Raw genomic sequence first — 72,089 nt, 5'->3', positions numbered from 1 at the left:
GGCTGCAATGTGGGCAGAGTGGCTTGGGGTGTTGGTTCCTGGCAGATGTTCATCTGAATGTTGCCAGTCCATTAAGGTGTCCAGATTGAGGTCAACATTAATTGGACTTCTTGAGCCTGGGGACTGCATTAAATATATGGGCTCTGATCACTCTGCCTCCTGCTCCTCCTCCTCCTCCCACTGTATCTCTGCATCCATCAGTAAGGGCCTCTGGAGCATGGGTATTAGAGATGTGGTTCGTTTATCATGAATTAGGCAATTTCAATGAAATTGCCTGACCCCCCAAGACTTGCCAAAAGTCCCCCAGGGACTTTTGGCCAGCTTGGGGGGACCTCCTGACCCCCCAAGACTTGCCAAAAGTCCCTGGGGGTCCAGCGGGGGTCCCGGAGTGATCTCCTGCCCTCGGGCCATCGGCTGCCAGTAACCAAAATGGCGCCGATAGCCTTTGCCGATACTATGACACAGGGGCTACCGGTGCCATTTGTCAGCCCCTGTCACATGGTAGGAGCACAAGATGGCACCGATTCGTCGTGGGTCGGGGGCCCCGAACCCCATAACAGATTTTCACCGAACTTTGGGGAAAATCTGTTTTTCGGGTTTGTACGGGGAGAGGGGCACATTTTATTTTTTAAAATTAAAAACCACCCCAAGCATTACAATTAAATATAATACACCCCTCCCCCATCATCCTGATCCCTCCCCAAGACTTATTAACATCCCTGGTGGTCCAGTGGGGTCCAGCGAGCGATTTGTCCCGGCGTGCCTGCCTCGCTCAGAATGGCGCCGATAGCCTCTGAATTACTATGTCACAGGGGCTACCGGTGCCATTGGTCAGCCCCTGTCACATGGCCATCGGTGCCATCTTGTGCTCCTACCATGTGACAGGGACTGACCAATGGCACCGGTAGCCCCTGTGTCATAGTATTGCAAAGGCTATCGGCGCCATTTTGGTTACTGGCAGCCGATGGGCCGAGGGCAGGAGATCGCTCCGGGACCCCCGCTGGACCCCCAGGGACTTTTGGCAAGTCTTGGGGGGTTAGGAGGTCCCCCCAAGCTGGCCAAAAGTCCCTGGGGGTCCAGCGGGGGTCCAGGAGCGATCTCGTCGTTGGCTGCCAGTAATCAAAATGGCGCCGATAGCCTTTGCCCAAGGAGAGTGTTGCGTTCATGCCTCTTCTTACCCCTCGCTCCACCCTCTTTACCTTGGAAGCGACTCCCTTCAGCTCTGATGGACAGATGCAGCCGCGGCTTCTCCCTGCCTCTTGGTCCCGGTGTCCGGGCTGGCTTGACACTATGGATCTGCCATGTTCCTGATGACATAAGGGTGCGCGCGTGCACTCCAGACTTTGAACCAGCAAGGGTGCGAACCTCAGGGGCGTCCCCCGGTAGTGACGTCATCCATTTCCACTTTAAAAGGTCTTTGTTTGCTAACCTCTAACGAGTTAGCAAGGAACTCCAACATGACTGGTGGAATTTGCCATTGAATTTAAAACTCTTCCAGCAGAGCTGCGCTGGGACCCCAGATGTCTGAAGACACTCTTTTGCAGAGGCCTGGATACTCGCATAAAGGATGAGTTGGCTGCTCGTCAGACACATGACTCGCTGGAAGAATTGATATCCTTAGTCACTCGGATTGACTGGCGGCTCCGAGACAAGGTGAAGGAACTCCGGCCTAAGGTGTTACCTGGGTTAAAACCAACCAGTGCTCCTGCACTAACAAGGGGGAACAGCACCTCCTGCTCTGGAGAAGAAGGAACTGAAGGAATCTAGTTGTGGTCACTTGATGTCTAAAGAGAGAAGATATATAAGGAAGAACAGCCTGTGCATGTACTATGGTCAGCCAGGTCATGATGCTTCTGTCTGCCCTAGTCATCCAGAAAACAGCAAGCCTGAGTCCCACGGGAGGACTGTTCTTGAGCTATACAGCAATGTGTCTTCCACTCTCTCATCCAGTCTCGATGAACCCTGAACCAGTGACAGTTCGAACCTCTGCCCTGAAGGACTCAGGGGCAAGGGACAATTACCATCTCAGATGTTTTGTGGAATACCTGAGGAGTTCATGTGGTAAATTTGAAGATCCAATATTGTATCACACTATGAAGTGGGCCTTGGACGATTATTTTCACCACCACTTCTTCTGAGGATCTTATCAACATCACCAGCAGTTTTTCTAAATACTGCTGGTAGTCATAGTGGTTGCTATGCACACCATAGTTAGGTGGCGCTCTTTATCTACGATGTCTTCTTGGATTACAAATTTGAGAATATTACTACATTCTACCTACTTGGAAGTTGTGCTGAAGGACTACAGCACTGTTGATTCTGAAGTAGAAGTAATCTCTACCTATCAATTTTGTGTTGGTCCACTCGGAGGTCGTGCTGAAGGTTTACAGCACTGCTGATTCTGAAGAAAGAAGACATTCCTAGCTACCAGTATTGCGATTGGCCTACTCGGAGGTCATGCTGGGGTTACAGCACTGTTTGATTCCAAAGAAGAAGATATCTCTATTCATCAACCTTACTTAAGGATTACTCGGAAGTCGTGTCCATAACCTATGGCACTGGTTGATTCCGAGGAAAGAAAAAAGATGTTTCTACTCATCAACTTCGTTGGATTATTCAGAAGTTGTGCTGGGGGTTTACAGCACTGTTTGAATCCGAGGATGAAGATTCATCCATCCATCAGCCTGTTCGGTTTGCTGGTATTATCAACAACTCTCTTCCAGCGTCCTGCGGAAGAGCTACCTCAGAAGTGGATATTGGACCAATTTCTACATCATCACTTCCACTGAAACCTCAGTGATGTCTACGGCAGCCCTCTCATTGCTGCTGACGTCATTATACATTCTACTAGATTCTTCACATCTACATTTATTTGTGCTATACGGACTTGAACTCAAGACTTTGAGACCTTGGATGTTTGAACAGAGAATGAACTTTGTTTGCCTGAAAAGGCTTCGACCCCAAAGCCATCTTTGGGATCCTTAGACCTATTGGATAGAGATGCTCATCAGTTCCACCTCACGCATCTCTGGTACTTAAACTGGTACCCAAAGAGGAGATCACCCTTTGAAGGGGGGTACTGTTGCATTGGTGCCTCTTCTCACCCCTCGCTCCACCCTCTCTACGTCGGGAGCGACTCCCTTTGGCTCTGATGGACAGATGCAGTCGTGGCTTCTCCCTGCCTCTTGGTCCCGGTGTCCCCGGGCTGGCTTGACGCTATGGATCCGCCATGTTCCTGATGATGTAAGGGCACGCGGGCTCCAGACTTTGTACCAGCAAGGGCGCGAACCTCGGGGGTGTCCCCCCGTAGTGATGTCATCCATTTCCACTTTAAAAATTCTTTGTTTGCTAACCTCTAACGAGTTAGCAAGGAAGTCCAACAGGACTTGCTTCAGCAGTCCACAATATTTGCAACAACGAGCCGAGTCAGCGTGGAGTAGGGATGTGAATCGTTTTAGGACGATTAAAATTATCGTCCGATAATTTTAATATCGTCTTAAACCGTTATGGAACACAATACAATACAGATTCTAACGATTTATCGTTATAAATCGTTAGAATCGTGAGCCGGCGCCATTTTCCATACGGAAAATGGCGCCGGCAGGAGATCGACTGCAGGAGGTCGTTCAGCGAGGGTTCCGGCGCCTCGCTGAACGACCTCCTGCAGTCGATCTCCTGCCGGCGCCATTTTCCGTACGAAAACGATTCGCGGCGGGAAATCGCTCCCTGACCCCCGCTGGACCTCCAGGAACTTTTGGCCAGCTTGTGGGGGGCCTCCTGACCCCCACGAGACTTGCCAAAAGTCCAGCGGGGGTCCGGAAGGACCTCCTGCCGTCCAATCTTTTTCGTCTATGGCCGCCGCCATTTTCGGCGCCATTTTGGAAAATGGCGCCGGCTGAAGACGACAAGATTCAGAGCAGGAGCCCGTTCCGGACCGCTGCCGTTCCGGACCGCCGCTGGACCCGCAGGTTATTTAAGTTATTTGGTGGGGGATTTAATTTAAAGGGTCGGGGGTGGGTTTTAGGGGGTTTTAATGTGCCGGTTTTTCGATTTTTCGATATTTTTCGATTTTTAACGATTTTTAACGATTTTTCATGATATTTTACCCCCCAAACGGCAACAATACGATTCCCTCCCCCTCCCAGCCGAAATCGATCGTTAAGACGATCGAGGACACGATTCACATCCCTAGCGTGGAGAATCCTTCCCCACTGCTCGGCCTTTTCAAACTTACAAGGAGTACCCGCTCCATGGGGGCTCTGCTCTCTCTTCTTGATTTCAGATTGCCAAGACGGGATCCGGTACTCGCCCCTCGAAGGCCTACGTCCCTGAATACTTGAAAGCCTCCTCATTGCCTGGAAGCGATCACAGACGTGAACACAGTGAGTTCTATTGTAGATAGGAATCGGTACTCGCTCCATGAGGGCCTACATTCCTATAGCTCTGAAGACTCCCTTCTGTCCAAGACATTATCGCAGGTATGGAGATCGAGAGTTATAGTGGCAAGATCACAGATAGGAAACGGTACTCGCTCCACGAGGGCCCATGTTCCTAGAATACTTTACAGACTCTCTTCAACTCTAGAAGCCATTTCATATACAGCTATTGTGAGTTCTTATTACAGACTGTTTATAGGAACCAGTGCTCGCCTATGGCTTCTGTCCTGAATATACTGAAGACTCTCTGTGGCATAGAGACCATTGCAGACATTAGGGATGTGAATCGTGTACCTGATCGTCTTAACGATTGGGTTCGGCTGGAGGGAGAAAAAAATCTGATCGGTGGAGATGTGAATCAGAATTGGTTCCGATTCATATCGTTAATTTTTTTTTTAGCGAGGCCCGACCCTTTAAAATTGACCCCTTACCTTCCCCCACCCTCCCGAACCCCCAAAAACGTTTTACGAGTACCTGGTGGTCCAGTGGGGGCGCGGGGACCGATCTCCCGCTCTCGGGCCATCGGCGCCATTTTGGCTGCCACTCAAAAATGGCGCCGATGGCCCTATAAAAAAAAAACCCCACCCGACCCTTTAAAAATGACCCCATAGCTTCCCCCACCCTCCTGATCCCCCCAAACATTTTAAAATTACCTGGTGGTCCAGTGGTGGTCCCGGGAGCAATCTCCCGTTCTCGGGCCATCGGCTGCCACTCATAAAGATGGCGCCGATGGCCCTTTGCCCTTACCATGTGACAGGGTATCCGTGCCATTGGCCGGCCCCTGTCACATGGTAGGATCACTGGATGGCCGGCGCCATCTTTACGATGGCGGCGGTCATCTTTACCCCTCCTTCACGCCACAGAAAATGACAAACTGGATTTACTGTCTTTTACTCCAACAAATATCACAAAAGACAAAGGAAAAGGGAAACAAATGACAACAAATGACAACACAAAACAAAAGAAATGGCGCCGGTGGCCCTTTGCCCTTACCATATGACAGGGCAAAGGTAGCGCCAGTGCCATTTTGGTTCCTGTCACCCGACGTCACGAGTACAGGAGATCACTTCCGGACCCCCGCTGGACCCCCAGGGACTTTTGGCCAGCTTGGGGGGGCCTCCTGACCCCCACAAGACTTGCCAAAAGTCCAGCGGGGGTCCGGGAGCGACTTCCTGCACGCGGGCCGTATTGCCAATATTCAAAATGGCGCCGGCGCTACTTTTGCCCTCATTATGTCGACATAGTGAGGGCAAAAGTCAAAATGGCGCTGGCGCTACTTTTGCCCTCACTATGTCAGTGAGGGCAAAACTATGTCAGTGAGGGCAAAGGTAGCACCGGCGCCATTTTGAATATTGGCAATACGGCCCGCGTGCAGGAGGTCGCTCCCGGACCCCCGCTGGACTTTTGGCAAGTCTTGTGGGGGTCAGGAGGCCCCCCCAAGCTGGCCAAAAGTCCCTGGGGGTCCAGCGGGGGTCCGGGAGTGATCTCCTGCACTTGTGATGTCGGGTGACAGGAACCAAAATGGCGCCGGCGCTACCTTTGCCCTGTCATATGGTAAGGGCAAAGGGCCACCGGCGCCATTTCTTTTAACGCAGCCATGGCCCGAGAGCGGGAGATCGCGCCGGGACCCCTCCACTGGACCCCAGGTAATTTAAAACATTTTGGGGGGCTTCGGGAGGGTGGGGGATTTATTTTAAAGGGTCGGGGTGGGTTTTAGGGTGCCAGTTTTCCTGCCCTCCCCCGATTTACGATTTTTTGACAATAAATCAGGGGAATTGTTATTGTATCGCGGCTCTAACGATTTTTGACGATTTAAAATATATCTGACGATTGTTTTAAATCGTCAAAAAACGATTCACATCCCTAACAGATACCACACAACTTTCGGGCATAAGTTTACAACCAGGACTGGCTCAATTTTCTTCCTCCTGGAACTGGGAAACATGTCAGCTCTGCAACAGGAGCCAGCATCAAAAGCAGAAACATGTGCCTGACGATGTTCTTTCTCTTACCTGAACCTTAACTTTACTTATGACCTTTTTCTAATTCAGTCATGCCAATAAAGTTATATGAATCTCTCCTTGAAACCATTTTTGCCAAGTGGCTTTTGACCTAGCACTAGCCTTCAATGGCCCCCATAAACCCCAACACAACCATCCCCCATCCCTCAAAAGCCCTCTATCTTTCCAACATACCCTAAACCCCAATCCTCTACCTTCCCCCACCCCAAAACCCCTCCTCTCCCTCTCCCCACCCCACTTCTCTACTCCCACCCACCTTCCTAGTTCCCACAATGTACTTACCCCATGGGGGTAGGAAGGAGCTCTGCAACTGAATTCTACCTGTAGACCCCTCCAGGCTTGCTGTATCCCTCTATTATTCCTCCTTCCCTCCTGGATTGAGAACAGGATGGCTTTGTTCTTCACCACTAGGGATGCCAGCCTAGACACATCATCGGTGGTGAAATTAGGCTGGAATGAACCCGCCCTGGCACAACAGGTGCTATGTAAACTGCATCAGGGGTGGAGGTGTGGCTAAAGACTCATGATGTTCTTTCCTGCCTGGCCCTATGTGGCTGAATAAAGTGACCACCCAGTCTGTCTCCTGGGGGTATGGAGGTAAAGCAGGGATAAATTCGTTAATAACACAACAAAAGAATGTTTCTTTAAACTACAGACCTTAAAGAAACTAAAGCCACTCCTGCTATACAGAGACTTCCGCATGGTACTTCAAGCCATCATACTTCCCAAACTGGACTACTGTAACTCCCTCCTACTAGGCCTACCAGCATGCACCACCAAACCACTTCAGATGGTCCTAAATGCCTCTGCAAGAATCCTCTCAAACGCCAAAAAAAGAGACCACATCACTCCAATCCTTCATCACCTCCACTGGCTTCCGATTAAATACAGGATCCAATTCAAGTCCATAATGATGATACACAAGGCACTACACAACATAGCTCCTCTCAACTTAACGTTTCAAATTCAGCTACACACCTCCATGAAACCGACGCGAAGTGCGTATCAGAACAGACTAATCACCCAACCGGCTAAATCCTCCCTGAGGAAACGCGCGCTTTCAACAGCGGGCCCTTCACTATGGAACTCGCTACCTCCAGACCTCCGCCTTGAACCTGACCACGCTACATTCAAAAAGAAACTTAAGACTTGGTTGTTTAAACAAGCATTCCCAGAAAGCTAAAAGCAGGAAGAAAGTCATGTTTCAGACTATTCGCTCTCTCCCCATCCCACACCATATAACTTCACAAAGAGACCAGTTGAAATAATCGGGTCATTTATTTATCTTATACCTTTATAATCATATATATTATATTCAATCATGTTAGAACCTTATAACCATGCTATTTATTTATTAGGTATTATTTATTAACTGTCAGCAATATATACTAATTCGTTAATTTAATTAATATGTTCAATGTTTATGTTCAATGTCCAATGTTCAATGTTAATTAATATGTTCAATGTTCAATGTAAACCGCTAAATGAAGCGATAGTTCTTGTTTCTTGTAAACCGGGGTGATATGTATTTTATACAGGAACCTCCGGTATATAAACCCTATAAATAAATAAATAAATAAATAAATAAATAAAAATTTAGAAACATCCTGTGAGGGGATGTTGGTCAAGCAAGAAAATACTTCATTAAATGATTCTTGAGATAAACATTTTAACACGTTTATTTTAAAAGGAAAAAAAAATATATTTTAAAACAGTCTGGCAATAAACAATATATCAGATGCTTGAACTCTTTCCACAAATATTTTCTCTTTAAGCAATACTTCCAGAAAGAAATGCTATAGATTCTTACATATACTTAAACAACCATTAGGAATTTCAACCGATTTCAACATTTTTCTTTAATGCAAAATACTTTGCATTGCCATTGATAATTATATTCTTTTCCATACAGAACCTTATATCATGTCCAATAAAAGATCAGATAAGTATTGTTTCTGGATTCTGCTTGCTTTGCTCTAACCATACCTGCAAATATAGAAAATGATGCATTGTATTATTTTCCTTTTACATGCTCTTCATTTACAGAGTCCCTTGCTTCTTTTTCCCTGTATGTCAGTTTTTTTCTCTGTCTTTAATTTACTATTAAGCTCAATAAATTGTAACTAGTCTGACCAGACCTAGCATGTGTTTTCTTAGATATTAGTGTGTCGCACTTATCTCTGGTCTTTCCTTCAGGTAGATGCTCAGTTGTAGTGGTCTCCTTAGCAGCAGTAACCTCTGGGCAAGGGGGTATATGGCAGTGTCAGTGACTTCTTCAGGATTTCCTATTCCCTGACTATACTAAATCAATAAGAGAAACTAACTGTTGTGGAGCGCTAGGAGAGCGATCCCACTCCTGGGAGATGTGTGTCCTTGGGCCACGGCTCGACCCCAGAGGGATTCTGAAGAAGTGCCGCGGGAGGTGTGGCATGCCCGAGCATGGGCTGGACGGAAGCAAGGCTGGAGTGATGACTGGAAGACAGGCCCTCCTCCGGACCTGCACATTTCGGAAGACCCAACAATGCTATGTTGGTCTTGTGAACAGTCCTCCAACTGTTCCCAGCACTTTCGGACCTGCCGCAGGGCACGGCATGAAGCGGCAGGCCGGATGGAGGCCAGGGCAGCGAAGACTGGAACATGGAAGCAGACGAGACTCAGAAACGAGGTACTGGAAGTGCAGACGTAGACTCAGGCACAAGGTACTGGAGGTGCTGACGTAGACTCAGGAACGAGGTACTGGAGGAAGAGACGTGGAGTCAGGAACGAGGTATGATGCATACAGGAGACTCAAGGGCAAGGTACGAGACTGACAACATGGAGCGCCCTACACAGCCCGCCCATGAGGCTGGTCATGGACCACAACAGGGGTTGCCGCAGGATACCAGGCTTACAGAAAGTTCGGGAACAAGGTAAGGCTTTCTCAGAGGCTCAGGAACGAGGTGCATGGCTTGCATCACGAAGTGCCCTACTCAGCCCCCCCGTGGGGCTGGTCATGGACCACGACATGGCTTGCCGCGAGGCACCAAGACATCTTGAAGACACAGGAACGAGGTGCTAGCTTTCAGGAGATTCAGGAACAGGGTAAGGCTTTCTCACAGACTCAGGAACGAGGTGCATGGCTTGCATCACGAAGCGCCCTACTCAGACCGCCCATAGGGCTGGTCACGGACCACGACATGGCTTGCCGCGAGGCACCAGGACATCTCGAAGACACAGAAACGAGGTGCTAGCTTTCAGGAGATTCAGGAACAGGGTAGAAGCAGGTTGCTGCACTCCTGGCAGCCTATAGCAGGGTTACTGCACACCTGCAGCCAAAGGCAGAGTTTGCTGCACACCGGCAGCCAAAGGCAGGGTTAGCATCATCTGAACTGGAACACAGGTACCGGATTGGAAGACGGCCAAGGGCAGGAACAGGAACAGGCAAACATCAGGGCTGGTACATCAAGCAGACATCAGGACTGGAACAGCAGGTAGACATCAAGACAGGACGAGGAGCTCCGACAGAGAACAAGCAACACTGGATCTTGCAGAAGGCTGGACCACGGCCAACTCCTGGAGCAAGGATGGTAGAATCCCAGGAGTGACCAACTCCTTGCGAAGGCAAAGACAAACTGAATGCTGAGCCCTTTAGTAGAGCTGAGGTGGACAACGCCCAGGGAGGGGTCAGCAGGGGGCCACACCTGCCTGGCCCTTGAAGAGGAGTAGAGAGGCGCGCGCCCACGCCCTAGGAAGCTGGAGAGAAAGCTGGAAGCTGGTGGCGTCCTCCCAGCCACGTGGAGAATCCAAGGAAGCCAGGCAGGGAGTGGAGCAGCCCTGCCCTGAAGGTAAAGAGGTGGCAGGCTGCTTTAGCGGCTCCCAGCCGCGAAGACTGAAGCAGGAAGGCAGAAGTGAGGTAAGCTGGCTGCAGGGAGAACCAAGAGCTGCAAGGACTGAAGCAGGAGAAGTGCTGACTGCAGGAACGGCTTCATGCCATGAAGACAGCCCCAGGAGGAGAGGTAAGACAGCAGGCAGAGTAGAGAGCTGTAGCAGGCTGCAGGCACCGGCAGGGACGGCTTCCCTGCCAGGCAAGGACCCGGGCTGAAGCAGGGACCGACAGGGACGGCCTCCCTGCTGGCTGAAGGTCCCGGGATCGCAGCAGCACATGGGGGAAAGGCAGAAACAGCAGCAGAGGAGCCGGCCGCATGGCAACAGCTGCGGGGACGGCCCCAGCTGATTCAGGGAAAGAGAAGCAGCAGCGTCAGCAGCCCGACTGGCTGTGAGAAGGTAAGAGCCTGCCCACGCTCCTCGCGGGCAGGATCGCAACACTAACTCCCTTACACCAAAATTCTTTCGCAAGCTAATTAAACTGATTTGCTAGCAAAGCAAAATAAAAGGATAAGTAAACATTCCCTACCTTGGATATTATTAAAAAGTGTACAGCACACAATTACTTTTACAAACTTCTACCTTTCCCCTCTAAAAATGACAGGCAAAATAAAAATGCAATCCTATCCAGGTCCTTACAATTAACTGTCCTATCCCCTTACCTTGGCACTAGGAACCAGGAAATTTAAGAGATAGGTACAGATCTAAGTCAATGCATCATTATTTATAATCAAATATTCTGTATATTTCATGATCATGATCAGGTTAATGATTTTTCATCAGCTAGGTACTGCATTCAACCTTGGATCATCTACAATAATGAAGCCTGAATAGCTAATTGGTTATTAGTTCTTTAATTAAATTATTGCCTGGTGCTGTTTACTTTTAATTTTTCTGCCTTGCATGTCTGTAGTCTTGAGAGCTTAATATTATTCTATGCTTGTCTTGTTGTCATAGGTTCCTTGTGTTTTGATAAATAAGGATTCAGCACACTCTTAGTCTCTAATCCTCTTGTGAACCTCCCCAATTATCTTGTAGGCATGAACTGAGTGAAAGGGGAGCTAATTAATGGTAGTTTTCAAGTAATGAATTTTGTATGGTTATGTAAACAGCTTGCCCTCTTTACAATGTAAGAAGTATTTCTTGCATGTAATGATTTTCAAAAACTATACAAACTAAAACACATACAATTCTACTTCCTTGAATTCAATTTTCATTTGTTTATGCTGTACTCACGCATGCATCAATATGATGCTAAGAGAGGTTTCTGCTGGGGTTCAACACAGCACCTTTATATTTTTTCATATTGATGTTCAAAATAGTGAGAACATCTAAGACATCAAAGTGGATCGTAATCATTTTGGTCTCAATTAACTCTCCCTTGGAGATTTAGTGCAGCAGTCAAATAAAAAAATATATCATGGATTCCAAAAAATACTAGTGAGAGGCACTGCAGAATGTTAATAACACCAAATAAATCCTCTTTAGAGAGATTCTTAGACCTTCCTCCATTTCTAGTGTATGCTATATTATTGGCTTCATTACAATATGCTTATTCATGTATTTTTTATTTTTTATTTATACTTCTATTTCACTTTTCAGCACTTCAAAGCGGATTACGTTCAAGTACTGTCATTATTTCTGTCCCCCCGAGGGCTGACAATCTAAGACCTAGATTCATCATTTTGCCATAAATTTCACATGAATAGCGCCCATGATAAAAAAGGGCATAAGGGAAATGTTTGAGATACAGCAATTGGTGCTATTTTACCTTTGCATGGGTATTTTAATGCAATGTGTGTTGAGAGTGAGATAGAGAAAGAGAGAGAGATTCTTTATAAAGTTCTTATATGTCAACTATTTATACCATTGTAGGAGGGTCAATTAGTAACTCGAGGTGAGGTTTTGATGGTGGTATAGGGTTTGGGGGGCAGTTTTACATGCACAGTCAGATGTAAGAACAGCACAGTACACATCAGTGCAGGTTTGATGTGATTTGGAATGTGGAAAGGTACACAAAGGTGAGATTTGTACATCTCAACCTAGCTTGATGGCAGGTAGAGAGTACATCAAACTAGGTCGAGAGTACAATGTACAAATCTCATCTTTGTGTACCTTTCCACATTCCAAATCACATCAAATCTGAACTGTGTACCATGCTGTTCGTATATCTGACTGTGCATGTAAAACTGACCCCCAAACCCTTTACCACCATCAAAACCTCACCTCGAGTTACTAACTGACCCTCCTACAATGGTATAAATAGTTGACTAATATGTACAACCTCCCCAAAGCTCTTTTCTCTTTCTCTCTCTCTTGGCATTTATGTGTTATGCTATTGCATACAGTGTTAAACACCTCTCATTTTCATAAACCTCTCCCTTTTGATTAAAATTTGCAGATGCATTTCATGTTGCATTTTTTTAATCACAGGCATTACTAACGCTCACGATAACACCCTTATGCAATTTGATGAATAACCTTGTAAATTTGTACCTGAGGCAACAGAGGATTAAATTACTTGACCAAGGTCACAAGGAGCAGCAATTGGATTTAAACCCTGGTATCCCTGGATCAAAGCCCACTGCTCTAACCTTTTTGAGGTTAAAATTCAGTAAGCTAGTTAGTGGAGAAATTATTTGGCTAAAGTTAGCTGGATAACTTGTCACATATATTCAGCAGTATAAATTTCTCACTGAATATACAAGTCTAAAGTTACCATGCTACATATAGCTGGGTATTTTAACCCTAACTGGCCTGTTAGGCCTAAAGTTATCTGGCCTTGTGTGGTGGCATAACTAGCCACTTAATTGGATATCTTCAAAAGATATGCAGGTAAGTAGAACTCTTTAAATAAAGAAAAAGAAAGGCAGATGCGGGTCTCCCAGCCTGATTCTTACTCCCCACCACAAACGTTCAAGCCCACCCACTGTGCAGGATCCCTTCCACCTCTTGAAATGTATACATTTATAAGAAATTGGCCCCAGCTTTGGCCCTCAAGCCCTCCCCCTTGCTAAATAGACCTGAACAGTTTGCCACCTCTTTCCCCTCCTCCCCCTCAACCAGCCCATGTCACCACCCTCCCACCCAATTAGTACCTGAATCGGGGGTCTCTATGTGAATCCCAATTTTGCAGTACAAAACAATTTAAGGCTTTTCTAGCATTACTCTGATGAAAACACTGGAAGTGTATTCTATCAGGAAATACAATTAATACTAACATAGCTAACAAGCTGCTTGAAATGGCAGAGTTCAAACAAATTTCCCATTTGAACTTCTAAACCTAAAGGTAGTAAAATATATCTAACAGTAGCAAAATTTCCTCTCTTTAAAAAAAAGCAGTAATAATAACCCAGTAAATAGTAAATTAAAATACCTTTTTTTTTTTTTTTAATAAACAAGTGAAAAGCAATAAATTAAAAATAGCAAAGCCTTCAAGGTGCTTTCAGTCATTTTGCTACTTACATGGAAATTCTGGAAAGCCAAGCAAAGGCAGATTGACTTTCAAAAAGACCAGTTTTCCCATCAACTATGGTGTCAGCCTTGAGTGACAAGGGTTCATGATGTTCCCTCTCATTGAGAAGACGCATTGATTGGGTACACTAATTGGTGAGCAGTAAAGATAGCACTAGTCCATCTTGGCTAGGTCTGGCCAGACTGCAGATTTGTTTGCCCAATGTACCATTGTATTTGTATCCATCTTCTCCTTTGCTAGAGTTGGGTCAAAGGTCTTTCTTGCCAGCTGCTACTATGACCTGTGTCAGAGAAAATAGTTCTTTGCAAGCAAAGTGGCTTTGGCGTCTTGAGATGGGGCAGGAAGTGCTAGCTAACAGGTGCTGCTAATGCTTTTGCAGTGCTTTTTGAGATGGCGACTCTTTGCTGTACTACATCCTTACTGTGCCTCTGTTGCTCACCTCACTTACCTTAGCTACCAGTATCTCCTTCACGAATGTGAGATGCTGGGACTGGAGGGTGAGACTCCCTTTCACGCGTGGATCACAAAGTGTAAGAAGCATGTATGTGTTGCTTTTTGTGAGATATTTTAGTCTGTCTTGCACCTGCTACTGCAAGGAGACAACAAACCTCAACAACTTTGCTTCCATTACCTCTTGCTCATGAAAACTTTTTAACTTTTCCTCCAGAATATTTATTATACCGATGGTCCTGCCCAGGGTGGAACTTCTAGAAGTCAGATCCTTTGTGACATTCTTTCTTGAAGGGCTTCAAGATTTGTTCCAGGGGGCAATGCACACCTATCTCTGTTTCCAGAGACAGATCATGATGCAGCGTCATGGAATTCCAACTTGAATCAGATGCTTATGAGACATCCCAAATTTTGTCTGCTTCTTGTGGAGAAACTGCCCTGCCTTCATGCTTCAATGGAAAAGTCATGCTATTTCCTGTATCTCTCTATTTGGTTATTAGAGAATACATTCCCATCATCCTTGGTCTCCAGCCCCAGGGCATCCCTCAAAGTGCAAAGCAACAGATATGCTAAAAGCCCCCATCATCTATTGCCTTTACTATATTTGATCCAGAGTCTGTCACAAAGACTCGTGCCTCTCTGGTCTAGTTGACACCTCTCCAGCATCTTTCTTATGGCTGATAGAATATTGTACTAGATATGGGGTCTATGCATCAATGCTCCATCCTTTCTAGATCTGTTACAGCCCCTGACTCAGCCAGGTTCCACCAGTGTGCCATCAGAGAGAAGTAAATGAGCATAGCATTCATGCTGGTCCAGATATTGCTAGGGAAAGGCACACTACTCCCCCTACTTTAGCCAGCTACGCCTGCATGTGACTACGACAATAGTTGCACAGGGTGAGGATGACCTTCCTATTAAATGTAGTCCTGAACAGTGCTCTGTAGTTGGGAGCTAATACATGCAGCAGACACTTAAAGCCCATATTCTCCACTACCTGCAGAAGCTAACCATCAAGGACAATCATTTCCTCAATGCTCCTCATTAGTATTTTAGATGCTCCCTGCCTTTTCCCTGTGACAGTGTTACAGAACACCACCCCATTGCTTCAGATACATGGTTGGGGATTGCTGGGCTGTCACATGACTGGTGTAAGAGGCTGTGGGATCAGCTTGGGCAAAAGTCTTCCAATTTTCAATCCCTTTCCCCTGGCTTTTAATTGGAGAGGCAAAGCAGGTCCCCAGGCTGGTACTGCCAACCTCCCTTGATGCCAGTGCTAGCTGGTGCCGCTCCTGTAGATGATGTTGTGCACCAATGTTTGAGAGGTGCCCCACTTGCTTCATTTGACTAATATCCTCCTGCAGTGAATACCCTGAGCAAAATGCACTTCTCCTTCTTTAAGGTACCTGCAGATCAGCGATCCTTCTATTATCCTTTCACTTCATCCTTGTGTAAACCCACTTCTGTGTAGACTCCTTGTGGCTGAGTGGTATAAATGCAGTCATGGCAGCAAGTAGTATTAGATGATTAACATACAGAAGTACAGTTTACAGTTGAAAAATAAATGCAATAACTTTGACAAAATAAATTCAGAAATTCTGTTGGGTTTTTTTGTGCAGAACTTACTTAATATTATGTTTGAAGTAAAACCAATCAATTTTTATATGTATCTTATTCATCAGGGTTTTATTTTAACTCTAGACAGCTTCAATCAAATCTATACCATAAAGAATGATATCAGATAAGTAATTATATTTAATAATACATCTTTTAAAAGTATTATATAATTCTTATTTATTCAATAGATACTCTGTGTCACCTTTCATTTCTTTAGCTAACAAAGTAATCTCCCCGTGATGAATCTCTTGGTAAGTATGCAGTTTTTTATTTCTATGTTTCTTTTCAATATTCTTTACTCTGTCTTTTCCTTTTATTTTGTTATTCACAAAACTAGAATTCAGGTCTTGTTTGTATTAAATTCTTGTCTATGTATGTCCGTGTGTATAAGTCTCACTTATCTGTTCTTGTCTTTCTCTTTCATTGCTGGCCAGTTTTGTCTTTTTCTTCTTTCTTGCTTCTTGATTTCTTCTCCCTAAACCTATCCTTTAAACAACTAAAAAAAGGAAAACTGTCTCCCTATATTACTCCTGGATCGTCCAACAGCTAAATCAGTTGTGTTCCCTATCATGTGTCTCTGTGGTGACTTATTGAAATTGTATATATTCTAACTAAATTAAAATAAAATTTAATTTGTCTGTCCTTTTTCTAATTAATAAAACAGCCAATAACAGTGTTGCATTGCTTTAATTAATGCTTACCATTAGTTAATATTGTTATTGTTTATTTATATATCATCAATCTGGGATCAAACTTGGCGGTGTACAATAAAAATACAAATACATGGCATATAATTAAGTCACCAACAATCTCTGAAAAATTTAAGGTGAGGTAAATGCCATCTATGTATGGACATCAAAAGAAAGGTTGAGGTACCTTTTTCATTTAGAAATAATCAATCACCATTGTTGATAAATGTTTTGTATTATTTAATAGACCTCATACATGGGCATCATCGTAAAAGCTATTTAGTAGGGATGTGCATCGGGTTCCTTATCGTTTGCGCTTTTGAGTTCATATGGCTGCGGGAAAATCTTGTTTTTCGGCAAATCGACATTTTTTTTTTTAGTAAAAAATCATTTTTCGGCTTAATGCGCACTAACAAAAAGTAACAAAAATTAATGTTTTTTGTTAGTGCGCGCTAACAAGAGTTAGCGCGCACTAACAAGAGTTAGCGCGCACTAACCTGAAAAATGATTTTTCATGAAAATTCAGCAAAAATGCGATTTTTTTTTAGCAATATATCGATTTTGCCGATATATGACGAATTAAGAAATATCGTACGATATTTTAATTCATCATAAAAATGCTGCACATCCCTACTATTTAGCATTACTTTTTATCTGCCAATATTCAAATCCTAGGACATAAATGAATTTTTTGAATGCATTGTGAATTCAAAACCAATCATTTGGGTTTATAGAAGATACTATTCATTGCTTTTTGTTAAATATCAAAGCAGCTTAATGAAGTCGGAGAAACACTTGTAAGCTCAGCATATTGAGAGGCTGCAAATGAAACTGCCCAACACGGTCTGTGTTTTGGCATCCGCCTTCTTCATGGGGCTGAAAATATCTGTAAAATATGTAATAAACAATTTAGAAAAGTTTCTCAATTGAACAAACACAAAGAAATTCCGTACTAACGATTTATAGCTTCAGCGGCATTTCACCATCTAGCTGGTAGTGTGTTTCTTCTAGCAGAGGAGCCACATATGTGCCATTTTTAAAGGGACTAACACTAATTAAGAAAATACACATACAATCAAAGTCCGATGTCAAGTGTTACTACGACTCAGAACAAAGTTGCGTTACTCAGATAATTGTGTACCATTCAATGGCAGCATGTGAGCGACATTGCAGACGGGATAGAAGGCAAGGTTTGTCTTTTCGCGGATGACACTAAGATCTGCAACAGAGTGGACACGCCGGAAGGACTGGAGAGAATGAGACGGGATCTAAGGAAACTGGAAGAGTGGTTGAAGATATGGCAGCTGAGATTCAATGCCAAGAAGTGCAAAGTCATGCATATGGGGAGTGGAAACCCGAATGAACTGTATTCGATGGGGGGGGGGGGGGGGGGGGGGGAAAGGCTGATGTGCATGGAGCAGGAGAGGGACCTTGGGGTGATAGTGTCTAATGATATGAAGTCTGCGAAACAATGCGACAAGGCTATAGCAAAAGCCAGAAGAATGCTGGGCTGCATAGAGAGAGGAATATCGAGTAAGAAAAGGGAAGTGATTATTCCCTTGTACAGGTCCTTGGTGAGGCCTCACCTGGAGTACTGTGTTCAGTTCTGGAGACCATATCTACAAAAAGACAAAGACAAGATGGAAGCGGTACAGAGAAGGGCGACCAGGAAGGTGGAGGATCTTCATCGGATGACGTACGAGGAGAGATTGAAGAATCTAAATATGTACACCCTGGAGGAAAGGAGGAGCAGAGGCGATATGATACAGACTTTCAGATACTTGAAAGGTTTTAATGATCCAAAGACAACGACAAACCTTTTCCTTAGGAAAAAAATCAGCAGAACCAGGGGTCACGATTTGAAGCTCCAGGGAGGAAGATTCAGAACCAATGTTAGGAAGTATTTCTTCACGGAGAGGGTGGTGGATGCTTGGAATGCCCTTCCGGACCAGAACTGTGAAGGACTTCAAAGGGGCGTGGGATAAACACTGTGGATCCATAAAGTCAAGAGACCGCCAATGAAGAGTGGGTGACTCGCCAGAATGATGGCTACTGCCTGGAGACAATACCCTTATTCAATAAACGTACACATGCTTACTGTGACTCCAACATCGTTCTAGCTTCAACAGCAAGAGGAAATGTGGAATAAAGGATCTGCACTCACAAAGGGGGGAGTAGCTGGCTTGTTACGGCGGTTACTACCCCAAACCAAATAAGCCTGTTACTTCAATTTCTATGCATATACAGCATAGTTCTCTGCTTCAACGGCAGGGGAGAAGAAAAAACTGATACTACACACATCCACCAGAGCTCTCTGCTTCAACGGCAGGGGAGAAGAAAAAAGGGTTCGCACTCACAAAGCGGGGAGTAGCTGGCTTGTTACGGCGGTTACTTCCCCAAACCAAATGTGCCTGATACTTCACTTTCGATGCATATCCAGCATGGCTCTCTGCTTCAACAGCATGGGAGAAGAATAAACTGATACTTCAAGCATATCCAGCATAGCTCCCTGCTTCAACGGCAGGGGAGAAGAAAAACAACCAATAAGGGCTGTATAACATAGTCTGAGTAAAACAAATAAGCATGGGTGTAGCTTGCTTATTGCGGCGGTTACTACCCCTACTACCCCTAACTTATCAAGCTAGATATTTCACTTGGATGCAGCTCCATCACTGCTTTCTACATTAATGGTGGGTGTGGAAGGGAAATAGAACCAAGAGCTAAGAGAAACAGATAAGTATGAGAGAAAAAAGTGTGTGAAGCTTGCTGGGCAGACTGGATGGGCCGTTTGGTCTTCTTCTGCCGTCATTTCTATGTTTCTATGTTTCTATTAAACTGGTAGGCTGTATACTGTTTAAGTGGTAAATCAGTCTTTGTTCATAAAGGTTTAGTAGGCTTTGTGGATCACCCCCCTCTGGTAGAAGAAACACACTACCGGCTAGATGGTAGGGATGTTCAGCCGGAAAGTATTCGTTGGATTCAGGATACATATTCATTGGGGCCCAGATACGTTGCATTCGGTCAATGGGGGGGAAAGCCCGATCCATTAATACATTGAATTCGGCATTCATTCCCTTTAAATTTAATTAACTACAACCCCCCACCCTCCTGACCCCCCCAAGACTTGCCTAAAGTCCCTGGTGGTCCAGTCGGGGTCCTGGATCATCTCCTGCACTCGAGCCATCAGCTGCCTGTATTCAAAATGGCGCGCCGTCAGCTGCCTGCATTCAAAAAGGTGCCGATAGCCTTTGATCTTACTATGTCACAGGCTCTACTGGTGCCATTGGTTGGCCCCTGTCACATGGTAGGAGCACAAGATGGCACTGGCCGTCCATTGCTCCTACCATGTGACAGTGGCCGTCTCTCGCTCTCTCTCTCTCACCCTGATAGCTAGGCTGGCTCTCCAGCAGCTTAAATACAAAAAACACTATTTGAAAAACATCACAAAGCACAATAAAGTCATATCACACAGCTTAACACAATTGAAAAAGGTGTAGTAAAAATCCACATTATAGCTGTGCAATATGGCCTCACAAAATTGCAAAGCCAGCCCCTTGGCTACAAACTCCTCCCCTTTTTCTGATTTGCATCATACCATGCGTTAAAGGTGCTTAACGCATGCGAAAACACCATATAGCACTTTGATAAATGACCTCCTTAGAACACTATCTGACTTTCACTCTGATGACTCCCTTTCATTTCATGGCCCTTCTTCTGGCATTTGGGACTCTCTGGCATGGTCTCTTGTCTTTCTGGGGCTCCCTGCATCTCTGTGTTCCCAATCACTGTATGTGCTCCCCAGCTGCTACCCTCCTTGGTCCGGAAGCCAGCTTATGCAATCGCGGCTCTCTCCTATAGAAGGGAGAGAAAAGTCAGTGCAGCATCTCTGGGACTGTGGGGTCTCTCTCCCCTCAACAACATATCTCAGAGCAGATCTTCATAGTTGGGAGCCAGATCGTGCATGTGCTCCTCCCATCTGGCACCACTTGCCTGCCGCCCTGCCCTAGTTGCCACCTGCAGCACTTTGCATTTTTCCCTCCATTCCTCCTGTGCTCAATATCACAGCCTGCCGCATTCAGCACTGCAGTTCCAGGTAACTTTCTGACTCATATCATAGTGGTGCACCAAGATGAAAGCAGCGATCTAACATCTCTTTGGAATGACAGGTCTGGGTTTCTTCCTGTATCAAAAGTCTCTGCTCTTCTAGCCAGCTTTTTTTTTTTTCTTTTTTTCGTGGCCTCTCTTTTTTTTCTAATGTCATCTCTGATTTTTTTTTTTATTGCAGTGGTCACACCCTTCTTCCAGTTGTTTCATCTCTCCTTTCACAGCTTCAGTGTCTCAGCCAGCTGCCTGTTTCTTTATTTTCGGCTCAGTCATAACACGTTTCATGTTTGATTGCTTTAAAGCTTTTTTGTTCTTTTTTTTTTATTCTGAAATTAGAGTAGCTGCTATATTTACTGGCCCTCTTTTCCTGGTATTCTGCAAGCTCATGTCTCTCTTCCCAACATTGCAGAGGTTTATTTTTCTTTTTCTTGTATGTTCTATTCTTCCCCTGTGCCACCTTCTTAATCTGCGAGGGGATGTGAGGAAGTTTGTTGGTATCAGGTTGTCTTTTTTTATCTTCTTTCTCTGAACTGAATTCATTTTCTCTTCTTTTATTTGCAGGTCTCTGCCCTTCTTTGGAGTGGTTCTGCCCTTTAGCCTCTGGCAGTCCTTCATAGCATGACCGAGTGCTGTTTTCAGACCTTGCCCTGCTGCTGTCACTGCCTTTGGTTTTCTCATTACCGGCCACAATTACTCTGGATCCTTCTGGATGCAACTGTGGCCCTCCAGGATCAGGTAAGTCTTAATTTAAAATGTTTTACTAGGCTACTCCTTTAAAACATTCAGAGGTTTGTTAAAGACCTTTCTTTTTAAACTGGCTTACATGTAATGTCATAAAGCCATTTTTATTGTGTTAATATGTACCATTTTGTTTTTATAATGTTTTATACTTTATTGTATTGTTTTAATTTTATGCATGTTTGATTGTAATTGCCTAGACCTATTTTTAGTATTAGGCAATTAACACATTTTAATAAATGTTAATATACCCCTGGAGGCTGATGCTTGTCCTGGATATGAGGACCCAAGCAAAATATGCATGGGTGTTGCTCACATTCCCTGCCTTGCTGGGGGTTTCTTTCATCACTGTGAGTATCATCATCTATCTCCTCAATCACTGAACTAGAAGCTAAGATGTGTGAGTGATCAAATTTGCATATAACAGAAAATTATTCTAAATAGTAAAATCATAAGCAGATTTGTGAGAAATTGCAGGAAGACCTTGCAAAACTGGCAGATTTGGCATGTAAATGGCAGTTGAAATTTAATGTGGACAAGTGTAAAGTGATGCACATAATGTTGCGTTCGTGCCTATTCTCGCCCTTGCTCCACCCTCTCTACCTTTGTGGCGACTTCCTTCGGCTCAGACGGACAGATGCAGCCGCAGCTTCTCCCCGACTCTTGGTCCCGGTATCCCCGGGCTGGCCTGACGCTACGGATCTGCCATGTTCCTGATGACGTAAGGGCGCATGCGCGCTCCAGACTTTGTACCAGCAAGGGCGCGAAACTCGGGGGCATCCCCCCGTAGTGACGTCATCCATTTTCAATTTAAAAGGTCTTTGTTTGCTAACTACAAATGAGTTAGCAAGGAACTCCAATGGGACTTGCTTCGGCAGTCCATGCCAGTGGCGTAGCCAGAATTGATTTTTTGGGTGGGCACAAGGTTAACATGGGTGGGCTGTAGGCATGCAGGTCTACTAGTTGTTTTTTTACTGATAAATAATGCCAAATTATGCAGCATAGCATTCACATCTACGCCTAAGTATGAGGTTTACTTAATGATACAAACATAATTCACGGTGATTTGTGGTACTTTAGTCTTCTTATTATTACGATTTTATACACGGCTCCTACCTGTCCATAAATTTTGAGAGAGCGGTTGTGTTGCTTATATTTAAATTGCTAACATCTCAAAATATAGATATATATTTTTACCTTTGTTGTCTGATCTTTGTATTTTTCTAATCAGTTGGTCCTGGTCTCTTTTTCCCATTTTTTCCCTTATAGCTCATTTCCTAATTCCTTTTCAGTGTCTTTCTTCTATTACTGTCTTCTTCCCTTCCAACACACACACACACACACACACCACACACACACACACACACATACACGCTTTCTCTCACAGACTCCCTCTCACTCACTCAAGCTCTCACTCTCATATGCTCTCCCCCCCCCCCACAAGCTCACATTCAAGTTCTCACTTTCTCACCCCTCCCCAGGCTTATATTCTTATGCACACACAGACGCACATCCAGGCACCCATTCTCACCCACACACATAAACCCAGACTCCCATTCTCACCCACAAACCCATGCTCCCAGTCTCACCCACACATATTAAAGCTCCCATTCTCATCCATACATATACACATTTAAGGTACTATTCTCACCCACACATACACACATTCAAGCACCCATTCTTATCCACATATTCAAGCTTCCATTCTCACCCACCCACACAAACCCAGGCTCTCATTCTCACCCATATATACACACATTCAAGCTCCCATTCTCACCCACCCACAAACCCAGGCTCCCATTCTCAACCACACATACACACATTCGAGCTCCCATTCACCCACATATTCAAGCTTCCATTCTCACCCACATACACACCCAGGCTCCAGTTTTCACCCACACACACTCCCATTCTCATCCACACATACACATTCAAGCACATGCACAGCTTCCGCTTTCTCCCCCAGAGCAGGAAGATCAGCTGCCTCTCCTGCTGCCACCGGCCTCCTGCTATCTTCGGGCGTCAGGCTGTACTGCCCGCCGAACTTCCTGTCGGGGGGGGGGGGGAGCGGAAGCGCAGCGCACAACGTCCGCTTCCTCCCTCCCCCCCCCCAGGAAGATCGGCGGACCATACGGCCCGACGCCCGAAGAAGATAGCAGGAGGCCGGTGGCAGCAGGAGAGGCAGCTGATCTTCCTGCTTTGGGGGGAGGAAGCGGAAGCTGCGCGCGGCGCTTCCGCTCCCCCCCTCAACAGGAAGACCAGTTGGCCATACGGCCGCAGCAGTGCTTCCCCGTGTGTGCCGTGATGGCGCGCGAGGCGTGGGTTCTCTTGTTCGCTGTCGCGGGGATGGGATCCCGCGACAGCCTTGCAGTTCCGGTGCCAGTTGGGTGGGCCTGGGTCTAAGTTGGGTGGGCACCTGCCCACCCAGGCCCACCCGTGGCTACGCCACTGGTCCATGCTACTTGTAACTATGTTCCTAGTCAGCAAGGGGAAGTCTTTCTCCATTGCTTGGCCTTTTAAAACTTACCAGGAGTACCCGCTCCTCGGGGGCTCCGCTCTCTCTCTTCTTGATTTCAGATTGTTGGACGGGATCCGGTATTCGCTCCTCGAGGGCCTACATTCCTGAAGACTCAGAAGACTCCTATTGCCTAGAGGCGATCGCAGACGTGACCACAGTGAGTCCTATTACAGACAGGAACCAGTACTCGCTCCACGAGGGCCCTTGTTCCTAAACTCTAAGGCTCCCTTCTAAGACGTTATCGCAGGTACGGAGATTGTGAGTTACCATTGCAGATTGCAGATAGGAACCGGTACTTGCTCCACAAGGGCCTACCTAATACTTTTCTCAGACTCTCTTCTTCCTCAGAAGATATTGCATACCTATATCTTATGGATTACTATTACAGATTAACAGATAGGAACCGATACTCGCTCCATGAGGGCCTATGTTCCTAAATCTCTTCTAGCCTCTCTTCTATTCCAGAAGCCATCCCATACACAGTCATTGTGAGTTCTATTTCAGACTGCCTATAGGAACCAGTACTCACCTGCTGCTCCTGTTCCTGAATATTGAAGACTCTCTGTTGCATAAGAAGACATTTCAGATATATACAACTGTGAGTGTATCATCTACCACTGTAGAGATGTGCAATTACAATGAAATTGCCTAGTTCGTCGTGTTTCGGGGGCCCCAAAACCTGAAAAGGATTTTCACCGAACTTCGGGGAAAATCCGTTTTTCGGGTTTGCATGGGGAGAGAGGCAATTTTTTTTTCCAATTTAAAAACCACCCCAAACATTAAGATTACCTATAATACAACCCCCCCCCCCCATCCCCATCCCTCCCCAAGACTTACGAACATCCCTGGTGGTCCAGCGGGGTCCCGGGTGCCATTTGTTCCTCCGTGCACATGTGCGCCATTGTCAGCCTTGCTCCTCAAAATGGTGCCGAACATCCTCTGAACTACTATGTCACAGGGGCTACCGGCGCCATTGGTCAGCCCCTGTCACATGGTAGAAGAACCGACCAATGGTGCCGAAAGCCCCTGTGACATAGTATTGGCAAAGGCTATTGGCGCCATTTTGATTTCTGGCAGTCGACAACAAAATCGCTCCCGGACCCCTGCTGGACCCCCAGGGATTATTGGCAAGCCTTGGGGGTCCAGCGGGGGTCCGGGAGCGATTTTGTTGTCGGCTGCCAGAAATCAAAATGGCGCCAATAGCCTTTGCCAATACTATGTCACAGGGGCTTTCGGCGCCATTGGTCGGTTCTTCTACCATGTGACAGGGGCTGACCAATGGCGCCGGTAGCCCCTGTGACATAGTAGTTCAGAGGCTGTTTGGCAATATTTTGAGGAGCAAGGCTGACAATGTCGCACATGTGCACGGAGGAACAAATGGCACCTGGGACCCCGCTGGACCACCAGGGATGTTCGTAAGTCTTCGGGAGGGATCGGGATGGGGGGGGGGAGTTTGTATGTATGCTCAAAAATGCTTTTAAATGCTTGGGGTGGGGTTTTTTTTAGCTTCATTTCCCGCTTCGTTTTTTGGCCCGGTTTCGGGTTTCCTCGTTTCGTTTTTCAAAAAACTAAACGAGAAAACCCAAATTTTACCACGAAGTATCCGAGTCAAAAAACGACCCGGTAGAAAAAAACGAAGCACATCTCTACTGGTTATGCCCAGCATACCCTGTCTTCTCACTACCTATAGTCTCTCCTTACAGCTCAGCAAGACAGAGATCGTAGTTCCAGTATCAGAGGGACTTCAGCCCTGCCGGGCACATCAACTCACTACTGCCACCTCTGGTGGTTCTACTTCCAGTCTAATAAAGAACTATCTGTGTTTGTCTCAGTACTCCAGCCTAGCCGGTGGTCCCTTTCAGGATCTCCACTTGAGGGCGCTGTCATCTGCCATTGGCCCAGGGATTCACTATTCTACTAAGTGTTACTCCTTACACTAATAGAGCAGTATTATCAACTGCCACTCTGTGGGAGCCAATCCACATCAGATTATTACTCCTCTCTCTGCAGAAGCTGATCCATATCAGATAGCTATCTCCCCGTGGGGATCATACAGGTTGCTGGCTCATCTTCTACAGGAACAAAGCATAACAGTTGCTACTTCTTCCCTCTGGGGGAGCAGAGCACTAACAGATTGCTACTCCTTAGCAAGATCTGTAACAGATTGCTAAACTCCTTCTCCTACAGGAGCCAAGCCTATCAGGCTGCTATCTCCTCCCCTTGAGAGAAGCTGATCGATACCAGATTGCTCAAACCGCCCTCCTGGCAGGGTAAGCGCTAGCAGATTGCTAACTCAGCAGCCTAATTCATAACAGATTGCTAACTCCGCCCTCCTGGTAGGGTGATCACTAACAGATTGCTAACTCCTCCCCTCTGGGGGAGCAGATCTATAACACACAAGGAAAGGTAACCCATATTGTACTTACATAATGTTAGGTTACATATTAGGAGTTACAACCTGAGAAAAGGATCCGGGCATCATTATAGACGATACTTTGAAATCCTTTGTTAATTTTTGTAATAGTCAAAAAACCAAGCAGAATATTAGGAATTAGGAAAGAAATGCAGAATAAAATGGAGACTATCATAATAATGCTGTATTATGCCATGGTGAAAATGTACCTTGAGTAACGTGTGCATAAAAAGATACAGCTGAACTGGAAAAGGTACAGGGAAAGTTGAGCAAAATGATAAAGTGAAAACAACAGTTTCTTTGAGAGGAAAGGTTAAAGAAGTTAGGGCTGTTTAGCTTGGAGAGTAGAAGGTAGAGAGATCTACAAAATCAAGAGTGGAATAGAATGGGTAAAAGTGAATCTTTTATTTACTCTTTTAAATAATACAAAAACTAGGGGATGCTCCATAAATTTAATAAATAACACATTTTAAACAAATTGGAGGAATTCTCTTTTTTACTCATTGCACAGTTAAGCTCTGGAATTCATTTCCAGAAGATTGGTAAAGGCTGCTAGTTTAGCAGAGTTTAGAAAAGGTTTGGACATGATCTTGGAGGAGAAGCCCATAAGCTGTTAACCAGATCGACTTGGGAAAGGGCATTACTTATCCCTGGGTGTTAGTGGCATGGGATCTGTCTACTGTTTGAAATTCTACCAGGTATTTGTGACCTGGATTTGATACTGTTGGTAAAAGGATACTGAACTTAATGGACCCTTGGTCTGACCCAGTAGGTCAATTCTTAACTTCTTATGACTTTCTCCCAAACTTTCATCAGCTTCTAGCTCTTCCATTTCTGATTCATGGAATTCCAGACAAGTTTCTTCTTCAGAATCAACTTTTTAAAATAATGCCTCCATTGCCTTAATAGCAGTGAACAATGTAGAGGAGTGTGCAGCTGGTTTTGGCTGTTGCACTTTTTCTGCCTCTGTCCATGCCCCTACCTTGATACTGCCAGTCTTGGATGACTCACAGACCTTTACTTTCTGTTCCAAATAAACAGGAAGAGGAGCAGGCAGTGGAGAGCTGTCTTCTCTCCTTCCATTCTGGACCATAAATAGTCCCTCTTCAATTTAGGTGCAGGACTGCCTTTTTTATTAATGTCCCTTCCAAATCTGTCAACCCTGCCACATTCCTTCCTCGTCTCTTTTCTAACATGATGAATTTTGTTCAATTACACTACTTACTGGAGGTTTGGATATTGCAAATTATACTGTAACTATACCCCACTCATAGCACACTCACTGTATGGAGAACTGACTCTCACACACAAATACTCATAAATGTATCCTGTGTTGTGTGCAGTAGTATTGACTGACTACACACACACAAAAAAGAACCTGGTAAGACTCTTCTCTTCAGTCTCTGAGTTTACAGTTTACCTCACTGGTGTCTAGACAGAGATGAAAAAACATTGCTAGCATTTTTACAGCTCCAATCTTCACACTATCTAGTGTCTTCCACCCTGATATTCCTCCAGTGAGAAGAAAAATCTAACTTAGCAGCAGTACACTGTATCTGTTTCTGGCACAGTGAGAATGTGAGACCACTGTGGCACAGAGAAAAGCAGAAGTAAACTTTTACCAGTGACAAATCCCAAACTTTATAAGGTTTTCAAATTTCTGAGAGCTTCTAATAGCTCATCCTTCTCTGCAAGAACTAGAGAGGAAATACATAGCTTCTTGGACATGCTCAGATATTACAGTGGGAAGACATCAGCATTACATGATCCAACCAGCATATGTAGGCTATTTAGTAATATAGTAACATAGTAAATGACAGCAGATAAAACTGAATTAGTCCATACAGTCTGACTAGCAAATTACTTTTGGTAGTAATTGTCACTTCATGCAGATTGCCTCCCTGCTTTCTCTAAAGAGTATTAATTGCCACTCTTGAAGGTTACCCAAATGGCTTCAGTTAAGAGTGATAGTAACTCCACCTACAAAGCTCACCCATCTTGAGGAAACCAGAGAACACACTTTCTTCTCTGCTGGACCACTCCTAAGGAACAGCCTACCTAAGGCAATAAGATGTCTCTGTGAAAGAACTTTCTTCAAAAAAGCCCTAAAAGCTTTCCTCTTCAAGAGAGCATTCCCCAAACTAGATGACAAGTCACCCTCAACTTGCCCCACTTCAGAGGACTCCCCTCTCCTCTGACACCCTAGCACAGAGCTTTCCAAACTTTTCATGTTGGTGACACACTTTTTAGACAAACATAATTTTGTGGCACAGTAATTCAGTCTACCAGCAAACCAGAGGTTAAAGGTTAAACGAACAAAATGTATTTCGACAATTTATGTATGTTTCCTTAAATATATACATAAATAAAATGTTTCATGACACAACCTATCTCATAATAAATATTTGCGGGCTTTCACTTCCTCCATGCTGATCTGGTACATTGTGAGATTGGCATAGAGAAAGTGCTACTCTTGCACATTCCCAAAGATTACATGTGCCAATCACTAAAAAGTAATTTTTTTTTTACCTTTGCTGTCTGATCTTAGATTTCTAATCGGTTGGTCACAGGCTTTTTTTTCCACCTTCCCTTTCTTGTTTTTTTTGCCAATTCCTTATACAGGGTCTTTTTTTTTCTATATCTTTTCTCTCCATCTGTCTTCTTCCCTCAAACACACAATCAGATTCTCATTCTCACACGCTGTCTATCTCACACATACATAGGCTCTCACACTCACATGCAGTTTCACACATCCACAGCTCTCACTCTCACATGCTCTCTCTCATACATACATACACACTGTCTCTCTCGTGCACATGCTGACTCACTCTCACACACACAGGCTCTCTCACTCCCACATGCTCTCGTGCTCAAGCACAGGCTCTCACTGGCACATGCTGATGCTCTGCACGGGTTGCCGAAGGATGTCTCTGCAGTGGCTCTGATCTTCCCTGGCCGTGACGTGGGATCCGCAGCGGCCCTATCGGGTTTCCTCCTCTTCTCGGGCCACTGCGACGTGGAATCCACAGCGGCCCATTAATGCTCTTCTTCCTCATAGGGGAGCCATTCCATCTCTTTTGGTTGCCCTTCTCTGAACCTTTCCCAATGCAACTACAGTGGGATCCTCAGCGGCTCCTCCTCCTTCCTGCCCAAACGGCTCCGGCAATGTTTTTCTTCCGGGGCTGCGCAGGCAGGAAGGAGGAGAAGTGAATGTGACCCTTTTCTTTGGGCTGTGGTGAGGTAAAGCTCCATCACGGTCCTGCCGATCTTCTAGCTATAGTTCCCTGCTTCCCCCGGCCCTGCGGACCGGGCGACACACCTCCACACTGCAGGCGACACACTAATGTGTTGCGACACCAACTTTGGAAAGCTCTGACGTACAGCCTGCAATTACCATCCTCTCTTAGAATCCACAACGCCTTCCACATCTCCCTTCTAAAACCACTCATCTTGTCGGAATTCTCAAGGAAGACACCTGAACCTCAACCTCTCACTGCAGAAGAGGACATTACTTATCAGGTGGAAGATACACTTGATGTAAGGAAACATGGAAGAAGCGGAGTACCTCATATCCTGGGAAGGATTTGGACCTGAGGAGAATAGTTGGGTACCTGCAAGCAACATCCTCGATACGGAGTTGATCAGACAATTTCACATGTCACATCCTAGGAAACCAAAACCCCCGGGGAGGGGCCCTAAGAAGGGGGGGTACTGTTATGCCCATCGGTTGCGGATGACTGCGACCTCTCATGCTCATCTCCTTTTTCCCTGCACCGTCAATCCTAGGAAGAATGGAGGCCTCTGCCAACCACCGCTAACCTCCCTGGTGACCCCGGGATGGCGTGGGTGCTGCCGACCACCATCTTGTCTCTGGAATCACCTAAGGCATGCATACACACAAGGGCCTCCTTTGTACACCTCAGGGTCATCCTCACCAGATGACGTCTACTTGCTGCTGTACTTAAGCTGACTGGCCCTCTGCTGCTACAAGTTAGCAAGGAGTTCCCTCATTGCTGAATCCACTCCATTCTTGGACTTCGTTCCAGATTCCTCGCTTGGTGTGTGGACGTTCTGGGTACCTGCTCCTCGGGGCCCCTTCCACATTCCTGGATATCTGCTCCTTCCTGCCTTTGATATCTACCTGACTCACTTCTCTGGACCCTCTCATGGAACCACCACTTGTCAATACTTTACTACAATGATACTAGCTTTACTGAAGCTTCTCTAAGGTGTACCTCATGCCTCGGGCCACTATCGTTTTCTTTTCAGTAGAAGTTGTTCCAGTATACCTTGAGCTGCAGGGATTTCCTACACCAGCTACAAGATCCACTTCTGGGTTCCTGCACCTCAGTCTTCTCATCATCATCATCATATTCAGTAAAGACACCCTCGGCAAACCCTGCTCTGCTGGCCACTACCGTATCTGCACATCTGAGGATCTCTACTTCTCTGAAGGGACTTCCTGGCATACCCTGCTCTGCGGGCTCTGCCTTTCCTTCCTTCATAATAAAGTCTCTACCATACAGCTGTGTCCTATGCCGCTGAGACCGCATCTACTAATGGTGAGACCCACAGGGCTCCTCCCTGTGGGCGGAGACACCTCTCATCTCAGCCCAGGGTTCACATCCTTACAAAAACATAACATAAATCTCCTGGACCAGATGGTATTCATTCCACAGTTCTGAAGGAATTCAAAAATGAAATATCGGACCTATTACATTTAATTTGTAACCTATCATTAAAATCATCCATTATACCTGAGAACTGGAAGGTGGCCAATGTATCCCCGATATTTAAAAAGAGCTCCAGACGTGATCCAGGAATCTATAGATGGGCAAGCCTGACTACAGACTGTGGAAAAATCTTGAAAACTGTTATAAAAATAAAATCACTAAATGTTTAGATAGACATGGTTTAATGGGGCACAGCCAGCATGGATTTTCCAAAGGGAATTCTTGCCTCACAAATCCCCTCCATTGTTTTGAAGGGGTGAATAAATATGTGGACTAATGTGAACCGGTAGTTGTGGTATATTTGGATTTTCAGAAAGCATTCTACAAACTCGCTCATGAGAGGCTTCTAAGAAAACTAAGAAGTCATGGGATAGGAGGCAATGTCCTTTTGTAGGCTGCAAACTGGTTAAAAGACAGGAAAAAGAGAGTAAGATTAAATGGTCTGTTTTCACAGTGGAAAAAGATAAAGAATGGATTACCTCAGAGATCTGTACTTGGACCAGTGCTTTTTAAAATATTTATAAATAATCTGGAAAGGATATGACTAGTGAGGTGATCAAATTTGAGCATGATCCATAATTATGCAGATTAGCTAATCTCAAGCGGGAGAACTTTGTGAGACTAGAAGATTAGGCTTCCAAATGGCAGATGAAGTTTAATGCAGACAAATGCAAGGTGATGCATATCGGGAAAAATAACCCTTGCTGTAGTTGCACAAGGTTAGGTTCTATCTTAGAAGTTGCCACCCAGGAAAAAGATCTATGTATCACAGTGAATAATACATTGAAATTATCTGTTCAATGTGCTATGGTGGTCAAAAAAGCAAATGGAATGTTAGGAATTATTAGGAAGGGAATGGCAAATATAATGGTGGATGTCATAATGTCTCTGTATCACTCCATGGTGAGACTGCACTTTGGATATTGTGTGCAATTCTGGTTGCCCCATCTCAAAATAGGTATAATTGCACTGGAAAAAGTGCAGAGAAGGGAGGCCAAAATTGTAAAGGGCATGAAATGGCTCCCCTAAGAGGGAATACGAAAGAGGTTAGAGCTGTTCAGTTTGGAAAAGTGACGTCTGGGGGAGGGGGGATGTGATAGAGGTCTAAAAAATCATGAACGTACTTGAACAAGTTTATGTAAATCAGTTTCTTACTTTCTCAGATAATGGAAGGATTAGGGGGTATTCCATGAAGTTAGCAAGTAGCTCATTTAAATCAAAGTGAATACAATTCTTTTTCATTCAGCATATAGTTACTGGATTTAAAAAAGGTTTGGGTACTTGCCAGGTTCTTGTGACTTGGATTGGAAACAGGATGCTGGGCTTGATGGACCCTTGGTCTGACCCAGTATGGCATATCTTATGTTATCATAAGCAGGCTAAGTCAGGTCCTAGTATTGTTTTTGTAGACAGGACAGGAAGAGGCAGGCTGACTCAAGCTCAAGAGTTGTTGTTGGGTATATGGCAGGATGAGGTAAGCTGAGTCAGGCCCCCGTGTTGTTTTTGGGGACAAGGAGGGAGTCAGCAGGCTGAATCAGTCCCCAGTGTAGTAGTTGAGTACATGGCAGGAGGAAGCAGGCTGAGTTACGCCCCAGTGCTGTTAATGGAAACATGGCAGGAGGAGCTGAGTGAGTCAAGCCCCCAGTTTGTTGTTGGGGGCATGTCAGGAGGCAGCAGGATTTGCCAAGTCCTAGTTTTATGGTGGTAACATGACAGAAAGAAGCAAATTTAGTCAGGCCCAATATTGTTCTTGGGGGGATTGCAGGAGGAAGCAGCTGAGTCAGGCTCCAGTACTGTTGGGGACAAGGCAGGAGGAAGCAGGCTAAACCATGCCCCAATGTTGTCGTTGTAGACATGGCAAGAGGAAATAGGCTGAATCAGGCCCCAGGGTTGTTGTTTGGGACATGGCATGAGGAATCAGACTGAATCATGCTACAGTTTTGTTGTTTGGTTCATGGCAGTAGGAAGCAGGAAGCAGGCAGTAGGAAGCAGGATGAGTCATAGTGTTATTGATGGAAAATGGCAGAAGGAAGCAGGCTGAGTAGGCTCCAATGTTGTTGTTGAAGAAAGGGCAGGAGGAAGCAGGCTATGTCACACTCCAATGTTGTTGGTGACATAGCAGGAGGAAGCAGGCTGAGTCATGCACCAGTATTTTTGTTGGGACATGGCAGGAGACAGCAAGATTTGTCAAGCCCCAATGTTATTTGGGAGATGACAAAAGGCAGCAGAAATTTGTCAGGCCCCAGTGTTGTTGTTAAGAACATGGCTGGAAGCAGCAGGATTTACAAGGCCCTAGGTGTTTTTGTTGGGGAAATGGAAGGAAGAAACAGATGTCAGGTTCCATTGTTGTTGGGGACATTGCAGGAGGAAGCAGACTGAGTCATGCCTCAGTGTTGTTGGTCAGCACATGGCAAGAGGCAGCAGGATTTGTTAGGCCCCCATGTTGTTGTTGGGAACATGGCAGGCAGAAGCAGGCTGAGTAGGCTCTAATATTGTTGTTGAGATTATGGCAGGAGGAAGCAGGAAGAATCAGACCCCAATGGTGTTGGGGACATGAACACATCTATCATTTTGAGTATAAGCATATGGCTAATGATGATAATATAAAACCCCTGAGGAAGGATTTACTCACCGAAACATGGAACATGTTGGGTTTTTCTAATACATACCTATGATCAGATATTAAGCTAAGTATTCAGTGGTTATTTTTTGAAAAAGTAGTATACGGTGCCTTAGTTATTTTTATGATTAGTATTTACTGTTGCGATCCCCCCTGCTGCTGCGCTGCAGGAGGTCTCTTACCTTCCTCCAGAGGCCGCTCTGAAGCCAGGGCCTCGCCTGCGCATCATCCAGGACTTGCTCCAGGGCCTGAGAGGCCTAGCTGTGCCGGTGGCTTGCAGCCTCAGTGTTTGGACTTCCTGTTGGGCGACGCCCTTCCCTAGGGGCTGGCCCGCAGCTCTCTACCCTAGTTATAGGACCAGCGGTGGGCGGTCCTGGCAAGCTCCTCCCAGGGAGTTGCCCTCTACCTCCAGTATTTAAGGACTTTCTGTTCACTGTGTCTTTGCCTTTGGATTGGGTTACACAGTTGCCTGTGGCCTCTCCCGATCCAGGTCCTCCGTGACGCCGACTCCTGCTTGTCTTCAGCATGCCTTGACTCCGGTCCGTGACTCCGACTCCTGCTTGTCTTCAGCCTGCCTTGACTCCGGTCCGTGACTCCGACTCCTGCTTGTCTTCAGCCTGCCTTGACTCCGGTCCGTGACTCCGACTCCTGCTTGTCTTCAGCCTGCCTTGACTCCGGTCCGTGACTCCGACTCCTGCTTGTCTTCGGCCTTCGGATTGGGTTACACAGTTGCCTGTGGCCTCTCCCGATCCAGGTCCTCCGTGACTCCGACTCCTGCTTGTCTTCGGCCTTCGGATCGGGCTCTACAGTAGTCTGTAACCCTGCCGATCCAGGTCCTCCGTGGCTCCGACTCCTGCTTGTTGTCAGCCTGCCTTGACTCCGGTCCGTGACTCCGACTCCTGCTTGTTGTCAGCCTGCCTTGACTCCGGTCCGTGACTCCGACTCCTGTTTGTCTTCAGCCTGCCTTGACTCCGGTCCGTGACTCCGACTCCTGCTTGTCTTCAGCCTGCCTTGACTCCGGTCCGTGACTCCGACTCCTGCTTGTCTTCAGCCTGCCTTGACTCCGGTCCGTGACTCTGACTCCTGCTTGTCTTCAGCCTGCCTTGACTCCGGTCCGTGACTCCGACTCCTGCTTGTCTTCAGCCTGCCTTGACTCCGGTCTGTGACTCCGACTCCTGCTTGTCTTCAGCCTGCCTTGACTCCGGTCCGTGACTCTGACTCCTGCTTGTCTTCAGCCTGCCTTGACTCCGGTCCGTGACTCCGACTCCTGCTTGTCTTCGGCCTTGATCAGGCCTTACAGTTGGCTGTAACCGTGCTGATCCAGGTCTTCCATGATTCCTAGTCCAGTGTCCTTGCCTGATGTCTGCTCCTGTTTCTGCCAGCCGAGGGGGCTTCGGATGTGAGTATCCCAGCATCGGAGTTCCTGCTCGCCTGGGTCTTCCCCGCACCCTCCTTCTCAGCGTGGTCCGCGACCGGCCTTCCTAGGCTGAGTAGGGCGCGTCTGGGACAGGGTGGTCCGCGACTCAGTCCCACGGGTGGGCTGAGTAGGGCGCCCTGATGGACAGTGCAATGTTCCCGTCCAGCCCTGTCTTCAGTGTCTGCTTCAGCCCTTGTCCGGATGTCTACCTGTCTCTGCCTTGACCTGGTTCCTGAGCCTTCTGTCCTGTTGGGCCCTGGAGTGGCCAACAGGAGGGATTCGTCCCACGGGCTCTTGAGCTTCTGCCAGCCGAGGGGGCTTCGGATGTGAGTATCCCAGCATCGGAGTTCCTGCTCGCCTGGGCCTTTCCTGTGTCTCGCTTCAGCCCTTGACCTGATGTCTCCGTCTTGCTTCTGCCCCGTCTGATGTCTTCTGCTAAGGACTCTGTCTGCCCTCGCCTCTGTCCGGCCTGCTGCCCATTGCCGTTCCCTGCGGCAGGTCCGAAAGGGCCGGGAACAGTCGGAGGACCGTTCACTTGTCAACTTCCCCGTGTTGGCTACCATGGGCATGCAGGTCCGGCTGAGGGCCGGACTCCCTGTTTCTGTTCCTGCCTGCCTGGCTCACCATGCCTGCTCAGCTCACCTCCCACGGTGTGGCCTTGGGCTCCTCCTGGGGTCCTGCCGTGGCCCAAGGGCTCACCACCCGCCCGAGACGACCGCGCCCGCGCGCGCTCGTAACATTTACAATATAAGTGAGATTTTTGCTAAATAAAATAAAATAAAAGATTTTTGTAGTTTCTGCAGATTTGAGGTTTGTGGGTCATGATTTAAATTTATGGTGTAGATTCAATTGATACTGCCTGAGGCCCATTGCTTGCAGGAGACAGTGGATGAAACTTGGTACACCAGATTTTCTGATACCGCTTTCCTCATAAATAGGGTCATTCATCAAAATGCATTATGGCATTAAAGCATGCGATAACGCATTAGCGCATGTGTTAATGCCATAATGCATGCAATAATCATATTACCGTATGATGCAAATGCAAATTTTTTGAAGGGGTGGGATTGGGGAAGGGTTTGGGTGGGATTAATTAAAATTAAAAGCAACATTACTTGGTTTTAATGCTTGAAATATATACCTGAAATGGCCATAAATATTGCATTTCTGAGAGAGAAAGAAAGAGAGAGAGAGAGAGGGAGAGAGAGAGACAGTGCCTCTGGGGAGACCGTCACAGTATTCAACTATTTATATCACTATAGGAGGGCCAGCTAATAGCGCAAGATGAGGTGTTGGTGGTGGTTTAGGGTTTAGGGGCCAGTTTTACATGCAGAGTGAGACAAACGAACAGCACAGTACATCTCGGTGAAGATTTGATATCATTTGGAATGAGGAAAATCTCACAAAGATGAGATTTCTACTATGTTATCTCACCCTAGCTTGATGGTACCCTGTTATAGAGGCAGCTGGTTTAGTCAGGCTCCAGTTTTGTTGTTGATGACATGGCAGGATGTAGCAGGATTTGTCAGGTCCCAGGGTTGGTGTTACAGACATTGCAGAAGGCAGCAGGAATTTTCAGGCACAGTGTTGAAAGAATAGCTGTATTTGTCAGACCACAGTGTTCTGATTGAGGATATGGCAGGAAATAGCAGGATTTGTCAAGCCAAAGTATTGTTGCTGGAAATATGGCAAATGTAAGCTGGCTAAGTCCTTCCCCAATGTTGTTGTTCAGGACATGGAAGGAGGCACCAAGATTTGTCAGGTTCTAATGTTGTTGGGGACACAGCAGGATTCAGCATTCGGTGAATTATGGCCCTTGGACTGGTCTTTCGGGCCCAGAAGGAGGCAGCAGTTTGTTAGGAGGGGTTTGTCTCAACTGGCAATGTTGGAGACACAGCAGATCTCAGCATTTTGTGGGTTTCAGCCCTTAGAGTTACTTCTCAAGCCTAGGAGGCAGCAGCAACTTGATAGCAGGAGTGTGACCCAACTGGTGGTGTTGGGTATAAAGCAATATCCAAATTTGGTGATTTTCAGCTCTTGGCCTTGTATTTTGGGTCTGGGAGGTGGCAGCAGCATGTTAGTGGGAGTAATACTCAACTGGCAGTATTGTGGACACAGCAGGACTCAGCATTTGATTTATTGTAGCCCTTGGACTGGCATCTCTAGCCTAGGAGGCGGCAGCAGTTTAATAGGAGGATATGGCCAAACTGGCAGTGTTGGGAACACAGCAGGACTCAACATTTGATCCTTTGAATTTGATTTCATCCTTTGAATTTGCATTTTGGGCCTGGGAAGCAGCATCAACATGTTAGCGGTAATGTGCCCCAACGGGTGATTTTGGGGACACAACAGGCCTCAGCATTCAGTGTGTTTCAGCCCTTGGATTTGCATTTAGGGCCTGGGAGGAAGTAGCAGCATATTAGAAGGAGTGTGTCCTAAATTATGTTGTTGGGAACACAGTATGCAGATAAGCAGAGCAGCAACAAGGCCTAAAAATAGCGTTCATTCATTTTACTACTCATATGGCAAATCTGGAAACCTAAGCAAAGGCAGATTGATTTTGAGGAACACTAGCTTTTCTATCAAATGTGGTAACAGCCTGGAGTGATGAGGGCTTATGAAGTCCCCTGTCATCAAAAAGACCCTTTCGCTTGGTACACTAGTTCAGGCAAAAGAGAGATAGCATTGAGCCACTCTATCTACGGTTGGCCAGACTGAATCTGTGAGACCAATATGCCAGCACATCTATTTCCATGTCCTCAATGGTCTCTGTGAGATAGCTTATCACTTAGATTTGTCCTGCCATTTCCTTTGCTTTCACTCGGCCATGTGTCTTTCTTCCCAACTGCTTTCATGATTGCCTGTGCCAGAAGTAATGATTCTTTCTGGGAAACATTGCTTTTATGTTTTGCAGTGGAGGAGGGAGTGTTAGGTGTCAATGACAGGGTGTTTCTCTGACTTGCATTGCTGTCTGATCTGCCTGCTGTTGTGTTTTCTCCTCCATTAATCCCTCCTCTGCCTCAACCTTTGGCACTCTAAATGGCAGTCCGAGTTTCCCTTTCTCACACAGTGATCACATAATGTAATGAGCTTCTGATGAGAGGTTCTATTCTCTCTGTCACCTGCATTTCCAAGGATTCCAGATAGCGCAGTTCCTCAACACTCATTCCCTTTTCTTGTTGAAAGTCCTCCAACTTATCTAACAGAATGTTTATTATGGGGATGACATCTCCCAAGGTGACACTTCTGCACTCAGCTCCTCTGTGGCATCCTTAAAGGACATCAGGATGTTCACCATCTGGCTCATGATTACCCAATTATGATGCCCTAGGAGGTACTACACACCTATCTCTGTTCCATAGACAGATCATGAAGGGCTGTCTGCTGCTTCACTAGCCTCTCTAGCATCAGGTAGGTGGAATTCCAATGGGTTCCCTCACTTGTGAGGTATGTCTAAATCATCCTGCTTTTCACAGAAAAGCTACCCCTCCTTCACACTTCTGTGGAAGTGCCCAGCTATTCGCCTTCACTTGTCTATTGTCATGCAGGTATAGATTCTCTTGGTCCCTGGATCCCAGCCCCATTACATCATTTATGACTAGGTGCAGAGTGTGAGCAAAGCATTGGACACCCTTATAGCCCCCATCAGTTATTGTTTTTATCAAATGTGCACCATTGTCAGTCACAAAGAATACTGTGTTTTGACTTCTGACTCTCTGGTCCAGCTGTCAGCCCTCAAGGATCTCTCTGATGGCTGCTAAAATGTTAGTTGAGGTATAGGCCTCATCCACCAGGTGAGTGTGCAGCAAAGTCCACCTGCAGCCTGATACAGCAGTTCTGGAGCTGCTGTCTGCCTGTACCTCAGACAGATATCACCAGTGACCTGTCAGAGAGAAGTAAGCATGTGAAATGCTTGTAGTGGTCCAGATATCACTAGTCACATGCACACTGCTCCCCTCTGCCTTGGCCAGAAGTGCTTGGATGTGCCTATTTCAATGATTGTACATACTGGGGATTATCTTTCTAGTAAAGGTGGTCCTGGAGGACACTTTGTAGTTTGACACTATCACCTGCAGCAAATGCTTGAAATCCATATTCTCTACTACCTGCAAGGGCTGATCATCTAAAGAGATCATTTTGCTATGCTCCTGGTCACACTTTGGATGTTGCCTTCTTTTTTCCCTATGACAGTGTAACAGAGCATCACTCCATTTCCTCCACTGTGGACTGTCACTTATGACATATATCTGCTACAGGTCTGCTTCTGGATTGGTGGAATGAGCCAAGGGCCTGGAAGCAGCATGAGGAACACTCATTCCCTTTTGCAACAGTGTATTCTGGATTGAAGAAAGAGTCCTCTGACTACTGCTACTTCCATTCCCAGCTGAATATTGAAGTGGATTCTGCTTTTTCAAATGATGCTCCATCACAGAATTGCTTATATCACCCATTGCATGCCTCTGGTAATATCCTTGGCACAATAATTACACCAAGCAAAGAGTGAGTCCTCCCTGAATTGGAAGTGCCTTCAAATCACAGATTTCTTTTGTGATCCCTTCTCTACATCTTTGGGTGTGTATGATGCTGGAACTGTAGTAGAGGTAGAAGCACGTTGGCCCTGAGAAACAGTGACAAGGTGTTTCTCATTTGTTCCTGCACTGTCATCTGATCTCCCTCACCAACATCAGCTCTAGCCTCTGTCTCCTCCATCACTGAAGTGGATGCTAAGATACTGCTAAGCAATCCTTGGATTGAGGTAGAGCTGACGCAACCTGCAGGGAGGAGCCCTGCAAGTCCTCACCATTGGCTGGTGGATCTGGATGAGGCAGATGCCCAACTGGTGCTTCATCTATACCAGCCCACACCCCCCTTACGTTGAGCCTTCAGGTGCCGGGGTTAGTAGGTCTTAGATGGGGGCATCTGCTCATGAGATGGAGCTCCTTCAAGAGCAGAGTAGATATGGCACAGGTGAATTCGGAAGCAGGCTGTGGTCAGTTGCAGGTGGTGTTCAAGGAGGTTCAGAATGCAAGCTGAGGTCAATACCGGGTATCCATCCATAGGGAAGGTGGAATAGATAGTCAGGACACGAAGACAAGGAGCAGAGCAAGCAGGCAGATGAGGAGATGTGAAACACTGAAGAACTGACCATGAGAACTGAAGAGCAAGGTTGAAGAATGCTGGAACTTAAGAAAAAGGATGAATAATGCTGGAACTGAAGTACAAGGATGAGGAATGTTGGAACTGAAGAATAAGGATGAAGAATGCTGGACTGAAGATGAAGTCAAAGGAACTGGGGAATGAAGATGCTGAAGCAACTCAGACAGTAGGAAGACCTGTTGCCAAGGCAAGAAAGAGGTGCTTCAGAGGGCCTTTTATAGGCCTATTAGTGTGAGGGCATCAAGGGGTGCTGCTGGCCCTTTAAAGGAGGGGTCATTGGGCACGTGCACACCTTAGGGAAGTCTTGGGGAGTATCGACAGCATCCTTGCCATGAGAACCATCGGCGGCATCCTGCTGCATTGAGGTGTGACGTCCTGCCACATTGGAGAGTTGAGCAGTTTGGCAGCATCTGAGTCTGATGGATGAGGCCCATCCTGGGGATTAAGTGCGGCTGTTCATGGGGAAGACCCATGGACTGCTATATGTAACAATTGAGAAGTAATCTAAGAAAGTTGTTTTGAACAGAAAGGGTACTGGATTCATGGAAAAGCTTCCCAGTACATGTGATGAAGACAAGAATAGTATTTGATATTCAAAAAGCATGGGAGAATCACAGGGGATCTCTAAGGGAGTAATAGGGATTTCAAAGCTGAGCAGTTGTGTGGATGGGCATGGGCAGACTAGATAGGCCATATGGTCTTTCAGTGTGTTTGTGTGTGTGTGGGTATGTGTGTATTCCCCCTGAGCATGTGTACAAGGTCTATATGCTCCCAAGGCAGACTGATAAAAACGGGAGCTTGATGTGGTCTTTCTTCTTCTACAGGAGGATTGATCTGGAGGTCTTTCTGTATCCCTGATAGACTAATCTAGATGACTCTTTTCTATTTCACAGAGTTTGGAGTTTTGTAGGTTTTTGAAGAAATGAGTTTTTCTGTTGAGAACTTGTGATCTAGATCCTGAAGGACAAGTGAACCCCTGGTCTTGAAAGGATGGGTTTCTGATTCTTATCTTTGTGCTCAGTGAACAGTGAGGATTTTGGGGACTAATGTTGATGAGTTCTGGATATTTTTGAGACCAGTTTTTGCAGTAAGGTCAGTTTCCCTTTGCTGTCAACATTGGAGATTGGCTGCTTTTACCCAAGGCCTGTGAACAGTGGGTATTATGCTGGTGATTTTGGAAAACTTTGTTTGGAGATATATTTTTGAGGTTATTATTTTTGGAAGATCTGGGTGTCTGGTTTTCACCCTGTTTATGATTGTTTATTAGGATAATCTTCCACCTTCAAAGGGGAAGAGATAGTAGAAACTGTGGAGCCTGGGTAACGTAGGAGAATGGCTAAGAAAAGCACCATAAACAAAGAAACCACTATTTTCCTGGTTATGATTTTTATATTGTTCTTTAAATTTTTTGCAATACTTTCTTGTATCATCCATTTTAATTTGATATAAACTTTCTTTTTCAGTTGAACACTACTAACTGTCTCTGTGATTTCTTCAAGAATGTATTAGTATAAGGGACAATTAGCCACTGTGAGTACTTGCCAACCTAAAGTGTATGTGTAATTTGAATTGAGTTGTGTTGCCCACCCTTGCACCCTGTCCCTGGAGATATAAAACTCTTACCTGCCAGATAAACCCAGAATCCCAGGGATTGAAGTGGAAAAGTCTGAGAGCTTGAGTGATTCAGGAAGTAATAGAAAGCCCCGGGAACTATGTAGCCCCTCAGATTTAGCATTCCAATGACCTGAGGGTCTCGCTACATGTGTATGTGTTTGTGTGTGCATGCGTGCAAGAGTAGGCAAGCATGAAGAGAAAAAATACATGATTCTGAAGATTTGAAAAATGTATAAAATGTTTATAATTATGTTAAAAAATTATTTACAATATAAAAATTAAAACAAACTTGAGCTGGGCTAGGGACAATGAACTCTATGAATGAAACTATTAACAGAAAATAAAACCCAAGGCACCTGAGAAGGACAGATACTGTTTAGTTTGCGGGTCTGGTTGTGCTCATTGCAGGCACATAACCATCTATTCCAGTGCTAATGGCTATCAACCAGTAATTAGATCAGTGCAATCAGACCTCTAATATCCATCCACATGCCAAATACATTCTCAGGCACGCTGACTAGAGTCACTCCTCCATCTTCCTGGGTCTGTTTCAGCAATGGGGAAGCTACTCCTAAAACAGAGGGAGCTATAGGAGTTGTAGGAGTGACTGGTCCACCTGCAGAAGGTTGAGGCCTGGCATGCTGATGTTCCTCCCATTGCAAATGGAGGGCACCAGCAGGACCTATTTCCTCAAGTCTCAAGGGAAAATGTGAAGTTGGCCCTTCAGGTGTCGCACAAAAAGGGAGGCACAGCTTGTGTATATGTAAGTGTATATGGTAGGGGAGGGAGGAGTGTCTCCTCCATAGCCCCAGGACTGGTTTGGAGGATGGAGGAAGCCTATGGGCTGGCAATTTCTGCTTCTCAAGTCAGAATGGCCTGAAAGACTGGTTTCTTCTTATCCTGTTCCTCCATCTATTGTTTCTCCTCCTCCTCCTCCACCTCCTCACTGGGGTTGCTTGTGAAAGAGAACAATGTATGGGTTATGTAAACAATCTGGAGTCAGTGGGGGTAAATTTTATAGAAGGGCTGATGATAAGAGGATGTGTAGCACAGCAGAAAATAACTAGCAGCCTAATATGATGCTGACCTAAAGCAGGCAAGAACTGCATGGTGACAGCATTATGGTAGAGCCTAGTTGGTAATCCTGGGGGTGGAACCATATTAGGACTGGTGCTGAGATTGCTTTGTGTGTGTGGTGATGATTAAGCCCATTGGGATTCAGAGGCAGTAGCAATGGAGAAAATGTTTTGCCAAGCTGAAAGTGATAAAAATTGCAGCAGGAAATAAAAGAAAGCAATGAGTTGGAAACTGATTGTATTTAGAGGGCAGCCTCTCTGTAAGGCTATGAATGATCACTGCTTTTGTTGCCACCATAGACCTTAAGGAAGGAGACTGGTTAGGCTGTGAGTGCAGAGGAAGTGGGAGATGCAGCCCTGGGCATAAATAAAACACCTAGATGAGCATTAGTGTTATATGAGATCCTCCTCATGTTGGTTGCCAAGGATGAAACCTACCACATGTGAGTTAGATATCCATATTTCTGGCCGCATCTGTCCACACACACAGCTTTTCCAGGCACTCCTCTCCTTGCCTTTCAGCTCCTGGGCCTTCTTCTTGAGGTCCTTAATCTCTAGAAAAAAATAAATTAGTAAATGTGGAATTAGATGAGAAATGCAGCCAAACATTTTTGCACATTCCCTTGGCTTGTACCTAAGCTAGCATCCACTTTCTTGTTGTACTTTCCTGGCCTTGTAGGTTTCTGTGGATGCTGTGTGCCTCATCCCAGCTTTTGGAAAGAAATTTTGCATTATTGATGTAAGCTCTTTCCTTGAGAACCCTTGGATACAACCTCTACCTTTTCATTTGGCCTTAGGTCATAGTGAGATACTAGATAACAAGTAATTAGCTTTTACACCAGAAGTGTATGGAGCTTTAATTCTCCTAATGCTCTGCATCTTCCCCAGGTATCTGCCAGCATGTGCCCATGTGGCATAAAGCTCCTTAACCCTGGTGATCTTTTCACTCCTTCCTAGGCACTATAGCATGTTTCTTTGAAAAGCCTTCAAATAGTCCACTTAGATTTACAGCAACATTCACCCTTCCCTACTTTTGCATCTACTTCCCTATAGACATTAACCCCATAGTGGTGGTCCATCTGGAAATTATACTGCCTCCTTAAGGCCCTTCAGGTAGACCACATTGTGAACAGGTTTCTGTGCACCCCACAGATGGGGAAGACTTCACTCTCATGCTCAATGACTAGAAGGACAACTCTCCTGATGTCCAGCTGTGAAATTGGACTGTCAGGTTGGGGGCAGCCATTTTGCCAATGAGCCCACCCGAGGGGAACCAGAAGCAGTATGGGGCATATTTTAAAAGCCCTACGTGCGCTGAGCCTATTTTGCATAGGCCCAACGACGCGCCTAAACCCCGGGACGTGCGTATGTCCTGGGGCTTGAAAAAAGGGGCGGGGCGGGGGCGGTCCAGGGTGGGGCGACAGCATGGCCAGAGGCCTCTGTAGGGCCTCTAGGCCGGGGGATCGCATGCCGGCACTCGGCCGGCGCGCGCAACCTACGCCTACCCAGAGGCAGGTGCAACTTGCATAAGAAAGGTATGGGGGTTTAGGTAGGGCTGGGGAGCAGTTTAGGTAGGGGAAGGGAGGGGAAGGTGGCGGGGGGGGCAGAAGGAAAGTTCTCTCCGAGGCCGCTTATAAATCGGGCATAGATTTGTGAGCGCCGGGTTGCGTGCACAAATCTACACCTGCGCGTAGGTACTAAAATCTGGCCCTATATTCATGCCAAAAGAACATGTGCACATAAAAGCAAACGTATGTGCATGCTTTAGGGAACAGAGATGCACACAATTAAAACCTACGTGGATTATGCCATTCAGGTGTTAAAATACTTGCAAAACTCTCCTTAGAGCCCCTTACACATGCAAATGTTCCACCACAGATAGTTTTGAAGGCAAGGTAGCTTATGTGTAAGTCACTTTAACAATTGTTCTCCCCAAGTAACAGAGACTATGGTTTAAAACTGCATTAAAGTGATCTAATTATGCATTAAGCTTAGTATATGAGCTCCATGTTAAGCAGCTAATTACTTTTAATCTAATTAAACATTCAAATAATTTACCTTTTGTTTTCTGGGCCTTTGATATTCTACAAAATCCTTTATAGGTAGAATCGTTCTGTGGGGTAGCTACTGTATGCATCTACTTTTGGAATGAGTAACACATGGTTTTCTATATCGTGAATGGCATCTAAATGCTGTTCTGCTAAATATTGTCAGTCTAACTAAAGTTCCAAGATAAACTAAATTGATGTTTTGACGGAATGAATAAACTGTGTGCTTGATTTCATGGTGTGGTCTGGTCGTAATCTGAATGCTTTATCTCAGAAAGATGCAGGCTGCTTTTCCTTACGGACAGTATCGAGGTTGATTCATGCTTTGTGATTATGAACATTTAACCCTGCCTTTCTTTTGCTGATACCCTTGGTTGAGCTGAAATGTGTGTTATATTTAAATAAGATGCATGTTTAAATTTCACTTGCACTTATCTTTCACTTGGGTATGCTTGAGTTGCTTTTATTGGTCTATCGTGTTTGGATTCTGAATGTCTAAATCCAGTGTTGCTGCAATCAGTGCGCTGGAAATAATGGACTTTGAATAACCACTTCATCCTTCAGTAAGCACAGTTTTTCAACCCCATTTTCCTCTGTCTGTCAAGCCTGCCTTTGGATTGTTTCATATTTGCCTTGATCTCACTTGTACAAGGGCAAACATATTAAAAGTGCTGAGTTTTTCTATTACTGAGGGTCTGAGAGCACAGAAATAAAATCAGGGTGATGAATCTCCTGAGACAGAAGATGCTTCATTTTCTTTAGAGACATGGGTGTATAATCCCAGCATGTACCTTTCATGTCCTGCCTCACTGTGATACACAGGTTTAATTTATGACTACTCTTTGGATATGACTCCAAAGTCAGCAGCGGAGGCAAGGAAGTGATTTTTTTTTAGCCTTGATTTCATAAGCAGTTATGAATGGCTGAACAGGATTTCTGGTTCTTTGTAGTGAACTGGGATACAAGTTAATTTGTCAGCGAGACACTAAACTGAATTAGTCATTTCAAACTGATACAATTAATCATTCTAATTTTCTTTTTTCTTTCAGAACAAAAAAAGCTAAATGAAAAGTAAATACAATTTCATCTTATCTACCTCAGCTTCTGCTTTGAAATATTCCCAAGCCAAGTAAATGACCAATTATCTACAGATGTTCTGCCTATGGCAATTTTGTGTTGTGCTGCAAGATCCAGGATTATTGGTTCTGCTCATAATGGGCCGAATTTTAAAAGGGTTATGCACGCTGAGCCGATTTTAAAACGGCCCGTCGACACGCATAAAGCCCCAACACACGTAAAGCCCCGGCACAGCCATATTTGCTGCTGTGCCGGGAATTGCGCGCCGGCAATTGGCCGGCACGCACAACTTGTAATTGCCCGGAGGCAGGCGCAAAAGGAAAAATAAAGGTATGGGGGGTTAGAGTAGGGCTGGGGGGGGGGGGAAGATTAGGGGAAGGAGTGGGAAGGCCAGGCTAGGGGGAATGGAATGGGGGAAGGCAGTGTAGCTCGGTGCACAAGGTGCACAATTGTGCACCCCCTAGCGCATGGCGACCCCTGATTTTATAACTTGTGCGCGCCTAATATTTCACAGATGAGAGGCTGATGAGATGATAAAAGAGGTTAGAACATGGTTGGGAGGTCACAGTATTAGAAACAACCCACCCTTCATTCTCTCCAAAGCAGAGCAAGAGGAGAGGTGATAAGGACAAAATAATATACAGAGAAAGGAAGCTTAACCTAATAATACTACAGGTCATTTGCATTCATTTTGAATGAATGCGCAATCTGCAACATATAGATCCCTATTTGTTGCATCCGTGTGTCCACGAAACGTATCGCGATCCCCCACGAATGCAACAAATCATATGTTTCCATTCTTTTGGTTCATGCCGCGGTGTTTTAGAAATAGAAGGCCATGTGAGATTAGGGGCGTATTGGCTTATCGTGGGATCAGGCTTCCCCCAGTGGGCCGGACTAGTGGATCATGTGGCCTCCTCTGATCCTGGCCATTGAAGGTGCCGGGTAGAAGAAATGAAGAAACCAGGCCTGCGGGGCCAAAGAAAAGAAGATGGCCGCTGCCAGCCGCCGCCGGAGAAATGAAGACTGGTGCAGTCAGCTACCGATAGAGAGGTGGCCAGCGAGGCCGAAGAAAACAAGATAGGCGCAGCCCGAGACTAGGCCAAAGAAAAGAAGATGGCCGCCGCCAGCTGCCATCGGAGAAATGAAGACCGGCGCAGCCTGAGATTAGGCCGAAGAAATGAAGATGGCCACTGCCAGCCGCAGATAGAGGTGAGCTGTTCAGCTGGGGGCCTTTGTGTGTATATGTATTTCAGATCGGAAGGATGCTTCTGTGTATGTTTATATGAGAAAGGAATGGTGCTTCTGTGTGTATGTGTATGTGTGTGTATGTGAGAAAGGAATGGTGCTTCTGTGTGTGTCTGTATGTGTGGTGTGTATGTGAGAAAGGAATGGTGCTTCTGTGTGTGAGACAGGTAAGGTGCTTCATGTATGTGAGATAGGGAGGGTGCTTCTGTTTGTATGTATGTGTGTCTATTTGAGAAATGAATAGTGCTTCTGTGTGTGTGTGTATATGTGAGAAAGGAATGGTGCTTCTGTGTGTGTGTGTATGTGTGGTGTGTATGTGAGAAAGGAATGGTGCTTCTGTGTGTGTCTGTATGTGGTGTGTATGTGAGAAAGGAATGGTGCTTCTGTGTGTGTCTGTATGTGGTGTGTATGTGAGAAAGGAATGGTGCTTCTGTGTGTGAGACAGGGAAGGTGCTTCATGTATGTGAGATAGGGAGGGTGCTTCTGTATGTGTGTGGTGTATATGTGAGTTAGGGAAGGTGCTTGTGTTTGTCAATGTGTGTGTGAGAGAGAGAGATGGAACATGTTTTTGGCTGGCTTGTGGCTGTGAGAGAGGGCATGTGTGTGATTGAGCCTGTTTGTAAGTGAGATAGAATCACTTAGGTAATGCTCAGGGAGATACAAATATTAAGATGGAACGGGTCCAGAGTAATCCTAGTGACAGTAATGGTATTCCCTGTAAAGCAGAAATGACGTGTGAGTGACGTTATTTCCACGGGAGATTTAAATTAGAGCGGGGCTGGACAACCGTAAAAGAAGGTTAACAAAAATGCCGTGATATGCCATGCTGTGAAATGAGTGAGTAGAGTGCTGTATACGTTTACATTGAAAATATTGATGTGAAGAGTAATTATTGATTATTTTTGCGACGCAGATTACGCCCTTGAAGAAGGACTTGATGAAAGTCCAAAACATTGTACAGTGTCGGGCATATAACAGCAATGTGGTGAATATACATATTGCTGGAAAATTGGGGGTACCAAGTTCGTGTTTGGTGGCTGAAGACAGGAAAAAGCAACACCAAGATTAATGGCGATATCCAGATAAGTTTGGTTAAAGATTGCTAACCCAGAATTTTTTCCAATTGGTGAAGTTAAAGTTAAAAGCACGTTTGTCAGTATTTTAAAACCACTTTTGGTGAATTAAGCATAAAAATATACAAAAAAGTATTGAGAATGACTTATGGACTGACCTATGATTAAACATAAGGCAGAGTGATAATGGTATACATCACCACACAATGATGCCTATTATGATGGTCACTAACAAGCGCTAGGGGTGTGCATTCGTTTTCGCCGTATTGGCGATCCGCAACGTATATTGCACTATTCGTAGTATTCGTGGGGAAGCGAAACGTATCGCGATTCCACACGAATACACAAATCTTCCCCCAAATTATACGGCCACCTAAATAAAAATTTAAACAAACCCCCCACCCTCCTGAACCCCCCCAAGACTTACCAAAACTCCCTGGTGGTCCAGCGGGGGGTCCGGGAACCATCCCCTGCACTCACAGCCTTGGTGCCGGTTTCATCATGGCGCCGATAGCCTCTGTCACAGGGGCTACCGGTGCCATTGGTCAGCGCCTGTCACATGGCCATCGGCGCCATCTTGTGCTCCTACCATGTGACAGGGGCTGACCAATGGCACCGGTAGCCCCTGTGACATAGTATGGGCAAAGGCTATCGGCGCCATTTTCTGTAGTGGCATCGGACGGCCGGAGTGCAGGAGGTCGCTCCGAGACCCCCAGGGACTTTTAGCCAGCTTGGGGGGGCCTCCTGACCCCCACAAGACTTGCCAAAAGTCCCTGGTGGGTCCGGGAGCGACCTCCTGCACGCCGTCCGTCCGATGCCAGTACTCAAAATGGCGCCGATCGCCTTTGCCCTCACTATGTCACAGGTACCGACGGTCGTCCCCTGTGACATAGTGAGGGCAAAGGCGATCGGTGCCATTTTGAATACTGGCAGCTGATCGCCTTTGCCCTCACTATGTCACAGAGGCCGACCGTCGGTACCTGTAACATAGTGAGGGCAAAGGCGATCGGCGCCATTTTGAGTACTGGCATCGGATGGCCGGCATGCAGGAGGTTGCTCCCGGAGCCCCGCTGGACTTTTGGCAAGTCTTGTGGGGGTCAGGAGCCCCCCCCCCCAAGCTGGCCAAAAGTCCATGGGGGTCTCGGAATGACCTCCTGCACTCCGGCCATCCGATGCCTCTACTCAAAATGGCACCGATAGCCTTTGCCCATACTATGTCACAGGGGCTACCGGTGCCATTAGTCAGCCCCTGTCACATGGTAGGAGCACAAGATGGCGCCGATGGCCATGTGACAGGGGCTGACCAATGACACCGGTAGACCTTGTGACAGAGGCTATTGGCGCCATGATGAAACCGGCACCGAGGGTGTGAGTGCAGGGGATGGTTCCCGGACCCCCCGCTGGACCACCAGGGAGTTTTGGTAAGTCTTGGGGGGGTCAGGAGGGTGGGGGAATTTGAATTTTAGCTGGCACACGAATAGAAATAGCCGTATTAACGCATCGTGGCACCATACGGCCGAATGCAACATATCTGCTCCCTGACGAATCCGAATCAGGAATGCAACGTATGGCGTCCCTCTGCACATCCCTAACAAGCGTGTTTGATAATTTGAGAGAATAGTGTAAGTGAGATAGAACATGTGTGTGATTGAGAGCTTGTGTGTAAGTAAAATAGAGAGAGCCTGTGTGTGATTGAAAGCCTGTGTGTGTAATTAAGAGAGAACGAGAGCATTGTGTGATTGAGAGAGACTGGCCAGAGAGGTGACATGTGTATGTGTGTGAAAGACTGATCAGGGAGATGATGGTGTGTGTGTGTGTGTGTGTGTGTGTGTGAGAGAGAGAGACTGGTTGGGGAGATGATTGGTGTGTGAGATACAGAAACTGGTCCTGAGGGTGTGTCTGGTGTGTGTGTATGTGAGAAACAGAAGCGACTGGTTGTGGTCCCTAAGAAAGAAGACAGTAAGGACAGCTTCAGCAGCTACTGCTGCTTCTGGTGTGGCCTGCAAAGGAAAGGAGTAGGAGAACTGCTGGAGAGGGTAAGTAAAGGTGGCTTTTAAAGTTCATTTTTCTTGATTGACTACCATTTAATTATTGGGTAGTATGTGATGTGTCTGCTGTTTGAAATATTTCATTAGTGTTTGGTAAAGCTTTCAAAATTTGCATGAGTCTTTAACTATTGGATATTCTATTCATCAGCTGTTTTGAAATTATTTTATTAGTATGATTTTACTATTATGATTAATGATTTTTATATTTTGATTTTATTGATTGTTTCATGAGGAATGGTGAAATTTTTGTTTTTCCATTGGTGCAGTGTATAGTGTCTGGCATGATGCATTTTACAGTTCAGTTGTTGTCTGCACATTTCTATTTATACTTTATGTGGCTTTATTCTGTAATTGGTTACAGTTTGTGCTCAGCATGCAAATACTGAGATGTGGTTTCTCTGTAGGGATCTTTAATAGCTTTAGCTTGGCCTGATCTGTTTTCATGATGGGAGGTGTATTGATATTTAGATTCTGGTGTAATATTTGTGGTATTCTTTTTCATAGGTAGGGTTGTTATTCTTTGAGTGTTGGCAGATAGTACTGTGTTGATACGGGAGGACCATGCCAAAATATATCACAATAAGTATGATGCCATATGAATTCCAAGATGCAAAGTTTTCTTGTTGGCATCTCAACAGTGCATGAAATTATCACAATAACGTATATATTAATTTTACCTCAGAATGTCACTTTTCATGTAAAATATGTGTTAAATGTATAATTTAAAAAATTGTATGGGGAGGTGGGGATAGGACACAAGGCTGTAGGGTTTCCCTAGGGTGCCTAATACCCTTGCACTGGCCCTGTGCACAGCAGCAACGCTCCACCCCACCCAGGCATAGTTCATCATGTTTCAGGTCCTAGCATGTGTGTTAGACTCCTTGGTCCGTGTTTCAAGACGGGTCAGGCGGACTGTACACCCCGGTTGACAGTCGCGCTGCATGCTGAGCCTCGTCTTGTCTTGCCTCCTTGTCTTTCCCCTATCAACACCACAGCGACCTGACTACCTCCACTCTGCCACCCTGTGTTGCCCCTAGCAACTTTCTGCCACTCTGCCTTGCTGCCTTACACCAGATGACTCACTCAACTCCTTGTGGTGTTCTTGCCACTATCATGGTTCCTCAGTGTGTTGCTTCTAGCCTTTCTGCTTGCTATGTTCCCCCTTCATTGTGTTATAGGATGTTGATGCCACTTGTCTTGTCACTTTGCCTGCCATGCTGCCTTCGAGGGTTCATGCATCTGTTATCGGTGCTCTCTTTTGAAGCTGTGGTGTGTTCTTGACACTCTCGCTGCTGCTTTGCACCTCTGTTAAAGCACTCTTGCCACTCCTGGTACCCCTTTGCCCCTTTAAAGTGCCTTAGGCTATTCATGCCACTTTGATGCCACATTGCCTAGGGTGCCTAATACCCTAGGTATAGCGGGCTTAGCCAGGCTTCGCCGGACTTAGCTGGACTAGCGGGTTTTTTTTTTGTGTTTTTTATATTCCTAAAGAACTATACTGATATAATGAATCTTTTTTGAACAGCGTTCCATGTATGAAATTCTCCTTAATATAATGTTTATTGTCTCCTAAGAGCCTCCTCAAAGTAAAATCTCTATTATAATTGCATTATCTCTTGGACACAATTCACTGACTGGTTATTTCCTGTTTGATTTATCTTGATAAGATGTCCCACACCAAAAGGAAGGCTAAACTCAAGCCTTCAGTTGGAGTGAGTGCTGTGGAATTAGGTCAAAGGACTGTGTCTGAGTGGTTGGACTCTCCAAGTTATACCCCAATAGGACAGATCGCTGAGGAAGAGGTAGTTGAACGGAGTCCCCTTCCTCTGATCGAGCAGACATCTTTAAGTCCAGGGGCACCGGTAACACCACCACCAAATTTTGCATACACAATAAAATTATCTAATCATTAGGCTTTGGATTTTGCCTACTGTCCTCTGGCATAGTTACTTTGTTCATAAATCAGACAGAGGTTTTGCATGCAAGTAATGTACCTGTTGTGGTCTTTATTTATGGTCATGTTATATGTTTCTATAAGCTTTGTAATAATTTAATCAGCTACTGAAATTAATGAGTTTGTTGTCTGAACATCTAACCTCCTAGGTTCCTGTGGCCTTATTGGGCAGTAGAGATGTGAATCGGAACCAGAATCGGTTCGGATTTCAGTTCCGATTCACATCTCTATTGGGCAGTACCTGACCACTAACAACTTGCTAGCACAACCTAGTTGGTTTCTGGGGAGATGTAACCTGCTAGTACCAACCTGGCTTCCTAATAGGGATGTACAGAAGGAAAAAAAATTGTTTCCATTCTTATTCATTTTGCCAGGACCCAAATTTGTTGCATTTGTTTCATGGGGGGAAAACCAATTTGTTTGATTCGTTTATTTTGTTTTCTGTTTTCCCATTAAAATCAATGGGGGAAGTATTTGCAGCCTATTTTTGGCTGCAGAATTGGGATTTTCTTTCTTTCTTTTTTTTCAATTATTTATTTATTGCTTCTAAAATCATAAACAACAAATAATATAGCCAGTTACCATATCATAGCTTCTGATTGATATTTTACACAAAAAGGAAAAAAAATCCCATATCAGTATCTGTTTTCTCAATCAGTCGCTTATATTAGGCAAATAACATACAATTTTATATCTTTCACCAATGGCTGTAACATGTTGTCTATATATTTTGCTACATTCTCAAAAATGGAATCTCTCCCAGAGACGATTGGTCGTCCTGGTGGTTTCTCCATTGATTTATGGATCTTCGGGACAAAATATATATGAGGCGTAACAAAGGTATCCACATGTAGAAATTTGGCTTCTCGATTGGTGATAACTCTCAATGCTTGAGTTTCTGTCACTGCATCATTAATATGTGCTTTTATCTCTTGACCTGGATCTGAAATAATCTGTTCATAAAACTGCTCATTATGCAGTTGTTGCCATGCCTCCATATCATAATCTATGGTATTCATTATCACAAGGGCTCCCCCCTTATCTGCCCCCCTGATAGTGATACTAGAATCTTGGCTTAGATTGTAAATAATCTCCATTTGTTCCTTAGAGATATTATAATTGATCCAATCTTTCTGATCTTCAATATGGGATACCTCTCTGTTAATTACAGTTTCAAATGCAATAATTAGCGGATTGAGTGGCGTTCTGAAAAGAAGTGAGTAGTAGAGGAGTGGAACACATTATGGCAACCCTTGGAATGAGAAAGTTTGTTAAATTACAGCTTTAAGGTTCGGTGTTATACAAAGATTTAAACTGGTTTTCTGGGCACCACTTGTACTTGGAAAGAGAGGTATAAATAATGTCATGAATACGATTATGAAGCTCTGCGCGCGAGATGGAAGAGAAGCAGGCACGTAATGGCAGCCGCCACGTGGAGTGAGAGACGCCCCCGGGGTCCAGAGCGGGCGGAACGTGGAGATTCCTAAGGCGGAGGTAGGCAGGTTTGGGCCCAGAGCGGAGGGAAGTGGTGGAGACCGCAACAGTACCCCCCCCTTTACGGCCCCTCTTGAGAGGACCGGGTTTTTCCGGGTGGTCACGGTGGAACTGTTGTAACAGGGACTTGTCCAGGATGTTGCGGCTAGGTTCCCAAGTATTGTCCTCATCGCCGCAACCTTCCCATGTGAGTACATATTCCCACCTGCGGTTGTAGAAGCGAACGTCCAGGACCTCGCGTACCTGGTAAGTGGGATCTTCATCGATGGTAGTAGAAGAGGGATCTGGAGGTTTGCGGTGATAGTGGGAGAGGACCACGGGCTTGAGCAAGGATACGTGGAAAACATTGTGGACTCGGAGGGAGGATGGCAACCTCAGCCGATAAGAAACTGACCCCCCTCTTTCGGCGATCTGGAATGGCCCACAGAATCTGGGCGCAAATCTTCATGAGGGAAGACGGAGACGGATGTTTTTGGTGCTAAGCCAGACCTGGTCTCCTGGTTGGTAGGTGGGGGCTGGTCATCGATGGCGGTCAGCCACCTGTTTGGCAGAAGAGGCTGAGCGAAGCAGTTTGTTCTGGGTTTTCTGCCACAAGGTCTGTAGCTGGCGTACCGTCAACTGGGCGGCTGGAGAGGCGCTGGGGATAGCGAGAGGAAATGGGGGTCTCAGCTGTTTCCCGTAGACTAGCTGGAATGGTGAGAGCCCGGTGGCTGCATGAGCTTGATTGTTATAGGCAAACTCGGCCCAGGGCAGTAGTTCCGACCAGTTGTCTTGCTTTTCATTGATAAAGGCTCGAAGGTAGGTCTTCAGAGACCGATTCATTCTTTCGGATTGTCCGTTACTCTGCGGGTGAAAAGCTGAGGAGAAGCTGAGCTTTACCTTGAAGCACTTGCAGAGGGCCCTCCAGTAGCGTGCAACAAACTGGGGTCCTCGGTCGGAAACGATGTCCTGCGGAAGGCCGTGTAGCCTGAAAATGTGCTGAGCAAAGAGGAGGGCTAGTTCAGGTGCAGAGGGTAACTTGGTCAAGGGAACAAGGTGCACCATTTTAGAGAAACGGTCGACGGTAAACCAGATAACCGTTTGACCGTGAGACGGGGGTAAGTCTACCATGAAGTCTGTAGCTAGATGGGTCCAGGTCTCTGTGGGGACCGGCAGAGGCTGTAGAAGACCGCACGGGGGTCCAGGACTGGGCTTTTGGCAGGCACAGGTGGGACAGGAACCAACGTAGGTGCGCAGGTCTTGTCGGATGTTGGGCCACCAGTAGAAGTGGTTAAGGAGTTCCAGGGTTCTCTCGCGTCCGGCGTGTCCTCCTGTGAGGGAGTCATGAGCCCAGCGTAGTGTTTTTAAATGGTCTCGTTGGGGAACTACGATCCTATCTTGGGAGAGGACCGTCAGGGCGGACAGGCAAATCTTACTAGGGTCGAGGATATATTGTGGAGGTTCTTGGTCCTCTTCGGAGAAGGAAGTCCGAGAGAGAGCGTCAGCTAGGAGATTCTTGGCCGCCGGCCGGTATTGCAAGATGAAATCAAAGAGACTGAAGAACAGGGCCCAGCGGGCTTGGCGAGGGTTTAGTCGTTGAGCCTGGAACAGAAACTCTAAGTTTTTGTGATCCGTATATACGGTGGTCGTGTGACGGGCCCCCTCGAGCCATTGCCTCCACTCTTCAAAGGCGAGTTTGATCGCCAGCAGCTCCTTGTCGCCGATGGAGTAATTAGTCTCGGCGGGGGAAAACTTCCGGGAGAAGTAAGAACACGGCAGGAGCTGTCCGGAGTGTTGACTGAGGACAGCTCCGACGGCAATGCTGGAGGCGTCAACCTCAACGATGAAAGGTCTGGTGGGATCTGGATGACGGAGGCAGGTGTCCGAGAGGAATGCTTCTTTCAAGTCGGTGAAAGCTGCAACCGCAGCGTCAGGCTAGTTCTTGGCGTCGGCTCCCTTGCGGGTCAGTGCAGTAAGGGGAGCGACCCGATGCGAGTATTGTGGAATAAAATGTCTGTAAAAGTTAGCGAAGCCCAAGAATCTCTGAAGGGCCTTGAGACCCTTGGGTTGAGGCCACCGAGTTATGGCAGCTACTTTTTCGGGGTCCATTCGGAATCCGGTGGAAGAGATGATATAGCCGAGGAAGGGCAAGGCCTCAGCCTCGAACACACACTTTTCAAGCTTGGCGTACAAGTGATTGTCTCGGAGAGCCTGCAGGACTTGTGCGACGTGGCGACGGTGAGTCTTCAGATCCTTGGAGAAGATGAGCACGTCATCGAGATAGACAATGACATGCGAGTGGAGCATTTCACATAGGACCTCGTTCATGAGGTTCTGGAAGACGGCTGGGGCGTTGCAGAGTCCACAGGGCATTACCAAGTACTCGTAATACCCATCCCTGGTATTGAAGGCCGTCTTCCACTCATCCCCGGGGTGAATGCGGACAAGGTTATAGGCCCCTCGGAGGTCTAGCTTGGTAAAGATGCGTGCTCCCTGAAGGCGGTCCAGAAGCTCAGGAATCAAAGGAAGCGGATATCGATCTCGCTTGGTGATGGCATTCAAGCCACGATAGTCTATACAGGGACGGAGGGAGCCATCCTTTTTGGCCACGAAGAAGAAGCCGGCTCCAGCAGGCGAGCGAGAGGGTCGAATGAAGCCCTTGTCAAGGTTCTCGGTCACATACTGAGACATAGCAGTAGTCTCTGGCAAAGACAAAGGGTAGACCCGGCCACGGGGGGGCGTAGTGCCTGGCAAAAAGTCAATAGGGCAATCAAAAGGCTGGTGTTGAGGGAGTATTTCAGCCATCTCTTTGGAAAAGACGTCAGCAAAGTCTTGATATGGCTCAGGCAGCAGAAGCGAGGAACAAATGTGCAAGGGTCTCAGTGGACGTGGGAGACATAAACAGTGCTTGAAACAAAAGAGACTCCATTGGGTCAGCTGGAAGTTGTCCCACTGAATTACGGGTGAATGCTGTCGCAACCAGGGTAACCCAAGAACCAGGGGATGCACAGCTCGCTCCAGGACTAACAGGGAGATCTCCTCTGAATGGAACAAGCCTGCCTGGAGAGTCAAGGGGCCTGTGGAGCAGGTAATGACACCAGGGAGCAGGGTGCCCCGGATGGAGGAGATCCGGAGTGGAGGAACTTTCTGTAGCGTGGGGAGACACAGCTGATCCACCAGGTCGGCCACAATGAAATTCCCCTCAGCACCAGAATCGATGAAAGCGCGGATCTGGAGTTCCCCACCGGGGTATTTCAGAGTCACTGGCAAGGTACATAGAGGAGCTGATCCTGTAGAGCCTAGGTGTAGCTCCTCGGTATAACCTAGGCCCGGTCGTTTCCCGGACGTTCCGGGCAATTGGCGAGGAAGTGCCCCTTGCCTCCACAGTAGAGACAAAGGCCCAGCAGATGGCGCCTCCTCCTTTCTTCGGGAGTCAGTGGAGATCTACCCAACTGCATGGGTTCTCCACTGCTAACAGATGCCGGGAGAGCCTTAGGAGCCAGGGCTCTGGCGGCAGTGGACAACTGTAGTGAGGCCTTACGGTAGGAGCGGGTCTCCTTATCCCGCTGCTGAAGGCGATGATCCACCCTGCCAGCGATGTCAATTAAGTCATTTAAGTCCTCCGGGAGATCCCGGCCTGCTAACTCATCCTTGATGCGACTGGCAAGCCCCTCCAGGAAGATTCCCCTAAGGCAATCATCTCACCAGCCAACTTCCATGGCCAGCGTGCGAAAGTCTATGGTGTAATTGGCCACCGAGTGTGTCCCTTGCCTGAGGTGCAAGAGCTCCGAGGCAGCGGTGGTCTGGCGTGCAGGATCATCAAAATCAAGGCGGAAGTTGAGGACAAATTCCTGCAGATTCTGTAGCAAGGGGTCCTGACGCTCCCACATGGGTGAAGCCCAATCAAGGGCCTTACCATCCAGTAGCGAGAATATATATGCTACTTTAACTGCGTCCGAAGGGAACTGTGCAGGAAGGAGGGCAAAACGCACGTAGCACTGATTTAAAAAGCCACGGCATGTTTTGATGTCCCCGGCATACCGGGTCGGCGTGGGTAACTGAGTCACTGAAGCTGAACTGGGTGCCAGTACCGGAGGAGGGGCTGGAGGCGGTTCCGGAGGAGAGGCCTCCAGGCGGGAGACCAGCTGTTCCACGGTAGCGGCCAGAGTGTCGATGCAAAGCTGTTGCTGCTGGAGGCGCTGTGCCATCCCCGGGATGGCCTGCAGGCTTGGGGCCTCCGCCGAGTTCATGGCCTTGCAAGCTGTTGCAGTTGGGCACTGCAGGTGAGATAGTGGACCCTTGGGCCGGCCTACCTAGGGTGACTGGGTAGGCCGGGGGGCGGAGCCACAGGCAGGAGGTGTTCACCCGGGAACCAGGAGCCCCCCGGGAGGAGCCCTTAGGGCACTGGGACCTCGGGACTTGGCAGTACAGGCAGAAAGTCCAGGGACTGAGATATGCTAGACCGGGACCAGAGCAAACAGAGGGAAAGGAAGTCCAAAGGTACCCGGGAAGCAGGAGACCGGCTGTACAGGCCGAGGGCCGGCTGAAGACAGGGCAGCGGGCGGCAGAGGAGTCTGTAGCAAACCGGAAGCTAAAGCAGGCTGTAGGCTGAAGCGAAGTCGGCAGCAAACCGGAGACTGAAGCAAGCTGTAGGCTGAAGCAGGGTCAGTAGCAAACCGGAGACTGAAGCAAGCTGTAGGCTGAAGCAGAAGCAGGCCGGGGTCGGAGGCTGGCTGCGGGCTGAAGCGGAGTCGAAGGCAAACCGGAGTCAGAGGCAGGCAGCAGGCTGAAGCGGAGTCAAAGGCAAACCGGAGTCAGAGGCAGGCAGCAGGCTGAAGCGGAGTCAAAGGCAAACCGGTGTCAGAGGCAGGCAGCAGGCTGAAGCGGAGTCGGAAGCAGACTGGAGTCAAAGGCAGGAACTGTGGGAATCACCAGGAACGCAACTAAGAACAACTATGGAGTTGTGAACCTCGTTGCAAGGCGATGAGAGAGAGTTTGAGCGCCGGTTATATCGGGGCTTGGGCTGACGTCAGCAGCACAGGCGGGGCCAGGCTTCCGGGAGTTGAGCGCTCAAGACAGGCGTCCTCGCGCACGCGCGAGACAGAAGAGAAGCAGGGACATAATGGCAGCCGCCACGTGGAGTGAGAGACGCCCCCGGGGTCCAGAGTGGGTGGAACGCAGAGATTCCTAAGGCGGAGGTAGGCAGGTTTGGGCCCAGAGCAGAGGGAAGCGGTGGAGACCGCAACAAAATTAGCATTAAACCAATGCAATGTCAAGGCTGATGATTTCCATGGGAAAAGCTGTATATGTTGTTGGAAAAATTAGGTGAGAGTGGAAACAGGTCATGGTGGGAAGTCTAGGAACAGAATGCAGGATAGGCCATTTGTTAGAAGAGTGAAAATGCACTTTTCAGCTTTGGAAAGAGTCAAATTTTGAGAGTTATAAAAATGAATTCCCAAGTATTTCAAGCTATTGGGGAGCCATCAAAACTGTGGGAAATGAGGAGCAAGGAATCATCTTCTTTACAGACAAGAATATTTTTTAGCTACAAACGTTAGTAGGTCATAGCCCTCAGGGCCCATCCCATTCTGATGCCTCTGCCTCACGTTCTCTGCAGGACTGAGAAAACCCCACCCTTGTGTAGGCTAAATGCATTTTCTTCAACTATTGGGCATTTATACTACCTTAAGCATGGTTACTATAAAGCAACATCATCCAACTGAGCATGATCTCTGCCCTTCTTTCTCAAGGCTTCTTAAAGATAAAATCACAATGAAAATACTTGTGCTTATAATTTTAGTAGTTTCACTAAATGAAACTGTCCATATGATGTACAGATCACAAAGTTTCAATTGTAAAACATCATATCTATAAGCTGAATATAGCTACTACTGTGTAGTCTATATTGAATGAAGTGAGGAAATCTCATAGCCAAAAGGCGGGCTTCTTTATACAAACAATAGTCCACGTTCTGCCAAATGTGCAGCGAGTATGGTATGATTTACAGTCATATCGGTGTTCGCTAAAGCTGAGTCCGAGTAGCAGAGTATGCAGCCAGGCAGACATTAGGAACACATTGAATTTAACTTCACCGCCCCTGAAGAAGCCTAAGAAACACGAGCCATGTCGGGTTGTGTTGTTCCAGATGCTGTCCAAGTCCTGCAATGATAAGTGTTTCATTACAGCCTACTGATGGTTTAAAAAAAATCAAAAAATTAAAAAAAAGTGTTTTTCATAAAATGGACAAAAACTAAATGGGGAAACCGATGATTAAAATTTGATAATACAGTCTTAAGTTATTCAATTGACTGTAAATCATACCATACTCACCACATATTTGGCAGAACGTTGGCTATCATTTGTATAAAGAAGCCTGCCTTTTGGTTATGAGGTTTCCTCACTTCATTTAATAAAGACTACACGGTAGTAGCTATATTCAGCTTATAGATATAATTTTAGTAGGGCTGTGCATTTATTTTTTATTTTGCTTTGTTTTGGGTTTTTTTTGTTTCATTTCAATAAACTCTATTGTTTTGTGCACATTAAATTCAATTTAGAGCACACTATTTCAATTTAGTGTGCACTACCTTTTTTGGTACACATACTAATAAGGTTTTGTGCACACTAACAAAATCAGTGCATTATAAAAAAATCAGTGCACACTAAACACAAAATATAACAAATGAATGCACATCTCTCAGTTTTGGTATTGGTATTGGTCATGCACTTTTCTAAGTGTCATTTATGCGGGTAAAGCATTATTTTATTTGCAGAAGTTTGAAAATTACCCTCCCTTTTGTAAATGTTAATGCTGGCACTGCACTGCCCATATGAAGGAATCAGCACCACTGCCAAATACTAACATTGACTAAGCAGTCGGCTACAGCAAAAGGTGGTGTAAGTCTTCAAAACTGCTTTTGATATTTTGTCTCTACATTTATCAGTATTCAATTAAATCCATCTATTGCCAGTGCTTAACAGAAATTCCTGGCAAACAATACAGCATTGTCAATAATACTGTCAAGTGCTTTACACAGATTAACAACCTTGTATGCTTTTATTCTCATTCTGCTCCCTCGCTTTCACTCTGAATCTTTGTTTCTGGAACAGGCAAACTTAAATAACAACATGAGGGTTCTAAATAGTTTCCTAAGATATTTTGATTATCTTCCTTCCTTTTTACCTCTACATAGATTTTTTTTCTTACCCAGGGCATAGGCTGACTTTCAGATTAAGCAGTAATTTACTGAAATTACATTTCTTTCTATGTTCTACATATAATTGTTCTTTTATTATAGTAATCTGCGTTGAGAAGATTTTAGTTGGCAAAATGGAAATGTAAATTGCTAATTAAATTAAATATATTGGGAAATATAACTCCATAGTTACAGATTTACAATTTATTGGCTCTGTAAGATACCTTTACTTATAGATGTACGTCTTTGAGCCTCTTCAAAAAATGAATTTAACACGCATTTTCTGACTTGGTGAATCAGTGGTCAAATGAAGGAATAAGTACAGGTGGTGGTACCAAATGTAAAATATGGACTTGGATATGTGCTTAATTGCAGGTGCTGATCTTGGAAAAGAACATGTCTGGGGCAGGCGTAACTTGTGTGCGCTGGGCCGGCTGCTGCTGCGTCATGTTCCGGTCCGGGGGCTGGTCCAGAGGCCGTGGCCATGCCCCCGTAACGCCCCTGGGCCAGCACCACGCCCCCCCAGAACACCCCCCAATGTCGCGCCGCCCCCCAACATGCCCCCCAACAAAGAGGAGGGCTGGAGCTGCAAGGCCATCACACAATCCCATTACCGTGAAAGTGAAGAGGAGGGCTGGAGTAGCAAGGCTGGCATGGGATCCCATCCCCTCAGTGGCTGAAGTAGGACTTTGGCTTGCTCAATGAAAAAGGCCCTGCGTGTACATGGATGAAAATGGAACTTGAATGTGTGGGTGAGAATGGGAGCTTGAATGTTATGTGGGTGAGAATGGGAGCTTGAATGTTATGTGGGTGAGAACGGGATCTTGAATGTGTGGGTGAGAATGGGAGCTTGAATGTTATGTGGGTGAGAATGGGAGCTTGAATGTGTGTATGTGGGTGAGAATGAGAGCCTAGGTGTGTGTCTATGTGTGTGCATAAGACTGGGAGCCTGGGGGGGGGGATGAGAGAGTGAGAGTTTGTGTGTGTGAGGGAGTCTGTGAGAGAAAGCATGTGTGTGTGTGAGGGAGGAAAAGAAGAAGACAGTAGGAGAAGAGAGACACTGAAAAGGAATTAGGAAATGAGCGACAAGGGAAAAATGAGAAAAAGAGACCGGGACCAACTTATTAGAAAAATGCAAAGATCAGACAACAAAGGTAATATATTTTAGCAATTTGAATATGAGATCTTTGGATATGTGCAATTCTTATGTTTCTGTATTTTGCTCTTTCTTCCATATTCCACTGTTCAGATTCTAGTTTCTCAGGCTATTTTGGTTTTATCTGCATCTTTCTGTTTCTAATTTGTAGTCTCTTATTTCTATATTAGCTATGGATCAGTCTCTGTTTTGCCTGTGTGTGACTGAAATGCAGTATTTCTGCTAGTGTGTAGTTTCTATGTAGTAATAGTCCAGTTTATTCTGTTACTCCAGTAAGTGATGTATTAATATTATAGGGCCTTGTGTAGTATTTGCATAGCTGCTGTTCATAAGGTTGCTGTTTTTGATTCCCGAGAGTTAGTGCTGTGACTGTATGGTATGGAAAGGTTTTAGATGTCTCTTTCTTTGCAGGATTTTGTGTTACTTCACAAAATAGTGGTGGAGGGATATTTTTTGCTGAGGTGGCACCAGAATTTGAATATTTTTTCCATGTTTGTTGTAATGTGAATTGTCCTTGCTCTGCTCTGCACCTGTTCTGATGATGAATGATATTTTATTGTAATTATGATGATTTCTGGCTTTCTGCAAAGAGGATTCATGAACGAATATGTTAATTTTTGTTTTATTAAATGATTGATTGGATGTGTTTGTATACTTGTGCATTTATAAACTGCAATATATATAAAATATATAGATGAATAAGGAATTTTTAATTCTGGTAAGTGCTTGAAATATTTTAGGTAAAGTGTTCCATGCATGATGCATAATGGCTGTTGCAAACTTCTTTCAAAGTCATATATGGCATTATTTATCAATAAGAATACAACTAATAGGTCTCAGACCTGCATGCCTACAGCCCACCCAAAAAATCAGTTCTGGCTATGCCACTGTTGTGCATACTTCTCATTCTCCATGCCCCATACTTTTTCTATCTTTATCTCTTCAGTTTTTCTAATTTTATTTAAGCTGTTACACTTCTTTCTTTGTCTCACTGTCTTTTCTCTAATGTTTTACCAGTCCCCATACTCCCTCCTATGGTATTAATAAATGACTTTGGTTTTCTTATAATGCTTATGTTTTGCTTGTGTCTATGGGCATTTTTGGGATAGCATACATGTTGGAAACAGGATGCTGGGCTTGATGGATCCTTGGTTTGACCCAGTATGGCATGTTCTTCTGTTCTTCTGTTCAAATACAATGTTTGATAAGTAGTACCTTCAAGATTATTGTCTAGAGGGGTTAAAAATCAAAGCATACATGCATTCCATTCAAATTATATTTTGAAACCTGTTTATTACTCTGAAAAATGGCTACTAAATCAACCAACATATTTGATGATGATGGCATCTGACATACATCAACAACGTGACATATTACTACTGACAGTTCAATTAGATAAAATGTCACAGATGAATATCTCTGCTGACAACAGCAATGAATTAGGATAGTGTTAACTTAATATTTCTCAGTGAGGTAATTAAATAACAATGAAATACTCTGATTATGTCCAGCTATAGTTCTGACATTACTCATATGGCAATCAGAATGAAAATCAATGTGCTTAATTAAAATCTGAATATTTTTCTAATGGGAATATGCTTTTATTTTTTAATGACATTGGTGATGTCAATGACATTTCTTATCGTTTCAAAATTGAAAGTTTTTTTCATGAAATGTGGAGTTTTTAAATTTTTTTTTGTTTTAATGTGTACTATTTTCATTTAGTATGCACTATTGCAACTCAAATAGCACATTAAATAGATATAGTTTGTACTAAATGGAAATAGTGCACACTAAAACAAAAAAATAATATAAAAAAATCCATGCCCCGATGAATCAAAAAAACAGCAACAGGCACCTAATGAAATGAATCAAACAAACAGAAAATGATAGTTTTAGCAATGCATGCATACCCCTAGCTAATAGTCTTAGTGCCAAGTTTAAAGATCAGTTAATACAATAAAAGTACATAAAACCTGCAAGTTAGTTTGCTTACTCAGTTCTGCTTTGACCAAGAATTGAATTTCTTGTAACCTCCAGGAGGGGAGAAATTATATATAAGCACTATGCAACCCAAAACATATGCAGTGAATATGTTTTTCTCCAATGAAAAGCTCCATATCATTAATTTTATCTCTGAATTCCCATTTAGTTTCATGGGTATGTGATATCATAATTGCAACCCAATTATATACACAGGATAGAAATCTTCAGAGGGCAATTTTCAAAGCTATTAATGTGGGTAAAAAGCAATTTTCCAACATTTGAATATGGCCCTCCCTCAATGCAATTAAAAGTGCACACATAATCACATTAAGAGGAAAAATTCCAGGAGAAGGGTTTACATTGGAGAAGGAAAAGTGTGTACATAGATTGCATTTTCAACTCTTCAAGAATGCTTTATCTGCAAATTTCAAACATTAAAAAAGCAGGAACAAATCTATGTGGGTACTTTGTACCTCTGCCATCAGAGGAGCAAAAAAGCAGTAAGAGTGGCCAGATCACCAAGTCTGCTAAAGTTGGGCCAAGTTACCAACAAAAGTGACAAGAACCCACAAGGCTGTACAAGAAAGACAAAGTAACTCCAAATGTGGCATGAATAGTTCAAGGTAACATGAAAGGGGAACAAAGAGCCAACAAAGAGCCAAAAGAGTCCACCCCCTGTTGCGCTCGGGGGTGGACCCTTGTCCTGGGACAGTGATGGAAGGTCTCCTGAAAGGGAACAGGAGGTAACTGCCCCCAGGGGGCGGAGCACTGGAGGAGACAGAGGCTGTGAAGAGCTTCACCACTGGAAGCCCGAGGTCCCCCCGGGAGGAGTCGTAGGGACCTGGGCTGCTTGGACTTAAGAGGGCCTCTCAGGGTCTCCTGAGAGAATGAAAGTCCGGCGTGCCCACAGACACAAGGGGAGCGTGATCGGGTTCGAAGTTGGAGGCTGGTTGGAACAAGGAGAACCAGAACAGAGTTGGTGATGACAAGGCGAGGAACAGAGCCTGAATCTGGAGACGAGGTCAGGCAGGCAAAGGTCAAGATCCAGAGGTCAGTCCGAGGAATGGTCAGCAAAGCAGGGGTCAGGTACCGGAGGTCAGACGAGGTCAAAGGCAGGCTGAGTTCTTGAGGAAGGCAGCAGGCAGGTCAGGAACAAGCTGAGGTCAGTACCAGTAAGACAGTCTGAGGGTACTTCCTGGGTAGACAGACAGATGAACACTGGAACAAGCAGAACGCAGGAACTAGGATGCAGGAACAAGTCAGGAACAGAACTGGAACAGAAGGATCCTGGAACGAGACTAGGAACAGGCAAGAGCAGGAACAAATGCAGAGGCAATCTTAGAACAAACCGACCCGATTGCCAAGGCAAGGAAGCATAGACAGGAACTTCCTTATATTGAGGGATCAATCAGGGCACGCTGTGGAGCTAAGACCCGCCCTTGGCCCTACATGAGTACAGGCGGTCCACGCGCATGCGCATAGGGGTGTGGCTAACATGGCAGAGGATGCCGAACCTCGGCGTGAGGCCTGGCGCGCAGTGGAAGGCATGGCGATCGCTGCCACGGGACGCCGGGGCCTGGCAGGGCTGGCAACTACGACGAGGGAGGTCGTCCCGGAACCCGCTGTGGAACCTTGAAGGTGAGCAGGCCTGTGCGCGGGACGGCAGCGGGTGGGGCGCGTAACATTAGTCAACTTTTTATATCACTGTAGGAGAGTCAACTAGTAACATGATGTGAGGTATTGGTTGTGGTCTAGGGTTTTGGGGCCAGTTTTACATTCACAGTGAGAAGTACGAACAGCACAGTACACATCAGGAAATGTAAATAAAGATGAGATTTCTACAATGTACTCTCACCCTAGGTTGATAGCATCTAGGTAGAGAGTTCAACAAGCTAGGGCGAATTTCTAGTTGACCCTCCTATAGCGACATAAACAGTTGACTTATATGAGAGCCTTATAAAGTGTCTCTGTCTCTCTCTGTCTCTCTGTCTTTCTCAGCAGCCCAAAACAAATTCAAAAATTACCCTAACCACACACCCCTTTTTTTTTTTTTAATCATGGGCACTATTCATATGAAAATTATAGCAAAATGATGAATTTAGGCCCTGGTCCTCTAGTACATCTGGGAAATGGTCTGAGTTATATACTTTGGGGTAGAGTTTAAAAAGGTGTGTGTGGGCGTACATGTGCGCTCGCTACCCGGCACACGCACATGTACACCCAATTTTATAACTTGCGTGTACAGGCATGCACAAGTAATAAAATCAGAGGTCGGTGCGTGCAAGGGGGTGCACAATTGTTCACCTTGCACGCGCCGAGCCACGTTGCATTCCCTCATTCCATCCCCCCTAACCTGACCTTCCCACCCCTTCCCCTAACCTTGCCTCCCCCTAGCCCTACTCTAACCCCCCAAAAAACTTTTAATTTACCTTTTGCGCACGCCGGCCGACTGCTGGTGCGCTATCCCAAGCACAGCAGCAAATGGCTGCTGTGCCTGGAGCATCTGACCCGCCCCCACCCCCTTCCCACCCCTTTAGTAAAGCCCCAGGACTTACACACGACCCGTGGCTTTACGCACGTCGCCGGGCCTTTTGAAAATAGGCCTTGCATGCGTTAGGTCGGTTACTTGCATAAATCCTCCGAAAATCCGGCCCTTTATTTCATAAGCAGATACATGCTGAAATGCATGGTTTAACACTTATTGGGTATATTAATAATGAAATTATCCTAAGGGCTGCGAGTTAATAAAGAGCTTAAATTGTTCCAAGAAGATGAAGCATTCTTAGAATGCTGGAATTGTATTTTAAATTAATGTTCATTAGATTTAATGGTGCTGATAATTGATTCCACACAGACACTGGGTAACCAGTTTGTTATGAATCTGTTAGGAAGCGCTAGGAGAGCGATTCCACTTTCCAGCAGATTTTATGTCCTTGGACCACGGCTCGACCCCAGAGGAACTCCAAAGAGGTGCCGCGGCAGGCGAAGCATGCCCGAGCATGGGCTGGACAGGAGCGAGGCTGGACTGAAGACAGATGACTGAAGAGACTTACCTTCCTCCGGACCTGCACGCTTTGGAAGACCAGCAACACAATGGTGGTCTTATGAACAGTCCTCCGACCACTCCAAGCCCTTTCGGACCTGCCGCTGTGTAACGGCAAGAAGCGGCAGGATGTCAGGGCAGCGAAAACAGGAACATGGAGATTCAGACGAAGACTCAGGAATGAGGTACTTGGATGCACAGATGAAGACTCAGGAACAAAATACTTGGATGCACAGACAAAGACTCAGGAACAAGGTACTTGGATGCACAAATGAAGTCTCAGGAACAAGGTACTTGGAGAAAGGTTCAAGGTATTCAGAAGACTCAAGCTAGGTTCTAGGCATTCAGGAGAGTCAAGCAAGTACTGGGTTGAGGCTGCGACGCAGTGTGCCCTACACAGCCCACCACAGGGCAGACCTATGGGACTGGTTGCGGACCACGCTGGACTCGAAGAGCCTCTAGATGAGATGTGGTGAGAAGAGGAGCATTTCTCAGAAGCTGTAGAAGCCTGTACCGGGACACACCCTACACAGCCGCCAGTGGCTGGTTGCGGACCACGCTAGAATGACACAGTTACTAACAGAGTCTTTGGCATGGACGGAGAAATCTCAAGAACATTTGAGGGCTGGAAGTCGGAACGGATGACCAAGGCGAGACTTGGCTTCAAGCAAGGATTCGGGACCAAGACACAACTTGGTTTCAAGCAAGGATTTCCCTCCGGAGGTTTGAGCTGCGGTAGTGAGGAAGGCATAGTATTATGACATTGCATACCAGGAAAGGTGGCAACGAGGAACCATGGGTTCAGGACAACTGGACTGGAACACGAACATCAGGAATTGGGACCGGACATCAGGGCTGGATCATGGACATCAGGAACAGGAGACAGACATCTGGACTGGAACACAAACATCAGGAACTGGATCACGGACTTCAGGACGAGACATGGAGCTCCGACAGGAAACGAAGAACACAGGACCTTGAAGAAGAGCTGGAACAGCGAGACTCCTGGAGCGAAGGACAGGAAGATCCAGGAGCATCTAACTCCTTGTGAAGACAACACTGGAATGAACGCTGGGCCCTTTTGTAGGGCTGAAGAGGACAACGCCCAGGGAGGAGCCATCAGGGGGCCATACCTGGCTGGCCCTAGAAGAGGAGAAGAGTGGCACGCACCTGCGCCTATAGAGATCCAGGAGACAAAAGCAGCAGGATCATTGGTGGCATCCTCTCAGCCACGTGGAAGGCCCAAAGAAACAAGGCAGGCTGTAGGAACAGCTCTGCCAAGAAGAAAGGCAGGCTGCAGGAGCGGTTTCCAGCCACAAAGAAAGCAAGCAGGGAGACTGAGGAGAGAATGCAGGACTGCAGGCACCGGTAGGGATGGCCTCCCTGCCGGGAAGGACCCCAGCAGCAGCAAAGACAGCCTCTCTGCCATCCGAGGACCCTGGGAGCGGCAGCGGTGATCCCATCGCATTGGAGAGAGGCTCCTGGCACTCAGCCCTGCCGCGCAGGGCAGGCACGCGGCATCTGTGCCGCATAGGACGGTGTTTTCAGGCGCCAAAGAGTCAGCTTCAGTGGCCTGACTGGCCATGAAGAAGGCAGTGCTAGCAGCCCAACTGACCGTGGGATGGAGCGCGGGCAGGTTCACAACACAGTTGAAGCAAGAAATGGATGAGAAGTTAGTGGAGTTAAGATCTGAAACATCAGTTGATTAATTTGATGCATTGCATAATAAATTATTATTATTATGGATCATTTTAGAGCTTAACTGAATAAATTTAAGATAAGTAAATATAATGAAGATCAAGCTGATTCCAGTAGAGGCTCTATTTTTCAATGGATGAATGTACAGGATACTAATAAAAGTAAACAAGCAACATTTGATTCCTTGTGTGATAGCTCCTCAGGGGATGATCTTGATAATCTTTTTTAGAAGAAAAAAGAAAGGTGATGAGAGGAAGAGGGAGATGGAGGCTGAGAAGAAATCAAACAGGTTTGCAGTTACAAATGCACACCAGATCGATGATGCATCAAATGTTCACACAAAATTCATAGTAATGAATTTATCTAATCAATGTTTGAATGCTGATGAAATTTCATTATTGAACAAATTATTATCCTTTTTCCCAGGATCAATGTATGATCCATTTCAGTTATGTTTGGATTATAAAAAATGTGTGAGAACATTATCTGTTAAGCAGTATTTTGCAATTTATTTCAGCAAGGAACTCTGCGGTACAAAATTGTTCAACAAGGAGTCTACCTGGTCCTTTGGAATCAGCGTTCAGATATTTAAAGAACTTGAGTAAGCTTTATTGAGAAATTGGAAGTTCCAACTGGTAGATACCATGATAATTTGACCAAAGGTGACAGGTCTGCATTGAAATGATTGTCAGAAGCTCATACTATAGTTATTAAAAAAGTGGAAAAGGGTAGGGCTATAGTTGTAATGGATAGTGTGGCATACATTGATGAAATTAACAAACTATCTGTTGATATGCATTATCAATGTTTAAAGTTAGATCTCTCTAACAGGCTGCAAGGTATGATTTATCGTATAACAAAAGAGGGACTTGATCAAGTTAGTTACCAGAAAGTAATTAGAATTCTTGAATCTTAAGAGTCCTCGGATGCCCATAATATATACTTTACCTAAAGTGCATAAGAACAAAGAAAAGTCACCTGGGCAACCAATTGTTTCAGCGAATGAATCATTATTGGTAGTACTATCTGTGTATGTTGATAAATTTATAAAACAATTTGTGCAGATAATTCCTTCATACATTCGAGACACTATGCATGTAATAAGGATTTTGGAAGATCTGGGTGATGAATATTCAGAATGCTTATTAATCACAATGGATGTAGTTGTGCTTTATACAAATATTCTTCAGGATGATGCACTTGATGTTATTAGAGAAGTTTTGGAAGGATGTGAGAATTCTCATACTGTACCAATAGACTTCCTTGTGAGATTAGTAAGCAAAGAATTGAAAGACAATATTTTGTATTTGAAAATTGATTATTTAAACAAATATCATATACTGCAATGGGAGCAAGATTTGCCCCATCATTAGCAAATATATATATATGGCTCACTTCGAGAAGCAATGGATTTCTAATTCATCTTTTGCAGAGAAAATTTGTGTCTGCAAAAGGTACATAGATGATATTCTGGTGGTGTGATCTGTAAATGTTGAAGAACTGAATAGGTGTTATGGCCGCCGGTCGTGGTGGTCCGCAACCTGGGCCGACCGTCATGGCCGCTGGCCACGGCGGTCTGGACCGGGACCAAATGCTCACCAGCGGTGTCGGGTCCATGCTATGGCTCCCGATGGAGCAGGCAGCCTTTCCCAGCGTTCCCCTTGCGGCCACAGCCACTGCTGAGGCCGGCCGCATGGCTCTGCATGGCCTGAATGACTCCGCCCCTTCGGGTTATCTAGGGACGCACGCGCGGCTGAAGAATATATTTAAAGGGGCCATGACAGGAAGTTGTCATGGCTCCTTCCTGGGACTCCTCCCTCACCTTTTGTATTTAAGGCAAGGTCTGCTCCTCAGACCTTGCCTTGGTATTGAGGCTTCTGGTTGTTTAGATTCAGTGCTGGTGTTCCTGGTTCCTGGTCTCGTTCCTGATCTTCGTCCCGCTACTGTTCACCTCCCTCGTTGGATTGATTCTTGGCTTCTGACCCTTGGACCGGCTGTCATTCTTCTCCTGGCTTGCACTTGGACTGGCTTCGGACCATTCTCCTGAATTGCTTCTGGAATTGAATCAACTCTTCTCCTGGCTTCGACCCTCGGAACGGCTCTTGACCACTTGTCGGCTTCTACTCCTGGACTGATTCGACCTGCTGGAGGCGCCAGCCATCTGGAATCCACGACTGCAGGAGGCACCTGCATTCATACCAATCTTCAGTCTTCAGGGAGTCTCCTAAGTCCCAGCGGCCAGGTTCCTACAGGCTCCTTCTGGGGGAATCATGAGCTTCCAGGGCGAAGTCTTCATTCAACTGCTGAACCTTCAAGCCTTGCCCTCCGACGGTAGGGACCAGAGATGGTTGACTCTTTCTTTGGTAGTGCTAACTTTACCTCGGAACAGGGGTCCACCTCCGAATTTGTAACAGAATACCAAGGCCATGGACCCGGCAGAGGCTTCAGCTCATCAGGCCATTCCTGGACTGGCCCAGAAAGTCATGGAGCAGCAACTGTTATTAGAATCTATGCCAGCCTCCCTGGAGCGACTCAAAGCCCACCTGGATTCTATTGCTGCGGTTTAGACAGCTCCTCCACCATTACCACTACCTTCCGTGATGCAGGGTAATACCCAGTCTATGATTCCTTGGCCTACTCCTCCACGTTTCGCTGGTGAACCTTGTTTATGCCAAGGATTCCTCGATCAATGCAGTATGCATCTACAAGCTTCTCTTTTTACGGATGATCTGACTAAGACTACATATATTTTATCTTTGTTGGAAGGCAAGGCCCTGGCATGGGCTTCCTCCTACTGGAGACGATCAGATCCTATTCTGCAAAATCTTCCTCAGTTCTTGAAATTGTTCCAAACTGTATTTGATGATACAGGAAAACAGGTAGTCTCTGGTTCCAAGCTTCTTCAACTCCGCCAAGGAGGTCGTCTATTGGCGGATTACACTATAGAATTTAGAACTCTTGCATCAGAACTCAATTGGGAGGATAGCTGTCTCCGGACCATATTCTTGGAGGAATTGTCATCCAGAATTAAGGACGAAATGGCGGCCCGTGAGTTGCCTCACTCCTTGGATTCTTTGATTGACTTAGTCACCAGGATTGATCGCTGTATACAAGAAAGAGCTCGGGAAGGACGTAGTATCAGAAGAC

This window comes from Rhinatrema bivittatum, chromosome 2 (assembly GCF_901001135.1).
Source record: "Rhinatrema bivittatum chromosome 2, aRhiBiv1.1, whole genome shotgun sequence".
Lineage (NCBI taxonomy): Eukaryota > Metazoa > Chordata > Amphibia > Gymnophiona > Rhinatrematidae > Rhinatrema > Rhinatrema bivittatum.
This window is presented reverse-complemented; position numbering follows the sequence as displayed.